The 72,089-nt window shown below is 44.6% G+C and overlaps 1 protein-coding gene across 1 annotated transcript; it reads right to left on the bottom strand.

Annotated features, from left to right (window-relative positions):
* Positions 1–31,114: 31,114 nt before the first annotated feature.
* Positions 31,115–36,452, bottom strand: LOC117355110 (pre-mRNA-processing factor 6-like). Its single transcript, XM_033933167.1, has one exon. The coding sequence runs from the start codon at positions 36,395–36,397 to the stop codon at positions 33,500–33,502; it is 2,898 nt and encodes a 965-aa protein (XP_033789058.1). The 5' UTR covers positions 36,398–36,452; the 3' UTR covers positions 31,115–33,499.
* Positions 36,453–72,089: the final 35,637 nt, after the last annotated feature.

Genomic DNA, 72,089 nt, shown 5'->3' with positions numbered 1-72,089 from the left:
TAAACAACTACTTACAGCACACAACCTTCTGCATGGCTCATAAAGTTCTTTCAAAATGGCTGAGAAGGCCAACATTTAAATACCCAATCGTGAATTATGAATTATGAATCGTAAATGATGAATTATGTCATCATTTACAAAGCCCAATGGGAATGGAAATAAACTCATTTGTGAATTAACCTGATGTTATTGTTAGCTATACAAAAAGAAATAAACCATTCAATCAATAGAAAGCAGACCAATCAATTTTATCATTGAGCCCATATGGAGCTAGTAATTTTAAAGTAAAAATTCAGTGACATTCTTTGCATCTGAGTGTTAATGTGTGATCGCCTCTTCATGTTTTCTTGCTACATTGATAACAAAACCTTTAAGTTTGTCAAATGTATAGGAAAAATCCAAGCAATGTTGTACAAGTGGATCCTTGACAAAAGCCCTTTTAAGGTTGGATTTATGTTCTGCTAATCTGCATATGTTCTGCATATAAAACTCAACTAGAAAGTAGAATGGATAAATCTATCCAGAAATTTCCATGGAGAAGATGTGCGAGAGGATCGCGGGGATATTTTGGATATACAGCGTTTTTCAAAAACATATTGTTCATGTTTATGGTAGAGACACAATGAGTTCCACCAGAAGGTGTAATCCAACAAGGCTGCTGATTTCCAGTTTTTGAGAATGTGCATGATATCAGTAGCAATCATTGTGTCGATCAGTTGAGGAGGGCAAGCTGAATTGGTGAAATATGGATGTTGAGAACGAAGGATTACCATGTCGAAGGTTAAATCTGTTGAGCAAGATGTGACGTCCTTGATGATTGTCCAAACACGGGACCAGAAGGGATGGATAGTTCGACAATAAAATAACATACGGTCAAGGGAACCTTCAGCTTCAGAACAGTGCCAACATTTCGGATCAGATTTCAGGTTATTGAACTCCAACGTTGTACTGAATGAGTAGAAGTTGTGTTCATTGTATGTAATGTCATATTTACAATAGCTGTAGTAAGGGGGAGCCATTGTGAATGACATGATGCGAGTTGTGGATACTGAGTGCAGCGTAAAGGAAAGGGCATAATCCGATTTTTATAAAAGAGTTGTTTCACTGACCAAAATCCAGCCTTCTGCCATTTTTTCCAGCAAAAGGGTTTACCATTATGCTTGAGTTTGGAGTTATCCCAAATGGACATGTCGAGAATGGAGTAAATAGAAACCTCGGAAGCTGCATCTAGAAGTCTCAAAGCTTGCTGTGTCGCACTCAGTAAGGAATATACCCTCAAGTATCTTGGAATATTCATGGTGCTCAAAATATTTAAGGGACATGGAGTACATATATAGGTCTCAAACTCTAACCAGGAAGGTAAGTCATGAGGGGGGAAGAGTGTGGCTCCAATAAGCACCATAACCAGCTAGAGAGGCAATTTGGTATAAGTGAAGGTCAGGAAGATTCATACCACCATTCACTTTGGATTCGAACAATTTAGATAAAGCAATACGAGGTTTCTTATTGTTCCATATGAATAAAGTAAGTTTCTTATTAATCCATTGGAACAGTGGCTTCTTACATCTAAAAGGTAACATGGATAAAATGTACATAATTTGAGGGGCAAGGGTCATTTTAATAGATGCAATTCTCCCCCACCATGAAAGATACAGGGGAGACCATTGAGTGGTAGATTTAGTGATTAGATGTTTGATCCTATCCACATTGAGCTCCATACTATGGTGTGGGACTTTATGAATCAATATACCAAGATATTTAATGGCTTCTTGGGACCATTTGAAAGGAAAGTAGGACATGTCTGACATTGTGATAAGATCGTTTAGGGGAAAAAGTTCAGATTTTTCCCAATTAACCAGGTAGCCTGACAAAAGGGAATATTTTATGACAAGAGAGATGAGTGCCGAGATAGAATGAAGAGGATCTCTAATAAAAAGAAGGACATCATCCGCATAGAAGGCGAGTTTAATATGTCTGGGATGAGAGAATAATGCCTTTAATGGAGGAGCATTCTCGAATAGATGCAAGGAGTGGTTCTAAGGCGAGATTAAATAAGAGAGGGGAAAGAGGGCATCCCTGTCTGGTACCTCTAGATAGGGAAAAACGATTAGAGAGTGAGTTATTGATAAGAATATGTGAAGTGGGTTGATAGTAAAGTGCTTGTATCCAAGTAGTAAAGTAGTCGCCAAAATTGAACCAGTGTAGGACCCGTAAGAGGAACTTCCATTCGACTCGATCAAAAGCTTTTTCGGCATCAATAGCAAGTCCCACCACAGGTTCCTGGAGTTGTTTGACATGAGCATTGATGTGATGAAAGAGTCTCAAGTTGTCTCCAATGTGACAGTGTCGAATAAATCCTATTTGATCTTTATGGACTAAAGAGGCTATCACTTTAGTGAGTCTGATTCAGAGAATTTTGGCCAGGATCTTGTAATCTAGGTTCAGGAGAGATATTGGTCTGAAATTTTTAACCAAGGTAGGGTGTCTATCAGGTTTCAGAAAGACCACAATGGTGGCCTCGGCAAAGTTAAATTGTTTTTCAGGGGAACTATGAATAAAGTTATAATAATTGAGAAGATAAAGGGCCAAAAGAGTATGGAAATTTTTATAAAATTCATTAGTGTAACCGTCGGGTCCGGGGGCTTTGTTATTGGCTAAAGATGAGATCTTGAGGAGTATTTCAGAAGAAGATATGGGTGTTTCGAGTTCAGATTTAGCAGAAGAGCTCAGTTGGGGATGATCAATTTTGGTTAAGAAAGAATCAATGTCTGATTCAGAGGAAGTAGAGTCAGTTTCATAGAGATTCGTGTAGAAAAGTTCGAATTGGGACGCAATAGTTTCAGTGGTGGTGAATTTGTCCTGTGGGATTTCGAATAGAAGAAATATGCAATTTTTTTTGTCTCGTCTTGAGGTATCTAGCCAAAGGCTTGCCCATGATATCTCCCATATAATGACCGGAAGCATGAATAAAAAGGTCCTGTCTGGCTTTGTACGATATAATGGAATTGTATTCATATTTGAGTTTCAGAAGTTGATGATAAATAGAAGGGTTATAAGTGTGTTCAGACATATGTTGAAACTCTAAATGTTTGATGGACAATTCCAAATCTTTTTCTTTGCGTACCATAGTTTTCTTCTTCCAAGATGATAATTTGATTAGTTCCCCTCTTAAAGTGGCTTTATAGGCCTCCCAAAGAATAGAGGGACAAATCTCAGGGTCATTAGAATTTAGATCAAAGAATTCTACAGTAAAGCATTTGATTTTGTCAATAATATCATCATCAAGAAGAAGGTGATTGTTAAGTCTCCAGGAAGAAGACTTATTAGGAACAGGTGAGATAGTGAGGTGCAATGAGATGGATGCATGATCAGTAAGAGTGATGGGGTGAATTGTGACATCAGTGACAGAATGAAGTAGTGAAGAAGAAAGAAGATAGTAATCAATTCTCATGTAGGTATTGTGCGGTGGGGAAAAATGGGAAAATTCCTTGCCTTTAGGATTAAGAAGCCGCCAGGGATCTACCAAAGAAAAATAAGATTGTGAAGTTCCAGATGTGTTCTGGATTTAGAGGTTCTGCATAAAGACGATCTGTCAAGTACCAGATCCTGCACTTGATTAAAGTCGCCACCAATGATAAGACAGCAGGAGCTAAATTCAAGAAGAATTTTTTGGAGGTCTCTAAAGAAATCAGGATCATCTGATACTGGAGCATATATATTTAGGAAAATATATTCAACTGAGTGCAACACAGCATGTACCAAGCATCATTTTTGTGGGAAAGAAAGGTAATGGGCAGTTTAGAATTAAAGAGAATAGATACACCATTTTTTTTTCTATGAGCAGCAGGTGAAAATAGATGTGTTGAAAATCCCAAAATTTGAAATTTGGATACAGCTACAGAGGAGAGATGTGTTTCTTGTAGAAATATAACATCAGGATGTTTGGTGGTGAGGTAGTTGGATATTTTCTTCCGTTTAATTGAATGATTAAGCCCATTAACATTATATGAAAGTACTAGTGTTAAAGCCTGTTACATTAACGGGTGCTAGAAAGCAGACCCCTTTCCCTCTCCCCCTCCAGTTCCTCCCTGACTGTCTCTCTGTGGCCCCCTTCTGTCTTCCCTCCCCCAAGCAAAGCTGTCTGCCTCCCAGCACACCCCTCCCCAAAGCAGGCCCCTTTCCCTCTCCCCCTCCAGTTCCTCCCTGACTGTGTCTCCGTGGCCCCCCTTCTGTCTTCCCTCCCCCAAGCACAGCTGTCTGTCTCCCAGCACACCCCTCCCCCAAAGCAGCCCCCTTTTCCTCCCATCCCGCGGTGTGGCCGGCTCCCTTAGTCCCTTGCCGCCCCCTTCCCGTGGTCCCGACAAACGTCCTTATTCCAGCAGGGGCCGCAGTACTCTAAATACGCTGCTTCGCGGCCTTCTACTGGCCTGATTTGCTCTGCCATGTCAGGCAGAGCAAATCAGGGCAGTAGCAGGCCGCGAAGCAGCGTGTTTAGAGTGCTGCAGCCCCTGCTGTAGTAAGGACGTTTGTCGGGACCATGGGGTAGGAAAAGAAGAGGAGCGGTGGCAAGGGACTAAGGGAACCGAAGGTAGGGTCAGATGGGAGGCTGAACGGGGGTTCGGGTGTGCCGGGGAGAGGAGCGAAGACGACGCCAATGATCTTTATTTCTGACCAAAGTTAGTTTTTAAGTTGTAAGCCGCGGCTGCGGCTTAGAACTTAAAACTAACTTCGGTCAGAACATTACCTTGGGTTCCACGATCGGGTCCTGTTTGGTCTGCCACTTCCTGGAGCAGCTGAAGAGCAGGGAGTCCCGTGTACAGATTCTCTGCCGGCCAGAGAGAGAGATTTGCGCGCATGCGCACTCCTACCGTTGCCCTGCAGCGCACGGAAAACAGAACACATAGATGGAGTGCACATGCGCGGCTAGCGTTTTATTATATTAGATATGCATATCAGCCATTAAGAAAATCAGGAAACATAGTGGAATAATAATCATGGGAATCCACATGGAAAAACATAACATAATGAATAAAAAGACCTGAAGTAATAGTTTCAAGTTTTTATTAATATTTGATGAATCACTTATTCAGTTTGCTAAGCGATGTACAACTTCAAAAATAATACATAATGTACAACAGCATAAGAAACCACTTCTATTCAAAACCTGGAAAAGAAAAGAGAGAGCAAAGTTAGAAGTTTAGAGGAAAGAATCCACTGCATGGCTATCACAGGCCGTGCGAGAGAGATATCAGCAACACAATTTATGGGTGCGCCTGCAAACCACAGGTGAGGAACACACGAGGTGAGATATAGCTCCGCACTGTATAAATAATACAGATGGGTATTCAAACAGCATATAACAACATTAAGATATCAAGGAAAGCCCCTGCAAAAATAAGCAGTCACTGTATTTTCAGAGAGTCCAGAAAGGTTTTGAGTTCATCCGGATCAGTGTATGAGATGGTGCGATTATTATACGTTACTCTCATTCTGGCCGGGTACAGGAGACTGTATTTTGCCCCGATATCTCTCAGTTCTTGGCGATGGGAAAGAAATTCCTTGCGTTTGAGTGCCTTAGATTTGGCGAGGTCGGGCACTATGAAAAATTTCTTGCCTTGAAACAGCAGCTGCGGATGAGATTTTGGCTGCAGTGATCAGTTGAAGAGCATGTTGAAAGCGTAATAACTTTACTACAATGGGTCGAGGAGCAGAGTGATGAGTGGAGGGACGAGATGGGACCCGGTGGGCGGACTCGAATTCCAGCGGAAGAGAAAAAGATAGGCCCAAGGTTTTCGGCAGAAACTCTGTGAGAAAAAGGATCATGTCTGCTCCTTCCGAAGACTCCGATATGCCAATAATTCGGATGTTATTCCTCCGGCTTCGATTCGACAAATCTTCCATATCACACTGAAGAGAGGAAAGTAATTTTTCGTGTTTGTCAACCAAGGGTTTAATTAGTGCCAAGTGCTCCTCGTGTGCATTAAGACGATGCCGAGCATATACAAATTAAGCGTTTAGGGCTTCAATCTCCCCACGAAGAAGCTTGGTCTTTTCTACTTGCTCTTGCATAAGTTGTTTAACGGAACGCAGCTCCTCAATGAGAGTATTGAGTTGAGTCATCAGGTTTCGGCACCATTTTTTCAGGCGTGCAAGGGCTGGTTTTCGGCCTTTTGCCACTAGAGTGTGGCGTCGGTGTTTGATCTCCTTTAGTAGCTTTCGGCGGTGTTATAGAGGAGGATATAATGCACACGTTTAGTAAGAACGATGAAAAAGAGGCGATATGAATACGCAACAATAATCTTTAAATGATGCCGATGTGGAGGAGCTATCACTCCATGCGTCTGCTCTCCTTGATCGTCAGGCTCCACCCCTCCCGATTAAATCTAAAGAGACCAATACACCGCTTATCTGTCATATTAAAGAAGTTCAAATTTTAAGTTTATTCATGGCTTGATATACCGACCATCACATGTATTTGGACGGTTTACAATATTAAAAAATTTAAAAGCCTAATATAATTTTTGATTTAGGTGAGATAAAATAAAAAGAGGGTAAACCTAATACTATGACAAATTAAGACTGATTAGAAACCTGAGAGGTTTTGGGGGATAGGGAAGTTTTAATTACAATTATAAATAAAAATAAAAGGGAGGGTAGAGGGATGGGAAGTGACGAGAGGGAAACAGGGATATCGCTTCTTAAAAGCTTTTTTTTTTTTCATCCACTTATTTCTCACTTATTGGTAGGCATCTTTAAAGAGAAATGTTTTGAGATTTGTTTTAAATTTATTTAGGGAATTTTCATTGTGAAGATAAAATGGCATTGCATTCCAGAGGGAGGGTGTAACTACTGAGAAAATAGAATTTCTAGTATAGTATAGGTCCTTAATTGAAGGTGTACTGTCAATAGGTTTTGATTCGTAGAATGAGATATTTATCTAGGAAGCTAGGGAGGTGAGAGGTCTTGATTTTAAAAGTTAGAAGGAGAATTTTATATGTATTTCGGTGAGAAACTGATAACCAGTGTAACTCTTAAAAGTGCAGTAACGTGATCATATTTTTTGGCCTTATAAATAAGTTTGATTGCGGTACTTTGAATCAGTTATAATCTATGGATTTCTTTTCGAGTTATTCCATGATAAAGAGAGTTGCAGTAGTTTATATGTGAAATGATTAGAGAGTGAATTAGGATTTGGATCGAAGAGGGTTCAAGAACAAAGCTTATGGAACGAATTAAACAAAGTTTTTGTAGAAGCAATTTTTGGTCACGGAGCTGATTTGATCATGGTAGGTAAGATCTTTATCAAAAATAACTCCTAGTTCACCCTGGGCCTATATACCCTGGGGGGCCTGGGCCTCGGCGGCTAACCTGGCCATGCCCTAGTGCTGGGGCCGGATCCCTTCCTCTCCCCAACAATCTATTCCCCTCCACACTTAACACAAAACCAAAGTACTCAGCCATCTCTCACACCAACACAGAACAAAAGGGAGAAGGTAGGACAAAAGAGAAACAGCATGGTCACAGCACAAAATCTCACAATATTGCAAATCAAACACCAGAAGTTCAAGCACTCTTGAGAGTCTTAAAAGACAAACCACTGCTCTAATAGAGCTCTCTTTATAATAAGGACGCCTAAGTGGCATCTGACCTCATAGGCACCATTAGGACTTCCCACCAGAAAACTTTCAAACTGATTGGGCGTGCTTTGGGTGGTGTCTGGCGAAACACACCTTTTAATCATTTCCTTCATTTCTCAAAGCTTTTACATGAATGCATTTGTCATCTGCTTAGTCTGTAGAGGCTCCTGTTACCAAATCCCCAGTGTAACTCTATGCTTAAAAGCACAGCTTTTATCTTCCAAACGTCAGGGGTTCACTTCTTGAGTATGGTTAGCAAATCTAATATAATAAAAGCCTAAGCCGCGCATGCGCACTCTGACCTGCGTGCTCCCGTTTTCCGTGCGCTGTAGGTCCCCGCAGGTAGCCTGCGTGCTCCTGTTTTCCGTGCGCTGTAGGTCCCCGCAGGTAGGAGTGCGCATGCGCCCTTCCACGCATCTCTCTCTCCCAAGGCAAATGTCGGCTTCGGGCGGCGCGGAAGCTGTCTGCCGCCACAGCTATCAGTGGCTGCAGGTTGCGGCGGCTGTCGGCGGAGGGCAGACATGAGGTAAGGGGTGCTGCTGGACAGGGGAAGAGACGGGGGGAAGAAAAAGGAAGGGAGGCCTACTGCTGGACAGGGGGACAGGAAAGAGGTGCTGCTGGATAAGGGGAGCAGTGAAGGGGTGGTGGTGGACACAGGGAAGGTAAAAGGAAGGGAGAATGGGTGGATAGCCGAGGAAAAAGAAAGACAGAAAGAAAGACAGAAATACAGGAGAGGAGAAGGAGAGAGAGAGAGAAAGAAAAAGACACACACACACACACACACATTCTGGCACCTGTTAATATAACGGGCTATAAGACTAGTATGTAATATACATTTTTTTACCTGAAAACCTGCAAATTGTTTGGGCGTTCCTTTGCTAAACACATTTGGGTTGAGCTTTATCTGCACCAATTCTCAGATTTTTTAAGTAGCCTGTTCTCATTCTAAACTCCCTCCCCCCAACACATACTCCTCAGGCATGAAACCATATCCCCAACTGTAAAGCCAAGCTGAATTTACCAATAGTAATATCTCTAAGATACATATCATAATACATAGTAGATGATGGCAAATAATGACCCGAATGGTCCTTCCTGTCTGCCCAACCTGATTCAATTTAAATTTTTTAAATTTTTTCTTCTTAGCTATTTCTGAGCAACAATCCAAAGCTTTACCCAGTACTTTGCTTGGGTTCCAACTGCCAAATCTCAGTTAAATCCTACTCCAGCCCATCTACACCCTCCCAGCCATTGAAGCTCTCCCCAGCCCATCCTCCACCAAACGGTCATATACAGACACAGACCGTGCAAGTCTGCCCAGTACTGGCCTTAGTTCAATTTTTAATAACATTTTCTGATTCTAGATCCTCTGTGTTCATCCCACGCTTCTTTGAACTCAGTCACAGTTTTACTCTCCACCACCTCTCTCGGGAGCGCATTACAGGCATCCACCACCCTCTCCGTAAAGTAAAACTTCCTAACGTTGCCTCTGAATCTACCACCCCTCAACCTCAAATTATGTCCTCTGGTTTTACCATTTTCTTTCCTCTGGAAAAGATTTTGTTCTACGTTAATACCCTTCAAGTATTTGAACGTCTGAATCATATCTCCCCTGTCTCTCCTTTCCTCTAGGGTATACATATTCAGGGCTTCCAGTCTCTCCTCATACGCATAGACTAAAGGTCATCTTGATTGGTTGTGAAGTGACTTGATTTGAGTAGTCCTGATTATTTGGGTCTCTCTATATGAACAGTGGTCCCTGGGGTGGGTGGGACTATAAGTCTTACCCTTAGTCCTATGAAGAGGAAATAAGATTTAACAAAGGAAATAATAATAATAATTTTATTCTTATATACCGCCAAAGCCGTAGTAGTTCGAGGCGGTTTACAACAAAGAAGAGCTGGACAATCAGCGAATATAGGTACAATGTAAGAACATCAAAATACAGGAGAGCATGATACAGAGGTGAGGCACGAGAGAACTTGGGAACAATTCGGTTGGAGATGGAGAGGTAGGGCTTAAGAGGACTTGGTTACAAATTGGTTGAACAACTTTGTTTTTATAAGTTTTCTGAAACTTAGGTAGGAAGAGGAGTGCGTGATAATGCTACCCAACCAATTGTTCCATTGACCTGCTTTGAAGGCAAGTGTTCTGTTCAGGTATCTTTTGTAACAGCAGGCCTTTAGTGTTGGGTGGTTGAATAGATGGACTCTGCATGTGGGTCTGGATGGACATTCTAGGTTGAAGTGGGGAACCAAGTATTAGGGGGCCGAACCTAGAATGGATTTGAAATAGAGACAGGCAAATTTGAATACCACTCTCGCTTTGAGGGACAGCCAGTGGAGTTTTTGGTAGTAGGGAGTAGGTGTTCCCAGTTTTTTAACCTAAAGATCAATCGGATTGCTGAGTTTTGGATGATTCGGAGTTTGAGTGATTTTTTTTGGAAGACCCCAGATAAATGATGTTACAGTAGTCGAGTGAGCTTAGAATGGAGGACTGCACCAGTAAGCCGAATGAGATGAAAAATTCAGATGAAAAAAATGCTACTTGCAGTGTTGCACGCGGCTCGGGCTCCCTTTCCTGCTTCCACCCCGCTGGAAACAGGAAGTTGGTGACGAAAGCGCGCCGACATTAGAGCGCAACAAGCTCCGACAGGGGTGTGACCGTGGGGGAAGGTAAGACAGAGGGCTCAGGCTGGATCACGTCAGGGACTCATGAAAGCCTTGGAGTCGGGCCATGAGCAGGGAAATTCCCGGGCCATGACTCCAAGGCTGGGAGCACCCCCAATGAGCTTGCACCCTGGGCAGACCACCCCCACTGAGAGGCGGTTGAAGCATACAGTGAGTTATTTCCTTCACTCGCCGGTGCTCCGGCTGCCCTCTCCTGCCTCTCCAGCTGCTCTCTCCTGTCTTCCCTGCCTAAAAACTGTATTCATGTTTTTTTTAAATTCACGGGGGTTCCTGGAATGTATCCCCTGCAAATTTCAGGGGAGTACGGTAGATCTAAAAATTTTGAAAGCAGTTCAAGGATAGTTTTTCATGGAAACTATTGGACGTCCCAGTGGATGGGATGAACTTTTGGAAGGAAATAGATTCTCGGAGTAACAGGAGTCAAATTTCTCAAAAACGTTACTTCTTTCAAAGTGAGCATTTTATTTTTGTACACTTGATTTCAAATACAGTTAATTTCTTGCATAAGATCTGCTGTGGGATTAGAATTTAATATTCTTTACCATTGAGCTGACGATACGATTCTGTTATAGTCTTCCCAGGATTGGACCACCACTGCTCTTCCTTTATCAGCTTGTGTGATGACTACTGTCTCATCTGTCTGAAACGCCCTCATAGTGGTCCATTCATCCGATGGAACGGGAAAAAAGAAGAGGGCTGGCCTCGGTAAAGAGGCAAGAGAAATTTCTAATCCAACAGTTAGTTACATTTAAAGCACTGCACATAAACAATACATATAGAGTACAAGTAAAAACAGAAAAGTCCTAGGTCTTGAAAGAGAGCATTCACAGTCCCAGATGAATGGGATCCAGGATACGGGTTTTGGCAACCCTAGTTGCCTTCTTCAGGTGACAACTGAAACATGAATAAAGTCATGAAGATAAAAAATATATAAAATGCACCAAGCACATATATAGGATATATCCTATATAATAAAGAGCTAGCCGCACATGCGCACTTCTGTTTGCGTGTTCTGTGCGCTGTAGGTCTGTGGCCGCAGAAGTGCGCATGCGCGAGTCCCCAGCCTTGACGGCAGCTTGAGGTGGACGACAGGAGCGGCGCTGGCGGCGAATGGCGGGAGGAGGGCTCATGGTCCTGCCGCCGCTGCCGCTCCTGTTCACAGCGGCCTGCACGTCGCCGACTCCCCCGCTCCCGCAACAACCGCTATCGCTCCTGTTCTTCCCTTCCCTCCAGTCAGCGCTACCATTCCTATTTAAAACGGCCTGCTGAGGTTCGCGGCCGGCTGTAGCGAACCTTGCAGGCCGCTCTCCACGTGATAGCACGTTCCCTCTGACGTGATCGCGTCAGAGGGAACATGCTACTGAGGTGAACAGCGGCCTGCGAGGTTCGCTACAGCCGGCCGCGAACCTCAGCAGGCCATTTTAAATAGGAATGGCAGCGCTGACTGGAGGGAGGGGGAAGAATGGGAGGCGAAGAGGAAAAAGAAGAGTCATGAAGCAGGCAGGAAAGGGGGCTGCTTTGGTGGGAGGGGTGTGCTGGAGGGGAAGAACTGGAGGGGAAGAGGAAAAAGAAGGGTCATGGAGCAGGCAGGAAAGGGGGCTGCTTTGGTTGGAGGGGTGTGCTGGAGGGGAAGAACTGGAGGGGAAGAGGAAAAAGAAGGGTCATGGAGCAGGCAGGAAAGGGGGCTGCTTTGGTGGGAGGGGTGTGCTGGAGGGGAAGAACTGGAGGGGAAGAGGAAAAACAAGGGTCATGGAGCATGCAGGAAAGGGGGCTGCTTTGGTGGGAGGGGTGTGCTGGAGGGGAAGAACTGGAGGGGAAGAGGAAAAAGAAGGGTCATGGAGCAGGCAGGAAAAAGGGCTGCTTTGGTGGGAGGGGTGTGGTGGAGGGGAAGAACAGGAGGGGAAGAGGAAAAAGTAGGGCCATGGAGCAGGCAGGAAAGGGGGCTGCTTTGGTGGGAGGGGTGTGCTGGAGGGGAAGAAGAAAAAGAAGGGCCATGGAGCAGGCAGGAAAGGGGACTGCTTTGGTGGGAGGGGTGTGCTGGAGGGGAAGAGGAAAAAGAAGGGCCATGGAGCAGGCAGGAAAGGGGGCTGCTTTGGTGGGAGGGGTGTGCTGGAGGGGAAGAACTGGAGGGGAAGAGGAAAAAGAAGGGTCATGGAGCAGGCAGGAAAGGCGGCTGCTTTGGTGGGAGGGGTGTGCTGGAGGGGAAGAAGAAAAAGAAGGGTCATGGAGCAGGCAGGAAAGGGGGCTGCTTTGGTGGGAGGGGTGTGCTGGAGGGGAAGAGGAAATAGAAGAGTCATGGAGCAGGCAGGAAAGGGGGCTGCTTTGGTGGGAGGGGTGTGCTGGAGGGGAAGAACTGGAGGGGAAGAGGAAAAAGAAGGGTCATGGAGCAGGCGGGAAAGGGGGCTGCTTTGGTGGGAGGGGTGTGCTGGAGGGGAAGAGGAAAAAGAAGGGTCATGGAGCAGGCAGGAAAGGGGGCTGCTTTGGTGGGAGGGGTGTGCTGGAGGGGAAAAACTGGAGGGGAAGAGGAAAAAGAAGGGTCATGGAGCAGGCAGGAAAGGGGGCTGCTTTGGTGGGAGGGGTGTGTTGGAGGGGAAGAGGAAAAAGAAGGGCCATGGAGCAGACAGGAAAGGGGGCTGCTTTGGTGGGAGGGGTGTGCTGGAGAAGAAGAACTGGAGGGGAAGAGGAAAAAGAAGGGTCATGGAGCAGGCAAGAAAGGGGGCTGCTTTGGTGGGAGGGGTGTACTGGAGGGGAAGAGGAAAAAGAAGGGTCATGGAGCAGGCAGAAAAGGGGGCTGCTTTGGTGGGAGGGGTGTGCTGGAGGGGAAGAACTGGAGGGGAAGAGGAAAAAGAAGGGTCATGGAGCAGGCAGGAAAGGGGGCTGCTTTGGTGGGAGGGGTGTGCTGGAGGGGAAGAACTGGAGGGGAAGAGGAAAATGAAGGGTCATGGAGCAGGCAGGAAAGGGGGCTGCTTTGGTGGGAGGGGTGTGGTGGAGGGGAAAAACTGGAGGGGAAGAGGAAAAAGTAGGGCCATGGAGCAGGCAGGAAAGGGGGCTGCTTTGGTGGGAGGGGTGTGCTGGAGGGGAAGAGGAAAAAGAAGGGCCATGGAGCAGGCAGGAAAGGGGACTGCTTTGGTGGGAGGGGTGTGCTGGAGGGGAAGAGGAAAAAGAAGGGCCATGGAGCAGGCAGGAAAGGGGGCTGCTTTGGTGGGAGGGGTGTGCTGGAGGGGAAGAACTGGAGGGGAAGAGGAAAAAGAAGGGTCATGGAGCATGCAGGAAAGGGGGCTGCTTTGGTGGGAGGGGTGTGCTGGAGGGGAAGAACTGGAGGGGAAGAGGAAAAAGAAGGGTCATGGAGCAGGCAGGAAAGGGGGCTGCTTTGGTGGGAGGGGTGTGCTGTAGGGGAAGAGGAAAAAGAAGGGTCATGGAGCAGGCAGGAAAGGGGGCTGCTTTGGTGGGAGGGGTGTGCTGGAGGGGAAGAGGAAAAAGAAGGGCCATGGAGCAGGCAGGAAAGGGGGCTGCTTTGGTGGGAGGGGTGTTCTGGAGGGGAAGAACTGGAGGGGAAGAGGAAAAAGAAGTGTCATGGAGCAGGCAGGAAAGGGGGCTGCTTTGGTGGGAGGTGTGTGCTGGAGGGGAAGAGGAAAAAGAAGGGTCATGGAGCAGGCAGGAAAGGGGGCTGCTTTGGTGGGAGGGGTGTGCTGGAGGGGAAGAGGAAAAAGAAGGGTCATTGAGCAGGCAGGAAATGGGGCTGCTTTGGTGGGAGGGGTGTGCTGGAGGGGAAGAGGAAAAAGAAGGGCCATGGAGCAGGCAGGAAAGGGGGCTGCTTTGGTGGGAGGGGTGTGCTGGAGGGGAAGAACTGGAGGGGAAGAGGAAAAAGAAGGGTCATGGAGCAGGCAGGAAAGGGGGCTGCTTTGGTGGGAGGGGTGTGCTGGAGGGGAAGAGGAAAAAGGGTCAAGGAGCAGGCAGGAAAGGGGGCTGCTTTGGTGGGAGGGGTGTACTGGAGGGGAAGAGGAAAAAGAAGAGCCATGGAGCAGGCAGGAAAGGGGGCTGCTTTGGTGCGAGGGGTGTTCTGGAGGGGAAGAACTGGAGGGGAAGAGGAAAAAGAAGTGTCATGGAGCAGGCAGGAAAGGGGGCTGCTTTGGTGGGAGGTGTGTGCTGGAGGGGAAGAGAAAAAAGAAGGGTCATGGAGCAGGCAGGAAAGGGGGCTGCTTTGGTGGGAGGGGTGTGCTGGAGGGGAAGAACTGGAGGGGAAGAGGAAAAAGAAGGGTCATGGAGCAGGCAGGAAAGGGGGCTGCTTTGGTGGGAGGGGTGTGCTGGAGGGGAAGAGGAAAAAGAAGGGTCATTGAGCAGGCAGGAAATGGGGCTACTTTGGTGGGAGGGGTGTGCTGGAGGGGAAGAGGAAAAAGAAGGGCCATGGAGCAGGCAGGAAAGGGGGCTGCTTTGGTGGGAGGGGTGTGCTGGAGGGGAAGAACTGGAGGGGAAGAGGAAAAAGAAGGGTCATGGAGCAGGCAGGAAAGGGGGCTGCTTTGGTGGGAGGGGTGTGCTGGAGGGGAAGAGGAAAAAGGGTCAAGGAGCAGGCAGGAAAGGGGGCTGCTTTGGTGGGAGGGTTGTACTGGAGGGGAAGAGGAAAAAGAAGGGCCATGGAGCAGGCAGGAAAGGGGGCTGCTTTGGTGAGAGGGGTGTGCTGGAGGGGAAGAAATGGAGGGGAAGAGGAAAAAGAAGGGTCATGGAACAGGCAGGAAAGGGGGCTGCTTTGGTGGGAGGGGTGTGCTGGAGGGGAAGAGGAAAAAGAAGGGTCATGGAGCAAACAGGAAAGGGGGCTGCTTTGGTGGGAGGAGTGTGCTGGAGGGGAAGAGGAAAAAGAAGGGCCATGGAGCAGGCAGGAAAGGGGGCTGCTTTGGTGGGAGGGGTGTTCTGGAGGGGAAGAACTGGAGGGGAAGTGGAAAAAGAAGGGTCATGGAGCAGGCAGGAAAGGGGGCTGTTTTGGTGGGAGGGGTGTGCTGGAGGGGAAGAGGAAAAAGAAGGGCCATGGAGCAGGCAGGAAAGGTGGCTGCTTTGGTGGGAGGGGTGTGCTGGAGGGGAAGAACTGGAGGGGAAGAGGAAAAAGAAGGGTCATGGAGCAGTCAGGAAAGAGGGCTGCTTGGTGGGAGGGGTGTGCTGGAGGGGAAGAACTGGAGGGGAAGAGGAAAAAGAAGGGTCATGGAGCAGGCAGGAAAGGGGGCTTCTTTGGTGGGAGGGGTGTGCTGGAGGGGAAGAACTGGAGGGGAAGAGGAAAAAGAAGGGTCATGGAGCAGGAAGGAAAGGGGGCTGCTTTGGTGGGAGGGGTGTGCTGGAGTGGAAGAGGAAAAAGAAGGGCCATGGAGCAGGCAGGAAAGGTGGCTGCTTTGGTGGGAGGGGTGTGCTGGAGGGGAAGAACTGGAGGGGAAGAGGAAAAAGAAGGGTCATGGAGCAAGCAGGAAAGGGGGCTGCTTTGGTGGGAGGGGTGTGCTGGAGGGGAAGAACTGGAGGGGAAGAGGAAAAAGAAAGGACATGGAGCAGGCAGGAAAGGGGGCTGCTTTGGTGGGAGGGGTGTGCTGGAGGGGAAGAGGAAAAAGAAGGGTCATGGAGCAGGCAGGAAAGGGGGCTGCTTTGGTGGGAGGGGAAGAGGAAAAAGAAGGGCCATGGAGCAGGCAGGAAAGGGGGCTGCTTTGGTGGGAGGGGTGTGCTGGAGGGGAAGAACTGGAGGGGAAGAGGAAAAAGAAGGGTCATGGAGCAGGCAGGAAAGGGGGCTGCTTTGGTGGGAGGGGTGTGCTGGAGGGGAAGAACTGGAGGGGAAGAGGAAAAAGAAGGGTCATGGAGCAGACAGGAAAGGGGGCTGCTTTGGTGGGAAGGGTGTGCTGGAGGGGAAGAGGAAAAAGAAGGGTCATGGAGCAGGCAGGAAAGGGGGCTGCTTTGGTGGGAGGGGTGTGCTGGAGGGGAAGAACTGGAGGGGAAGAGGAAAAAGAAGGGTCATGGAGCAGGCAGGAAAGGGGGCTGCTTTGGTGGGAGGGGTGTGCTGGAGGGGAAGAGGAAAAAGAAGGGTCATGGAGCAGGCAGGAAAGGGGGCTGCTTTGGTGGGAGGGGTGTGCTGGAGGGGAAGAACTGGAGGGGAAGAGGAAAAAGGAGGGTCATGGAGCAGGCAGGAAAGGGGGCTGCTTTGGTGGGAGGGGTGTGCTGGAGGGGAAGAACTGGAGGGGAAGAGGAAAAAGAAGGGTCATGGAGCAGGCAGGAAAGGGGGCTGCTTTGGTGGGAGGGGTGTGCTGGAGGGGAAGAACTGGAGGGGAAGAGGAAAAAGAAGGGTCATGGAGCAGGCAGGAAAGGGGGCTGCTTTGGTGGAAGGGGTGTGCTGGAGGGGAAGAGGAAAAAGAAGGGCCATGGAGCAGGAAGGAAAGGGGGCTGCTTTGGTGGGAGGGGTGTGCTGGAGGGGAAGAACTGGAGGGGAAGAGGAAAAAGAAGGGTCATGGAGCAGGCAGGAAAGGGGGCTGCTTTGGTGGGAGGGGTGTGCTGGAGGGGAAGAACTGGAGGGGAAGAGGAAAAAGAAGGGTCATGGAGCAGGCAAGAAAGGGGGCTGCTTTGGTGGGAGGGGTGTGCTGGAGGGGAAGAACTGGAGGGGAAGAGGATAAAGAAGGGTCATGGAGCAGGCAGGAAACATAGAAACATAGAAGATGACGGCAGAAAAGGGCTACAGCCCATCAAGTCTGCCCACTCTGCTTACCCACCCCCTGTCTATGCCCTAATGACCCAATTTCCTTATCTTGACCCTCGTAGGGATCCCACATGGGTATCCCATTTATTCTTAAAGTCTGGCACGCTGTCTGCCTCGATTACCTGCACTGGAAGCTTGTTCCAATGATCAACCACTCTCTCTGTGAAGAAATACTTTCTGGTGTCGCCATGAAATTTTCCGCCCCTGAGTTTGAGCGGGTGCCCTCTTGTGGCCGAGGGTCCCTTGAGAAAGAAAATATCATCTTCCACTTCGACACGTCCTGTGAGGTACTTAAATGTTTCGATCATGTCTCCCCTCTCCCTACGTTCCTCAAGAGTGTAGAGCTGCAATTCGTTCAGTCTCTCTTCGTATGAGAGACCCTTGAGCCCCGAGATCATCCTGGTGGCCGTCTGTTGAACCGATTCAATTCTGCGCACATCTTTACTGTAATGTGGCCTCCAGAATTGCACACAGTACTCCAGATGAGGTCTCACCATGGCCCTGTACAACGGCATTATGACTTCAGGCTTTCGGCTGACGAAACTTCTATTGATACAACCCAATATCTGCCTTGCCTTAGATGAAGCCTTCTCCACTTGATTGGCAGTTTTCATGTCTGCACTGATGATTACTCCTATATCTCGTTCTGCTGAAATCCTAGTTAAAGTTTCTCCGTTCAAGAAGTACGTCCTGCATGGATTTCCGCTTCCGAGGTGCATGACCTTACATTTCTTAGCATTGAAGCCTAGCTACCAGGTTGAGGACCAACTTTCCAATGTAAGCAGGTCCTGCGCCATATAATTCTGTAAACTGCATTCACATACTATATTACATAGTTTGGCGTCATCGGCGAATAGTGTTATTTTACCTTGAAGCCCTTGAGTCAGATCCCCTATGAATATGTTGAAAAGGAGTGGACCCAGGACCGAGCCCTGCGGCACTCCACTGGTCACCTCCGATGTTTTAGAGAGGGTAGTTAATCATCGAATAACTTTTAAAATAGCATTTCTAGTCTTTAAGGTTCTACTATATAACACCCCTCAATTTATATCTAGAATGATTATCCCATATCATTCTAATCGAACCCTTCGCTCATCACAACAAGAGTTACTTTTGGTCCCCTCACTCAAAATTGTGGGAACAAGTAGAAACGATATGTTCTCTGTTTTAGCTCCCCAACTCTGGAACACTCTGCCACTTTTTATTAGAAAGGATAGAGATATTATCTCTTTTAAAAAACTCTTAAAAACTTTTTTATTTAATGATGCTTTTAATGAATAATTTCTTCTCTTTTTTGTTTTTTTATCCCTACTCTATGTTTTTTCCTAATATATGTTTTTTTCCTTTACCATTAGAAAAATATGTAACTTTTCCCCCCTTTCCCCCCTTTTCATGTCTGTTTTTTAATGTATTATTTAACTATTTAACAAATATTTGTTTTGTTGTTTTTAATGTTTTACTAATATGATTGAATGTTCTCTTATAATCTGTTTTTAAATGTACATCGCTTAGAATGTTTTAAATAGGCGATTCATCAAAAATAAAGTGAACTTGAACTTGGTACCATTAATCACCACCCTCTGAAGTCTGCCACTCAGCCAATCATTGACCCATGCAGTTAGTGTCTCTCCTAACCCCATCGATTCCATCTTGCTTAGCAGCCTGCGGTGTGGGACACTGTCAAAAGCTTTCCTGAAGTCCAGGTACACGACGTCCAAAGACTCTCCCAAGTCCAACTTTCTTGTTACCCAGTCAAAGAAGCTGATGAGATTGGATTGGCAGGACCTACCCTTGGTGAATCCATGCTGACTGGGATCCCGAAGATTCCCTTCATTCAAGATCGTGTCCAATTTGCTTTTCATTAGTGTTTCCATGAGTTTGCACACTATTGATGTGAGACTCACCGGTCTATAATTCGCAGCCTCTGCCCTGCAACCCTTTTTATGCAGAGGAACGACATTAGCTAATTTCCAGTCCAGGGGAACTTTCCCCTTACTTAGGGAGAGATTGAATAGCTCAGCCAACGGTTTCACCAGGACATCGCTCAATTCTCTGAGCACTCTTGGGTGCAAATTGTCTGGTCCCATGGCTTTGTTCACCTTGAGTCTTGCCAGTTCACTGTAAACTGCACCTGGTGTGAACTCAAAATTCTGAAATGGGTCTTCTGTGCTTTGTGTTGCCTTCAACTGCGGACCGTGTCCCGGTGCCTCACAGGTGAAGACTGAGCAGAAGTATTCATTCAGTAGTTCGGCTTTATCGGAATCTGCTTCCACGTAACTTCTTCATCCTGAAGTTCATGACTATACGCATCTTTCTCGGGCTCATGGTACCTGGTCTCGGATAGACCATATTTTTCTGTCTTCGACATTGTTCCCTACAGTCCAGTCAGCCGAGATCGGTCCCTTGAACATTTCGGACCATATCCCGATTTGGGTAGATATTCATCTGGACGCCACGTATCTTCGGACCCCATCCTGGCGGTTTCCATTCTATCTTGCTCAAAACAGGGAATTCCAAACCTTTTTGCAGGCCCAATGGGAGGATTACTCCACCAATAATGCTCCCCACATGGATGATCCTATTTTGTTTTAGGAGGCAGCTAAGACAGTGATTCGGGGACAAGCGTATTTACAGAGGAATCATTACTTTAGAACGGGCCTTAAGAGTGGCTAAGCGGTCATTTCATTCGAATCCATCGAGGGAGGCTCGAGAATGCTATTTGTCTACCCAAGAGGCTTTAAATTCGTTACTTCATTCTCGTTCCCAAAGACGGGTGGCTTTCTATAAACACCGTTTTGGCAATAAACCTGGGCGCCTTAGGGCCCGCTTGGTTAAAGCTGAGACTAGTAGGAAATCGATCTTGTCTCTTCGGACCCCGAGTGGTGGGGTGGTGACCAATACGTCTGATATCTCTGCAGTTCTTCTTAACTTTTTTAACCGGTTATATGATGCTCCCGATGATGTCTCTCCGGACTTGATGACAGATTATCTTCAGTCTTCTGGACTTCCTCACCTGTCGGAGGAAGTAGTATCTTCTCTTAATAGCCCATTTCGGGTGGCTGAATTAGACTCTGCAATCAAAGCTCTCCACTCTGATAGAGCCCCGGGTCCGGATGGCTTTTCGGGAGACTTTTACCGACTTCTTTCTTCCCATCTTTATTGGCTTACTTTAATGCTGCTATTGCTCAGGGCTCTTTTCCGCGTTATGTTAACGAGGCCCTTATCTCTTTATTGTTGAAGCCTGATAAGGAGGCTGACTCACCAGGATCCTATCGTCCCATCTCCTTGATCAACGTGGATCTAAAGCTTTTTGCCCGTATGTTGGCTGATCGTCTGGCTCCACATCTCCCTAAGATTATTCATGAGGATCAAGTTGGATTTGTCCGGGGACGCCAATCAGTTTGTAATGTCCGTAAGGTTCTCTTTGCACTTGCCCATTGTCATTCTCACCAGATTCCAGCTGTCAGTTTAGACCAGTGGTTCCCAAACCTGTCCTGGGGGACCCCCAGCCAGTCAGGTTTTCAAGATATCCCTAATGAATATGCATGAGAGATATTTGCATATAATGGAAGTGACAGGTATGCAAATCTCTCTCATGCATATTCATTAGGGATATCTTGAAAACCTGACTGGCTGGGAGTCCCCCAGGACAGGTTTGGGAACCACTGGTTTAGACGCTTCCAAGGCATTTGATAGCGTCCATTGGTCTTTCTTGTTTCATACTCTAGAACATGTTGGGTTGGGCGGTTTTTATCTTGATGCAATACGATCTCTCTACTCTAACCCGAGGGCTTCGCTTCTCGTCAATGGGACCCGCACAGACTCTTTTCCCATCCTTCGTGGTACCCGGCAGGTTTGCCCCCTTTCCCCCTTGCTGTTTCTCCTTTCTTTAGAATCTTTGTTTTGTACTCTTCGGGGGTTTGCGGCGGTGCGGGGCCTTCGGGTTGATGGGATTGAGTTAAAACTCTTAGCATTTGCGGATGACATGTTTTTGATTCTTACTAGGCCTGAAGATTCTCTACCGACAGCATTGGACCTCATTTCTGAATTTGGTTTTTATTCTGGCCTGTCTCTTAATCTGGATAAGTCCTTGGCCTTGCCTTTTCCTCCTGAGTTACGTGCCACATGGAGGGGTGTTTTTCCTCTTCGTTGGGCTGATTCTACTTTGAAATATTTGGGGGTCTTTATTCCTCAGAACTTATCTAGTCTTTATCGCTTGAATGTGGAACATTATTTATTATTTTGTATGATAGTGTGTCAAACCTATATATCCTTTTATAATTAATCTGATGTACCTATTTTTTTTTTTACCTGTAAATCGCTTAGCAAATTAAATTAAGCGATTCAATAAGTCAAAAATAAACTTGAAACTTAAATTACAGTTATGGGGAACTCTTCCTTTTTCGCTTTTAGGTCGGGTGCATCTTTATAACATGCTCATTGTCCCCTGTTGGCTATATGTCTTTCAGGTCCTTCCTCTTTATTTGACTTCTCGAGATGAGCGACGATTGGAACGCTTGGTTCAGAGATTTCTTTGGACTGGGAAGCGGCCTTGCCTGCCTTATAAATGGGCAGTAACTCCGTGGTACAGGGGTGGATTGGGTTTATTGAACCTTAGAAATTTGACTGTTGGATGTGGCATGCGCCACATTAATGATCTTTTTAGGGGTACTTCAGCGTTCACCAACACTTCTTTGGAACTCTCCTGTTTTCAATCTACTCACTTTAGTGCATATCTTCATTCTCTTGTGCCTGAGTCTCTCTCTGTCAAGGTGCTCCACAGTCCCTTGCAGAAGGTTTGGCGCTGGGTCTGTAAATATCATGCTCTTTCTGCTTCTGTAACTCCCTTTCTGCCTATCCGCTTTAATAGCTCCTTCCTCCCTGGGATAGATAGGCCGAGTTTGCTCGGTGGGAAACAAGGAATATTCACTATGTATTTCACTTGGTTGATGATGATGGCAAAATTAAGTCTTTTGCACAGTTGCAAGATGAGTTTGATCTCCCACCCACTGATTATTCTGCTTATATGCAAATTCAACATTACATTTCTTCTCCGCCCTCTAGTTCTTTGCAAGCCTCCTGCCAAGAGCTGCTGTCTACAGCTTTCACCATTGATTCCCAACTTCCGGTCCCCCTTAAATTCCATCATCGCCATTTGAAGGACGAATCCCCCTTGTTTGACCTTGCAGTAGAGTTGCCAGATGATGTGCTTTTGCAGGCTGTCCGTAGGCTGCCTGCTTTTCGAAAATATATCACCTTTTGGGAGCAACACTATAAGTTGGTCTTTCATTTGTACATTTCTCCTAAGAGGGCTTATTTATCACGATTGCGTTGTCTTCGTTGTCAGGCTCCAGAAGCGGGCTTGGGACACGTTTTGGACTTGCCCTAATGTTCAAGATTTTTGGACTGCTATTTTTGTTTTTGTGGAAAGCATTTGGAAAATTACCATTCGTCGTTCCCCTTTGCTCTTATTTGGAGCTGTTCCCCACTATTTCCCTCGTACAAAGGAGGTTGCAGCTTTCCTCAAGTGGACTGTCCTCGTTGCACTGAAATGTATTTTGTTGAAATGGCTTGAGATTGATGCTCCGGACTACTCCCTATGGCGATGTCAGATGATTACTCTCCTGACGTGGAAAAGGAGGGATGTGACAGACCTTTCATCTCTTCCAGGCCGCATCTTTCAGCGCTCTTGGGAACCATTTTGGACAACCATGACTCTTCTGGCTCGCAGCCGTTTGCTTAATTGTTGAATCTTTGTTTTTGTCCTCTCTTGATGTACTTGGTATGCCTGTTTCTTTTGTGTTTTCATTGGCACTGTTATCTCTGGATGGAGGACCCGGGGGGGGGGGGGGGGTTTTATGAGGGTTTGTTTGGGGCGGGTGGGGCTGTTCAGGGGGGTTGAGATCTGTGGGGATTGGGTTTTGTACACTAAAACTGTTGAGCTTGCTTGTACTTCGTCTCATTGCCCTGTTGGTTTTTGTTTGCTCAATAAAATATATTTGCATATAAACTATAAAGAATTTTACCTCATGCAAAATTGTCATTTCTTTAATAAGATATTAACTATTTTTTTTGAGGCCCTCCAACTACCTACAAATCCAAAATGTGGCCCTGCAAAGGGTTTGAGTTTGAGACCACTGGTCTAGAGCATTTACTCAGGTATTTATAAAGACAAAAAATAAGACCTTTCGTATGCCAAGAATCCTCACAAGGATCCTAATAGTAGACCCTAGTCTGCTATTGAGACAGACATGGAGTATGTAAGTGGGTGGATTCGGAGCTGAGTTTTTGCTTAATTTTTACCAGTAAGCTCTTTGGGATAGGAACCTGATACAGAATATGGATTGAGAATAATTCTCTGGTGCTAGCAGAAAGTCTAATTATGCCCCGTAGATAATGGGTTGGCATTTTAAATTTTCCTGTGGCCATATGGGGCATTACAGGACTCTGTAAAAGTTTATTTACCCTGTGTTTTTGTGTTTTAGTTACGGGACCTCATCTGAGTCTTTTTCAACTGCTGTTTCTTTCAACAGTTCTTTAGCTCAGAAGTTGTGACTCTCTGCTGCAGGGGTTAGTCCTGTTTGCAGAGGCGAAGCACATTTTTCTTTGTCATCCTGTTAATGAACATGTGCTTTCCTTGCAGTGCCTAGACCACGCCAGTACCATTAGAGCTGTGAAGAGCATAGAAAATCCAAGTCTGAGTTTTTGGCGGGAATTTCAACTTTTCTTTGTCCCCCAATAATTATGTGCTTATTTTCCAGCAGTAGCAGTGCATTCTTTCTACAGATGGCGTGCTTTTTACTCCCTTGGACAAAGGAAAGAAAGAAGGCACCCGTTTACTCCCGGCATCCAGTAGCAGTCACAGAGAAGACAAGCTTGAATTTTCCCAGGCATATAACAGACAAGATTTCCTTTAAAACGCTGCAGCACGAACTTCTGAAGTCATTATTCAGTTTTACTGAAATTAATTCAGAGACTCTGACCTTACAAGTTGCTAAAATATTTGCAAAGACATTTTTGGACTCATAAAATTTTGAAAAAACAGATTTTATCTTACACCATTTTACTTTAAATCACTTCATTTGAATTAGATTTCTGAACTTTAATCCAATAGGCTTATTATAACATCGTGTTAGCAACTGTATTTTATCATTGTCCTCAGAAAATATTTTGTTTATCCTGTATTTTAAATTTTACTTCATATTACTGTATTCTATGTACGGTGACAGGCTCTAAGCTGTCACATATTGCAAAGTGTCTCTTATTGGATTTAACTACTGATATCACCAGAAATGAGTTCTTGCAACACACATAGAAAAATAAAAATTATATCTAGTATTCACTGAGTGCATCATCTGCACATGGGTAAATTTACATATTAGGCACATATTTGGGTTTTCTTAGCACCTTATTGATTTAATTCCAGGTTACTTTGCAAAACACTTCTGAGCATAGGGACCAATTCTAAGTTAGGTAATACTGAGGTTCTCTTATTTTAGGAAAATCTAGGGATTTCAATATGTTTAATATATATCTAAGGTTCTATCTTTCTCTTAGCTATACTTTCTTTACATTTTCTGACCTTTATACCTCAAAAGTACTAGAGTTTCATTGACACCTTTATGAATAAAAGAACAGACGCAAGTTTAATCTCTGCTCTGCTCTAGGGCTATTGCACCTGGACTAGAACAGGCACTGCCTATATACCTGCCACTGGAATGGTAAGTTTCCTGTATGGTACAGCTTAGCCAGCAACTTACATAAATTACTTGAATGGGTTTTATCTAGGACAGTGGATGGGATTTGCTTGCATTCTCACTGGAGAATTCAAGTATGCTTTGGGTAAGATCTTCTAGGCACCTTCCTTTAAAGGCCTAGGTAGAATATTTTCCTCGCCTTTGTGCAGTCAGTCCTATCGAATTGGTATTAAAAGAATATACTTGCACAGACACACACTGATCCATAAGGGCAGTACCCAAAGAAACCCCCCTGAGAGCCAGAGGTAAGACCACGAGCACCCCAGGTGTGAATATCGCATGCATAAACTTATGTAATATTCAAGAGGGGATTGAATAGTGGCTTGTGGCCTGTAGGGGGCGATATCTATGGTATGTTAATGGAATGGACAGTGTAGGATATGATGATGCAGTATTTTGTGGAGTTTTTCTACAAAAATGCCTGCTTTTCGTATGGTTCTGGGTAACTCTAGTTAGATACAAGCATATGTGATAGTTAAGGCCACACCCAATAGAAGCATATGAAAAGTTGGTGAATAAAAATCTAAATATGGATGTAGCCAAGGCCAGAAAAACACACTATAGATTAATATTAAGGAAAAGCATAATAATATTCTTTTTCTGTACTTTGCTATTAGGCCAGATCATAGAGGAAATTAGGTAATGTGTAACATACATGCATAGATATATTAAGAACTCTATCTTGAGGTAATGACTCCATTTTGTGTTAGTGATTTTCTCTTTGTCTGTTCTTTGTTCAGCTTTCCACCTTTAGCCTCGTGGGTCTAATTGATGCCAGATGTGCTTAAGGCCAGTTAGGAAGAACATATTAGACTCCATATTTCAAACTGAGATATAACATGCATTAAATATGAATGAAATACATGGTGTGGATCTGTGGATGAAATGATGGATGTATGAAAAATATGTGAAAGAATGGTGTGTACTTAATTTCTAATATTTTATATATTTAAACCTAAAGAAACTTAAAGGGAGCCTGGGAGGCAACATCTGGGAATGGTTAGAATCAGAAATGCTGTAGCAGTCTCCAGCATAGGAAGGGAGGGCACGGTAGCCCACACTTAGGAATGTGCCAGTGTAATTTGAACCTGTCAGTTTTTGTAAAGCTCAGAGCAGGAGGGGGAAATATCCCTCCTCCTTTTTCTGATGCTGACAGGGAGAGACAAGAACTCAGCACTTTTTAACAAATGCAGGTTCTCTTGACATACCTTTTTGAGAGTGACAAAAAGAATATTGGATATGTAGTAAAATGTAATAATGTATATTCAAAGATGAATGTAAACAAAAAATATGATTTCTGAAACTTATTTTCATGTTAAAAGGAAATTCTTTGTCCAAATCTAAGGACAGCTTTTGTTAATGATTGGCTGACAAGTAATGATGTCATGCAGGACAAAAGGTACATATTGGGGAGCAACGAATTATCAAGTTGAAATCTTTATCAGAAGGCCAGCATTTGGCAACTATAAAGACCTTCCGATGATGCAAAAAATAACCTTTTGAGGTCCATTCTGACAATTAATAAACGGAAATAATTATTTTAATGAAATTTGCATCATGTGCAGTGTTCTCCCTAGCGTGTTTTAGCCGGGCGCTCCGCCCAACTAATTTAGGTGAGCACCCAGCTGTCATCTTGCATCTGCACCACCAGCATCAAAGCCGCGCTCCAATCCTCTTCCCTGTCCCTACTCTAGGGGTGTCCAACCGCGGCCCGACAAGGAGTTTTGTGAGGCCCAGCTTCTCCCTTCGGTGGGTAGTTTTCTGGCCGGCTCCCTTCTGCAGTCGACTGTGGGTGGCGTTGGCGCCTCACGCGCGATCTGTGGCTGTGACAGAAGCGTTCCCTCTGACGTCACGACGTCAGAGAGAAGGCTTCCGAATCAGCCATGAATCGCGCGTGAGGAGCCTACTGCAGAAGGGAGCTGGCCAGAAAACTACTGCCGGAGGGAGAGAGAAGCTGGGCCGCACAAAACTCCTTGTCGGGCCGTGGGTTGGACACCCCTGGAGTAGAGACAGGGAAGAGGATTGGTGCACGGCTTGCAAAAAAAATGTGTCCCAAGATCCAAAGTGACTGTAGGAGTCCTGAGACTCTGACTGGAGTTTCTGAATTATTAATTGGTGAGTATTTTGGGGTATTTCATATATGTGGTCTTGAATAAACTCAGAACTTTGTATAAGGGATTGAAACCTTCATATACAGTACAAAATGGAAACAGACCAAAATAACTTGACCCATTTATTTAAATTTATTTCTAATTTCTGCACTGGCAGCTATGACTGTTTGAATGACAATCACTCTATCCAAAAGGAAGAAGACTAAAAATGATTCCCAGAGAATAGTTCCTCATGTAGAGGGATAAAAGTTCACTGCACACAGCTAATGGAAATGCCCAAAACCAGGTGCTCTAGAGCAGTGTTCTTCAACCGCCAGTCTGTGGACCGGTGCCAGTCCGCAGAAATTTTCTGCCGGTTCACAGGGCCGGCATGTCCATCGGACCCAAGACAGCGTTCTTCAGCCGCCAGTCCACGGTGCGATCAATGCGGCATCTTCGGGCCAGCTTCCTGAGTGCTGCAGTGCACAAAGCCATGGGAAAAGGCTCCTCCACGCAGCCTGCGCTTGAACCGGAAGCCTTCTCTCTGACATTGCAATGTCAGAGGGAAGGCTTCCAGATGAGGCGCGAAGAGCTGCTACCCACAGCTTTGTGCAATGCAGCACTAAGGGAGCCGGCCCGAAGATGCTGCATTGATCGCAAAGTGGACAGGGCCAAAGATAACACCGGGGGGCAGGCCAGAAGGCAAGGCACATGGAGGGAGAGACAACACGGTAGGGGAAATGCTTTTATTTTTTTAGTGATTGATTTGTCTGGGTTTTTTAAATTTAATTATTGATTTGTCTGTTCAGGAAGTAATGCATGTTTCTTTTCCTCTGGGGTTGTACTGCTTGCAGTCTTACATCTTAGGATTTGTTTGTAAATATTAGTACTTTTAGTTTTTGGTCCTGCATTTGCATGGGGTTATCTGTTTTATGGTAGGAATGAATGTTAAAAAGCATACGGTGTGCTTTGTGTATTTTAATTTTGTGGTTAAGCATTATGTGTTGTTAATCCTATATAATAAAACGCTAAGACACGCATGCGCACTCCTATCAGTGTGCTTCCATGATCAGTAGGTCTGTGGCCGAAGTGCGCATGAGCACTTACGTCACCAACTGATGCCTCCACAAGCCGGGACCGCAGCCAGCCGCCGATCTCTGTTCCTCCAGCGGGCGGGTCTCGGAGAGGGATCGCGGCCGCTCAGCACCCCCACCGAGGAGCCCAGCAACTTTCCGTCCCGGCTCTTAAATGATCCCGGGAGCCGAGTCCTTTGCCGCCCCCCCTTCCCTTGGGCACGACTACAAACCTGACCATTCCAGCAGCGTGTGCAGCAGTCTTCACACGCTGCTTCAGGTCCTTCTACTGCCCTAATTTGCTCTGCCGCGTCTCTGATGATGTCATCAGGGACGTGCCAGAGTAAATCAGGGAAGTAGAAAGACCCGAAGCAGCGTGTAAAGACTGCTGCACATGCTGCTGGAATGGCCAGGTTTGTAGTCGGGCCCGCGGGAAGGGAAAGGGGGGTAGAGGAAACGCTAATGCTGCTGCACAGGAAACTGGTGTGGGGGGGGGAGGGAAATGGAGGGGGAGGGCATGCTGCTTTGGACAGAGGGAGGGAGACAGAAAGAAAAGAAGAAAGACACGGGCAGGGAGATACATAGAAAGACAGACAGACAGATAAAGGGGGATAGAGAGACAGAAAGATAGCGGGAGTCGCGTCAGGAGGGGTGTGGGATGCGCCAGAGGGAACTTTTCCAATGGGTGCAACTGGGCGGCTGTCGGGAACCTCTGATCAGGGGCAGAGCAAGGTAAGTGTATCATAAGGATAAGAAGGAGAGGGGGGAGAAAAAGGGACGCCTACTTCTGGACAGGGGGAGAAGGAAAGAGGTGCTGCTGGACAGGGGGAAGGTAAAACAAAGGGAGAAGGGCTGCTGCAGGGTGGTGGTGGACACAGGGGAGGTAAAAGGAAGGGAGAATGGACAGGGGGAGCAGGCAAGGGGTGGTGATGGACAGCCAAAGAAAAAGAAAAAAAGAAAGCGGCTAAGGAGAGAGAGAGAAAGAAATAAACACAGACACACACACATATATTCTAGCACCCGTTAATGTAACGGGCTATTCAGTGAGGGTCTGGGCAGGGAGAGCGACAGAAAGAAAAAAAGATAGACAGCGGGAGGGAGAAAGAAAGATAGAAAGAAATAAAGATAAACGGGGCAGGGAGAGAGACAGAAAGAAAGGAAGAGACAGAGGGCTAGGAGAAAGACAGACAGACATCTATTCTAGCACCCGTTAATGTAATGGGCTTAAACACTAGTACAATTATATTGTGTGTTTATATGAAAAATGAATGGAACAAATGGTGTTACAATTAGTACTATTATGGGGGCGGGGTTTGGGGCAGAGATTGAATGGAGATGGGCATGACTTAGCCCAGTGTTCTTCAACTGCCGGTCCGTGGACTGGTGCCGGTCCACAAATAATTATTTTATTTCCGCCGGTCCATAGGTGTCAAAAGTTTGAGGAACACTGCTCTAGAGATCCAGATCAATTGTAGATACATTTGATAACTCTTCAAAAGCATTCTAGAAATGGTCTAGTTCATCTTACCTGCATAATCCTGATACCCTGCACAGAATTTATAGCATTGGTGTGGAGGAAGAGGGAAAGAGATATTTGAAGGGAGAATTGTTGGGAAGAGAAAAGAAGAAAAATTGTTGGGAAGAGAAAAGAATGGTGGACCTGGGGAAGGGAGGCAGGCAGGGGGAGAGATGGGATGGGGTCAATTGGGAATAGAAAGGAAGAGAAGTTGGATCTTGGGATGGGAAGGAGAGAGAAATGTTAGGTCTGTGGATGGAAGGCAGAGATGCAGCATCTCTCTTTTTTTCCCCCTCCATTTCATTGTTCAGCATCAAAGGAGGAGGGAAGAAAACAGAGGGAGAAAAATATTGGACCATGGAGATAGAGGAGGAGAGATGGACCCATGGGAGGGCAGTAGGGAAGAGAGCTGGGATAAGAAGATGCTAGGCAGGAGATGGAAAGAAAGGGACAGGGAGTTACAGCCTGACCAGTGGAGAGAGGGAGGGGGATTCTGAAAGTGGTGAGCCATGTGGATGAGGTCAAAAGGGAGATGACAAGATAAGTGAGAGAGCAGCGAGTACAGTTGTAGAAATGTGGTAATGGGGAGTATAGAAGGAAATAGGAGGCTGGGAAAGGAGTGAGATGGGAAATGGGAGAGCTAGGGACTGAGAGAAGATGGAGAATTGAGAGGTAGCTGAACATTTATAAATAAGAAGGGTGAGAAAGAAGGCAAGATTTGAGTGGACAGAGGCAAAAAAGAGAAAAAGTTAAGAAGGCTGAAAGGGAAAAATCAATACATTGGAGACAGGCATAAGGAAAGAATGGAACAGTATTGAGAAGAGGAGAAAAACTGGACAGCAGATATTGGAAAGAGAATTGGTAGAAGATTGACAAAAAGCAGAAACTGGGACCAAGATGATGGAAAAACAAAACATCCAGACAATAAAGTAGAAAAAATTGTTTTATTATGAATTTATTACCTGGAATATGTTAGCTTTGGGATATGTGCATCACAATTATTTTTGTATTCAGTGGCGTAGTCATATACAGCTGATATGGGGGTGGGACTGGAGCCCAAAATTAGTGAAGGGGCACCAAAGTTTCTCCTTGCTTGAGTGCAATTTATAAATACTTGAGCTAGTGGAGATTCCCAAGCCCTGCCAACTGAAGACATCTTCCTCCAGTCTAGCAACTCAAAATCTCCAAGCTTTGTAGCCAAAGGCAATATCTTCAAGCTGCCCCTGCTTTCATGCATATATGAAAACCAAGGGGGGGGGGGCAGGGAGGAGGCCCAAAAAAGCAGTACTATTTACCCTGATTAAACGATCCTCCACGCTCGCTGCTGATAGCTGATTCAGCATCCCCACTCTGATGAGGCTCACCATAGCTGTAATAGAAATGAATGGGAGAACCAGGAACACACATCCCTGCTCATCATAGTGGGGAAGCAGAAGTGTGTGGCTGCTCCCACTGTCAGCGGTGTACGTGGAGGATCACTGAGTCAGGGTAAGAATTACTGCTTTTTTGGGTTCCTCTCCAGTGTCCCTTTAATGAAGGTTTATTATTAGATAAGTACATCTTCTATATTAGTGATTGCAAATTTGGGACCTGCTCAGCCTTTTTTCTTGCTCATCAGCTAGTGTTGGTGTTTGTGTGGCCCCAGAAAATTTTTTTGTCGAATGTGGCCCAGGGAAGCCAAAAGGTTGGACACCCGTACCCTACTCCTTCACCGTGAGCAGGGAGGGGTAACTTTCATAGCGTTCCAGGTCGTGGGCCAACCCTCTTCCCCACTCCTACTCCTTCACTGTAAGCAGGGAAGGTTAATTTGCATAGCATCAAATTTGCACCAACATATTTCCACGACCCGCCCCACCTGGCTATTTTTTCGTGCCACCCGGCTAGAAAAAATTTCTGAGAACACTGATGTGTTATTTTCCATGTACTTTTTACACACCTAGAGCGAAAGCTAGCCACTTACGGCCGCTTAGTACGCGTGTGCCTCCATGCTCATGGGGGGAAGACAGAAGGGGCCATGGAGAGACAGGGAGAGGGAAAGGGGGCTGCTGTGGGGGAGGGGTGTGCAGGGGGGCAGACAGCTTTGCTCTAGGGGAATAGAGAAGGGGGCCCATGGACACAGTCAGGGAGAAGGAAAGGAGGCTGCTTTGGGGGGAGGGGTGTTCTGGGGACAGACAGCTTTGCTCTGGCGGGGAAGACAGAAGGGGCCATGGAGAGACAGCTTTGCTCTGGGGGGAATACAGAAGGGAGGGCATGGAGCGAGTCAGGGATAGGGAAAGGGGGCTGCTTTGGGGGGAGGGAAGACAGAAGGACACAGACAGCGGCCAAGGAGAAAGAGAGAAAGAAAGAAACACAGACACACTCTAGCACTCGTTAATGTTACGGGCTTAAAGACTAGTGTATAAATAACAAACTCTGGCCCATATTCAAAGTCCTAAACCTTAAAAACAATATTCGATCAATAGATACTGATTTCAGCATTTGGCTCATCAAAGTTGGTAATGGTGATACACCACACATTGACGGCTTGCCTGATGACATTACTGAAATCCCTTCCCAAATTTTAACCACAAAAAACCTCAGACTTTTTTGGAGAAAAAATTACTATTATAGATATTCCAAAATTAACAAAAAAAATCTATACTTTGCCCAAAAAACTCTGATGTAAACTCTATAAATGAAGAGGTACTCAACATTTTAGAAGGACAGACTGTAACATATCTCAGCTCCACCTCAATTGATGACTCCACTCAGGAAGACAATCAATTCTCCATGGACAAGCAGTATAAGTCAGCCCCACTTTTGGTGACGTCATCTACGTTTCCTATTCGGTGTGGCTGACTTATCCTGCTGTCCACGGAGCACTCCCGTTATAGGTAAGTAACTTCGCTAGCTATCCCATAAAGTTCCTCGATGAACTAACTCCTACAGGAATGCCAAAACAAACTCAACCTTAAAAAAGGAGCAATCATTATGCTGCTCAGAAATTTAAATACTAAAAGAGGATTGTGCAATGGTACCCGCCTCATCATTAGAGACTTAAAGAACAACCTCATCATTGCTGAAGTGATAACCTGTTCAGCAGAAGGAGAAAAAGTTTTTATTCCACGTATTGATTTGGTTCCAACATCCACTGATTTGCCCTTTACATTACGAAGGCGACAATTTCCAGTCACATTAGCCTTCGCCATGACAATTAATAAATCTCAGGGGCAAACTTTAGAAAAAGTGGGCATTTACTTACAAGAACCAGTATTCAGCCATGGCCATTTATATGTAGCTTTTTCGAGAGTTAGAAGATTTTCAGATATTCTAATGACAGTTATAGATGGCCCTAACTAGGGAAACTATTACCTAACTCAAACAGAATCTTTACAAGGAATATTGTCTATAAGGCCATTTTATAGATATACAACATAACCAAAAAATAATTTATACAAATTATCTTAATATTAATAAAACCCTTAACTACACATGCATACTTTTACACATGCCTGCACATACACAATATAACATAACCACCAAACAGAGAAGCATCTGAGCACCAAGCATTCCTTTACACCCTTGAGTTACACAGGGTTTCCTATGTTGACTGGGAAGTATGAGTATTATATTCAGTTGACGGAGGTTTTAGGTAATTGAGATTGTTTGTATGCATAGTTAGGAAGGGGAGAGCATTTTTCAATAAAATACTGTCATTTACAATGTTTCAGAAGAGACGAATCTCACAAAAATAATATATTTTTCAGTCACTTTGGGTTTATAAATTGTACCTATATGCCCCAGTGGCAAACAGATCTGCTGGAAAAATGGGAAATCAAAAAATTTAAGCCCACTAAATGCAACAACAAATAGGAAAAAGAGAACAACTTATAATAAATCAACCATATAATAGATATTAAAGTTCTCATGGTAAGTTTTCAGTAAATTGTTTTAACTCTTAAGTCTGCACATATATTCTAGCACCCGTTAATCTAACGCGCTTATACACTAGAAATCTATAACAAGCCAGATAATGAGAAATTTAGAAGGCATTTTTAATCTTGGAAGCCGCAAGTAGGAGAATTTCTCCAATCTTGTCCTGCCAGTTCTGGATATCCTTGGATACTTGGCACCACAGTTCGCCATGGCGTGGTTCTGTGTTCTCACAGCGCTTGCGCACCTCCTCCTGTTGCTCCTCTGTGCCATGCTGCAGCTCAAACTTATAGAAGAAAGCCCAGGCATCACCCAGATCCGAGTCAATTTTCACTGTGCGATGAAACCACTCCCGGGCCTTTGTTATTTTACGCTCACTCCAGAATAACTTGGCTACAGCCAGGAGCACGTGAGGGTCATGCTCACATTTCTTCAGGGCATCCACGCTCTTTGTCTTACGTTGTGGCCTTGCCTCCAGGAAAATGGCTTCTGACCACAATATTCCTGAACTGGGACACTCTTGCAAGGCTTTGGCCATCAGTGTGTTGGCAATGTTTTTCAACCCTGCCCTGTACTCCAAGCGTACCGACTCTAACCAAAGCTCCGGGTTCTTTGGATTCTTCAGACGAGACTTTTCCAAGATAGCCCTGGCACGGGTCAGCTGTCCAATTTTCTCCTCCAACCTGGACAGCAGCAGCCACAGTGGAATGGAGTGAAGACACTTCTTTAGCCCCTGGTTATATGCTTCACGAGCCATTTCTGAAAGCCCTTCCTGTTCTAGAATCTGCCCTTTCATCATCCAGAGCTTGGGAAAATCCTCATAATGATTAAGGGCTTCTTCACAGAGGTCTTGGGCAGCTTTGATGTTTCCTAGCACCCATTCCAACTTTACTGACTTCATGAAGACCCTAGCAGTGGACGCACTGCTCCGAGCCTTTGCTAGTAATCTTCTAGCTCTCTCATACTCATTGTTCTCAGATTCCAGCTTCACTGCAGCCAGCCAGATCTCTTCACTGTTAGGATTTGCCTGGAAAGCCAGGGCCAGAATACTCCTGGCAGCAGGCACATCTCCTGCCAGCCATTTCGACTTTGCACCCATCAACCACAGGACTTCTGCCTTGGGACAATGAGCAACAGCCCTCTGCAAGAGCGCCTCCAGGGATTCCCTGGTGCCGTGGTTCTTCTCAAAGTATGCCGCTCTGAGCCAGACACTCTTCTTGCTCGGGAAAACCTGTAAAGCGTGGGCATAGATTGCACGGGCACACTCCAGGGCATTGTGGGAAACACAACTGTCAGCATCTTCCATCCAGGTGTGTTTCCTGTCCTCCTCCTCAATCCCAATGCCAATCACAGCTCGAATAATTGCCTGACATGTCACCACACTGGCAGCTTTATCACACTCCTCTGCATCCTGAATCCACTGCTCCCTGTTGATTTCCACTCCATTTGCCCGCAAGGATGTAATGGCTCTGTCAATGATCTTTTCAACCATCTGTGTATTTCCATTGGCTTCTTCAAGTTTGGCAGCTGTAATCCAGATATGCCGGTCTGTAGGAATATTTTCTCGAGCTTTGTTGAGAACTTTCCGAGCATTTTCATATGTTTCCAGTCTTGCTAAAGCAAGCCACAGCTCTACACTTGTGGGACAGCACTCTACGGCTCTACTCAGCATGATTCGGGCATCTTCAGGCTCTTCCAGTTCTACTGCTGCCTTCCATAGACGCACAGAATTAGGAACATGCTCCAGGGCTTTCCTCAGCACACGTTTTTTTGCTCGAATATCAGTTTCCAATTCTGCTGCGCGGATATAAACCCGCACAGACTGTGGCAAGTGACGTACTGCTTGAGCTACCACAGCTTTAGCTGTGTCACCAGGCTGCAGGCGGGCAGCTTCTAACCAAACGTCTTCACTCTTGGGGCACATTTCAGTGCCTTTCATGATGAGATTTCGAGCCACTTGTAGTTTGCCAGTGACCTCCTCCAAACGTGCAGAAGCAATCCAAGCTGGAGGGTGATGAGGGTTGGTCTCCCGCACTGACTTCAGGAGCAGCCTGGCTTTCTTGATATCATTTATGTCTCCACCATGTGTTGGGATCATTGAATTTAAGTCAGTCAGGTATCCTTTGGGGTCCACCACAGTCTGGCCACTCACAGAGTCCGACACCTGACTCAGTCTCATATCCATCAGGGTATTCCTGGCTTGTCCTATCTTCCTCATGTCCAGGTCGCCAGTGCCCGGAGTCATCAGCCCAGGTGTCATTCCTCCTGGATAAGGTGTGTTCAGCCCCCCCGGAAAGGGAGTATTCAGTCCCCCAAATTGCGTCTGTCGGGGATCCACCGAGGTGTGATTCTCCCCACTCTGCAAGTGTTTGGCAAAGAAGCTGTCCGGGATAGGGGTCAGTTTGTCATAACGTGGGTTCCTTTGTCGCTTGTTCCTGGCATCGCCAACTTCCGGGATACTCAGCCACTCCTGCTCTGTAACTTCCGCCAGTTTCCTCTTCAAGTCGGAGAACTGCTGCTGGATTTTGGGCCTCTCCATGCGGTATTTCTCGATCTCTTCTTTCTCGCGCTGCTCCCGCCTCTCCTTCCGCCTCTCGTCCATCCGTTTGTCCAGGGCCGCGTAGATGGCATCGGCCTCCTCGTCGTCCTTCTCGTAGGGGCCGCTGGAGAAGAGGCTGCCGGCGTAGCCGTTGAACTCGTCGTAGTTGGTGTCGTTCAGATCCTCGTCGTCGTCGTCAGCCTGGCTCTTCTTCATCTGGTCCCCCACCGTCCTCTTCCCCGGCGGCGCGTGGCGGTCGTCCACCGGGTCGTTGGCGTCCCGGGCAGGCCCGATATCCGAGCGGGTGGTAAAGCCGGTGGCGCCCCTGCCTAGGCCCGGCACGTAGCCCAGCGGAGCGGGCATGCCGAGGAAAGGCTTCTTCTTCTTGTTCATGGTGCCGGTGATGGAGGCGGTGAGGCCCGAAGCTCCGGGCGGGTTGCCGCTCGGCGCGGAAACGCTAGACGCCATTTTCCTTCGCCCGGAAACTGAGCCCCAACGCTTCCGGTCACTGGGTTGCCATGGTTACGCTTTGGCGCGCTCCTACGCAGGCTGCTCGGAAGGGGAGGGGGAGGGGGAGGGAGAGCGCGGGCCTTGGCGTAGACGCACAGGCGGGAACCAAGTTGCGAGGGAGAGCAAAAAAAAAAGTAGTCCAGGGAGGGGGGGGGAGAGCTTTACCAGCCAGAGCAGGCACTTCTCTTTTCCAAGTTTGCAATGGGAGGTTTCCTTGCAGGAGGGCTGCAGCTCTCGGCACTTCCATCTTGAGGAACTTAGGGGAGGGAAGGAGGGGTCCAAACAGAGGAAGGGAAGGAACAGAAAGGGAGGGATGGTGTGGAGGGGACTTGGGAAGACAAAGGGAGAGATACTGGATGAAGGGTAGTTGAGAAAAAGAGATGGTGGGGTCCATTGCTGCCAGACCTCCAGGGAAGGAAGAAAACAACAAATGGGCAGGAGACCCTGGCAAGCAAGTTATCAGAAGACAACCAGACAGTGGCGTACCTAGCATATGTGACACCCAGGGCCCAACATGATTTTTAGTAACAAGCCACAGGTCACATGAGGACCTAGGAAAAGGCAGCATCTTACATATGCAGTGAGCAGTACAACATCAACACACCCATTGTAAAACTAAACAAGCCAGATTAGTACAGATCAATCCTAACCAAAAAACATGTCTTTCGAGAACACAGAAAACAACTTCGCCTAGTATGGAATATGTCATCACAAACTAACTCTTCCCTCTTTTACAAAACTGTAGTGTGGATTTTAGCCACGGTGGTAACAGCTCTGGTACTCATAGAATTCTGAGCATCAGAGCTGCTACCACCACGGCTGGCGCTAAAAAATGCTCCACAGTTTTGTAAAAGGGGGGACAAAGGTTAAATTGAACCAGTAAGAAGCTGGACTCTGCATACAATGCAACACCACAGAAACAGTGACACGTCTCCTAAAGCAATAAATAAATAGAAAATTTTTGTTCTACCTTTGTCTTCTCTGGTTTCTGCTTTCCTCATCTTCTTGTTACTCTCTTCCTTCCATCCACTGTCTCTCTTCTCTCTGCATCTTCCATTTGCTCTGTTGCTGTGCCTCTCCCTTTCTCCCTCCTTCCAAATTGTTCTGGCACCCATCTTCTTCCCTGCCAGCGTCTTCTCCCAACTCTCTGTTCCTCATTTCCCTTCAGCGTCTTCTTCCCACTCTGTCTTCCCCATGTGCTTTTAGTGTCCTTCTACCCCCTCTGTTTTACCCTGTTTTCCTCCCCACCCCACCTTTTCTTCCTTTCTTCCTCCCTACCCCTTACCTTCGTGGCGATTTCTCTCCCCTCCCCCCCCCCCCAGTCCGGACAACAGGCCCGGTCCGACAAACCTCCCTGCCCTGGGGCCAGCGATGTCTAAACTGCCTTCTTACACAGCCAGAGCATTGTAGTTGCATATGGCTGCCGTAAAGGTCGTCTCTGATGCAACTTCCGTTTGCGTCAGAGATGATCTTTACGGCAGAAACACACAGCTTCAACGCTCTAGCTCAGGGGTGCCCACACTTTTTGGGCTTGCGAGCTACTTTTAAAATGACCATGTCAAAATGATCTATCAACAATAAAATTAAAAAAAAACACAAAGCACACTGTACGCTGAAAAAATGTTAATTATCATTCCTATTCTGGGGTTTTTTCAAAGATGTCAAGGCAGATGACTCTATGCACTGTCACCTCAGTAACAACCATACAAAAATAGACAAATATCCCCCCCCTCCCTTTTTACTAAAGTACAATAGCAGTTTTTAGCTCAGGGAGCCATTACAGAGGACATAGACATCATTGGAGTCTGAAACGTGGTGGAATGAAGAAAACAAATGGGATACAGCATTGCCGGGGCACAAGCTCTATCGCCAGGACAGAAAGGAGGTGGAATAGCCCTATACATAAAAGAAAGAATACAATCGACAAAAATGGACACAGCAGAGACGACCAACAAGCTAGAATCGCTATGGGTTAAAATACCGGGAAGGAAAGGGCCTGAAATAAAGATAGGCCTATACTATCGTCCACCCGGGCAAACCGGAGATATTGATGAAGAAATGGGAGCCGAGATGAAGAGAGAATGCAAAAGCGGTAACACAGTTATTATGGGAGACTTCAACTACCCCGGGATAGACTGGAGTCTTGGAAGCTCAAAATGCGCTAGGGAGACAGAATTCCTGGAGGCTATACAAGATTGTTTCATGGAGCAGCTTGTTAGAGAACCAACGAGAGGAAATACCACTCTGGATCTAATCCTAAATGGGTTAAGGGGACCTGCAAAGGAAGTAGAGGTAGTGGGACCGTTGGGAAACGGCAATCATAACATGATCAAGTTCAGGGTTGAGGTAGGAATACCGAAAGGAAAGAGAACCATAGCGACAACTTTCAACTTCAGGAAAGGAAACTACGAAGCAATGAGGGAAATGGTAAGGAAGAAACTTAGGAACACTTCCAAAAAATGGCAAACGGTAGAACATGCCTGGTCTTTTCTCAAAAACACGGTGAGCGAGGCGCAAAATCTGTACATCCCCAGATTCAGAAAGGGGTGCAAAAAGAGTCGAACAAAAGACCCGGCATGGATAACTAAAATAGTGAAGGAAGCGACAGGCAATAAGAAAAATTCATTCAGGAAATGGAAAAAGGGGAACTGAGGGGAACTGGAAACAGCATAGGAAGTATCAAAAAGAATGTCACCGAGTATGAAAGAGAGTATGAAGAGAGGCTAGCCAGGGAAGCACAAATTTCAAACCGTTCTTTAGATATGTTAAAGGGAAGCAACCGGCTAGGGAGGAGGTGGGACCGCTGGATGATGGAGACAGGAAGAGAATGGTGAAGGAGGAGAAAGAAGAGGCAGAAAGACTTAACATGTTCTTTTCGTCTGTATTTACAAACGAAGACACATCCAACATACCGGAACCTGAGCAATTCTTCAATGGAAATCAAGCAGAAAAATTAACATCCATGGAATTTGAAACGAACAAGATCCGTTTCTTGGTCCCGAAATCGTCCTGCAAACACCCTGTCATCTGGGTACGGATATCCGGAGGTATTCTCCTTAGAGAGAAAAGATACGTAGACAGTGTTCCAAAGAGATTGCCTGTTTTATTATCAGTGTACATTCATTTATATATCTTTTACATGGGTCAATGGTATTAGCAGATGACGTAAGTACAGACCATATCTGGTGACAGGATACATAGGCTTCAAAGAAGTAATCAACACTAAAAAGGGGGGGGGGGTGGATGAATGAGCAGGATATGTACTTCATTGTTTAAATCAAAAGGTGTTAAAAGCTTCCTTTATCTATCTCAACCGGTACATGGCAGTGGGAGATTGAGCCTTCATTGTTTCAGACAGCTAACTTCGTTAACATGATTAAATGACCTCTTCCCAAACATCAAGTTTTTGATTACCTCCAGCATAGACAGAGACAGAAAACTTATCCTTTCAAATGTGTCCTTTCAGAAGTCAGCTTTGAAGATGTACGCAGGCAGATAAAAAAACTAAAAACGGATGGACATAGACATCATATATCTAGATTTCCAAAAAGCCTTTGACAAGGTGCCCCATAGACATCATATATCTAGATTTCCAAAAAGCCTTTAACAAGGTGCCCCATGAACACCTACTCCGGAAACTGAAGAACCATGTGGTGGAAGGAGACGTACTTAGATGGATCAGAAACTGGTTGGCGGGTAGGAGTGAAGGACTACTACTTGGACTGGAGGAGGGTCACGAGTGGAGTCCCGCAGTGCTCGATGCTCGGGCTGCTGCTATTTAATATATTCATAAATGATCTAGAAGCAGGGATGAAGTGTGAGATAATAAAATTTGCGGACAACACCAAACTATTTAGTGGAGCTCGGACTAAAGAAGACTGCGAAGAATTGCAAAGGGACGACCAAACTAGGGGAATGGGCGACGAGATGGCAGATGAAGTTCAACGTTGAGAAATGTAAAGTACTACATGTGGGAAGCAGAAACCCCAGGTACAGCTATATGATGGGAGGGATATTATTGAATGAGAGTACCCAAGAAAGGGACTTGGGGATAATGGTGGACATGACAATGAAGCCGACAGCAAAGTGCGCAGTGGCCGCTAAGAAGGCAAATAGAATGCTAGGCATAATCAAGAAGGGTATTACAACCAGAACGAAAGAAGTTATCCTGCCGTTGTATTGGGTGATGGTGCGTCTGCGTCTGGAGTACTGCGTTCAATATTGGTCGCCGTACCTTAAGAAGGATATGGCGATACTCGAGAGAGTTCAGAGGAGAGCGACACATCTGATAAAAGGTTTGGAAAACCTTTCATACGCTGAGAGACTGGAAAAACTGGGACTCTTTTCCCTGGAGAAGAGGAGACTTAGAGGGGATATGATAGAGACTTACAAGATTATGAAGGATATAGAGAAGTAGAGAGGGACAGATTCTTCAAATTTTTGAAAAATAAAAGAACAAGAGGGCATTCGGAAAAGTTGAAAGGGGACAGATTCAAAACGAATGCTAGGAAGTTCTTCTTTACCCAACGTGTGGTGGACACCTGGAATGTGCTTCCAGATGGCGTAATAGGGCAGAGTACAGTACTGGGGTTGAAGAAAGGATTGGACAATTTTCGGCTGGAAAAGGGGATAGAGGGGGTATAGATAGAGGATTACTGCACAGGTCCTGGACCTGTTGGGCCGCCGCATGAGTGGACTGCTGGGCATGACTGACCTCAGGTCTGACCCAGCGGAGGCATTGCTTATGTTCTTAGTTTTAATAGAAGTATAGGGTTATAACCTGTCCAACCCCACGCCGGCTCTGTGGTGTAAACAAAAAAAATAAAAAAGATTTTTCCTCTCTTTTAGGTCCTAGTTCACACCAGCTCTGGCAGGATACACATTTCAAATCTGACAAAAACACTCGAGAAATTCAAGTCTCCCCTTAAGATATTCCTTTTTAAGGATGGTTTTCAAGTTTGACTGTCATAAGGATTTTTAAACTACAGTATAATCTCATTATAACGGACTTGTTTATAATGGAACCTCGGCTATAACAGATGAGGTTCGCTGGTCCTGGCTGAACGCCATTATAAACATACCGAAAATAATTGGATATAGTGGACTCGCATATAACGGACTTTCGGATACAACAGACAACTATTTTGGTGCCGAGAGCCACTTTTAGTTGTAATTTTCTTCAGCGTCTGGCATGCTGGTGATATAGTATCAAAATGACAGAGTATTTTTCTTTCCAGTACAGTATGACATAATGCTTTAAATTAGAACATCTTTTAGAGTTCTAATTTTGCAATCATTTCGTGCCATACCAATGTTTTGCTGAGTTTTGTTCTTGATGTTGTGCAGTGGCTGTTCATTGATTGAACGTTGTTTCAAGTTGACCTAAATAAAGTTTTAAAAAAATGCAACTCTGGATATAACGGACCGTTTTTCCTGGACCCTTGAAGTCCATTATAATGAGATTATACTGTATTCTCATGTTACCCCGCCCTTTTGTTTTTTTTTTCCCAACCTCTTCTCTTTCCTAACATTATATTGTAGTTCTCCCTTTTCCTTTTGTACCTGTTTGTTAAGTCTTTTTAAAAATTTGTCCAGACGTTTAGTTTGTTGTTAATTGTTTTGGTATACTATTTGTATTACCCTCATTTTTAATTGTACAACAACCTTGAAATTCATGATAAGGTGGTACATCAAATTTTTAATAAACTTGAAACTTAAACTGGACTTTCTAATTTCCTCAGAAATCTTTCATGAGGTGCTTTGTCAAATGCCTTTTGATAATCCAAATACACAATATCAACCGGTTCACCTAGAAATATAGAAACGTGATGGCAGATAAAGGCCAAATAGCTCATCTAGTCTGCCCATCCGCAGTAACCATTATCTCTTTCTCTCTCCAAGAGATCCCACTTGCCTATCCCAGGCCCTTTTGAATTCAGACACAGTCTCTGTTTCCACCACCTCTTCTGGAAGAGTGTTCCATGCATCTACCACCCTTTCTGTAAAAAAGTATTTCCTTAGATTACTCCGGAGCCTATCACCTCTTAACTTCATCCTATGTCCTCTCATTGCAGAGTTTCCTTTCAAACTGAAGAGACTCAACTCATGCGCATTTACATTGTATTTAAATGTGTCTATCATATCTCCCCTCTCCTGCCTTTCTTCCAAAGTATATAGATTGAGATCTTTAAGTCTGTCTCCATATGCCTTATGATGAACACCACATACCATTTTAGTAGTCTTCCTCTGGACCAACTCCATCCTTTTTATATCTTTTTGAAGGTGCGGCCTCCAGAATTATATACAATATTCTAAATGGTCTCAAAGTCTTATACCTCCTTTTTCCTACTAGCAATACCTCTCCCTAAGCCACCTAGCATTCTTCTAGCTTTCGCCGTTACCTTTTCAACGTGTTTGGCCACCTTAAGATCATCACATACAATCACACCCAAGTCCTGCTTTTCTGTCATGCACATAAGCTCTTCACTCCCTAATCTGTACCGTTCCCTCGTTTTTTTTCAGCCCAAATGCATGACCTTGCATTTCTTAGCATTAAATTTTTGCTGCCAAATTTCAGACCATTCTTCATGTTATTCACACTATCTGGCGTGTCTACTCTGTTTCAGATTTTCGTATCTGTAAAGAGGTAAATCTTTCCCAACAACCCTTCAGCAATATCATTTATAAAAATATTAAAAAGTACAGGCCCAAGAACAGAACCTTGAGGCACACCACTGCTAACATCCCTTTTCTCAGAGCGATCTCCATTGATCACTACCCTCTGTCGCCTTCCACTCAACCAGTTCTTGACCCAGCCCGTCACTTTGGAACCCATCCCGAGGGCACTCAGTTTATTTATTAGACGTCTGTGTGGAACACTTCCAAAGGCTTTGCTAAAATCTAAATACACCACATCTAGCGCACATCCTCTATCCAATTTTCTGGTCACCCAGTCAAAGAAATTGATCAGATTTATCTGACAAGACCTACCTCTAGTGAATCCATGTTACCTCCGGACCTGTTATCCACAGGATTCCAGAAACTTGACCATTCTCTGTTTTAAAAGTGTTTCCATTAATTTGCTTACCACAGAAGTCAGACTTACCACCTGTAATTCCATACTTCTTTCTTACTTCCACTTTTGTGGAGAGAACATAAGAACATAAGAATTGTCGCTGCTGAGTCAGACCAGTGGTCCATTATGCCCAGCAGTCCGCTCACGTGGCGGTCCTCTAGTCAAAGACCAGTGCCCTAACTGAGACTAGCCCTACCAGCGTACATCCTTATTCAGCAGGAACTTGTCTAACTTTGTCTTGATTCCCTGGACGGTGTTTTCCCCTATGACAGACTCCGGAAGAGCGTTCCAGTTTTCTACCACTCTCTGGGTGAAGAAGAACTTCCTTACGTTTGTACGGAATCTATCCCCTTTCAACTTTAGAGAGTGCCCTCTCATTCTCCCTACCTTGGAGAGGGTGAACAACCTGTCCTTATCTACTAAGTCTATCCCCTTCAGTACCTTGAATGTTTTGATCATATCCCCTCTCAATCGCCTCTGTTCGAGGGAGAAGAGGCCCAGTTTCTCTAATCTTTCGCTGTACGGCAGCTCCTCCAATTCCCTAACCATCTTAGTAGCTCTCCTCTGGACCCTTTCGAGTAGTACCATGTCCTCCGGTACCACTCCTGACTTTATCCACATGTTCATTCACCCCTTCAAAGAAATGCAGTAGATTGGTGAGGCAAGATTTCTCTTGACTAAATCCATGTTGGCTTTCTCTCATTAATCCATGTTTATCTAAATGTTTATGCTTATTGAAAGCTTCTATACTTCTACTAATGACTGGGGAATCAATTCAGAGCAGTTTGCAGGAGCTTCTGTAATTGTTTTACAATACAGAGTTAGTATTTTTTTAGATGATTTTCAACACAGACACATTTATACATTTCAACACAGACATAATCATCCTACATATCTGTACACATTTATACCATAGTCAATCATCCTACATGTATATACTATAGCGTGGTCGTCCCATAGGATACAGCAAGGAGCGTCACATGTCACTGCTATAGCCCCGGCATGCTTCCCCAAGTAGGAGGAAGTCCCTGTAGTGGAAGGCTTACCTGGTTTATAACAGTCAGAATGACACCCAATAGGTAAGCTTTCAAAAACTAAACAATTTATTTGGCATTCAAGTTAACACAAATGTGTTCTGGAGTACAGCCAATCATGTAACAAAACAAAAACCCCCACAAAATTTCTCTCACCAGCCTGGTCTGGTAAACACCCTGCGTGCTCAGTTCATGTCCCAGGTAAGTCCAGCTAATTTTTCAGCTCTAACAAAGACATGAATCAAAACATCCTCATTATTCAGTTCTTTAGCAAAGACAAAAAACCCCACAAACAGTTCAGCACTGGCATTGAGAAACTTCACGCCGCTCAATGCTTTAAGGAGAGTAAGGTTGGTGGATTTGCCAAAACAAAATGCAAAAACCCACAAAACCCTCCTCTGAGATGACGGGCAAACCTGCCCCCAACCTTAATGCCTCCTTAGTTTCAATGAAGGCAAAACAAACTCTCCAGGTAACAATAGTTTTACCTCTGCTTAAGCTGCAGCAGAATTCCTGCCTGTAGTGGCCATCTTGAAAAGGTAAAAAAATAACATTCAGCAAAAGCAAACAGTTCACTGGCAGGTTTCAGGGGATAAACTTTCCCCCTTCAAAGGTCCCATCAAGTTCTCCAACATACCTGTAGGACTCTCAGTTCTAAAACTTCCTTAGCAGCAAGAAGTTACCTCTAGCAAACACAAACAGAACTCTTGCAGAAAGAGGTAAAAACAGTCAACTCAATTCACTTCCATTTCTTCTGCAAATGATAGCTCAGGCAGGGCATTCCACTCCATGGCTTCAGGCATATTGTCCTCTTGTAAATTCTCTCCTGCCTCGGGTGTTTGCATTTCTATATCCTCTGGGTGCTGGAACTGTGGAAATTCCTCTAGCATAGGAGCTTCCCTGGGCTGCCTCTTTGACTGTGGTTCCCAGTCATTTAAGTGCTGCAGAGCCACGCCCAGCCCTGCGCCAGGGATGGTCCCTGCTGAGCTCCGACTGCCTCTCAGGCTGTTTAGCCAGCAATTTCAAGATGGACGCCCTTAAAGGGGTATAACCCTGTTTTCCCTGAAAGTGACTTGAGTTCTGTTGGGGCTAAGCCTGATCTCTATATTCCTGATCCTGGGCTGCAGGGACACACTGATCAGCCCTAACCAGCTTAACAGGGTTGTTTCTAGGTCTCCTAACTGGCACAAGGCTGGTACAGGAGTCAGGCTTGTGACATACCCTCCCCTTTAAACCATGACCATCCGTATTAGGCTCTTTCTGAGCACATATGTACATAACTTCCTTCTCTCTCCATTGGGTCTGTAAGAATGGTCCTTTTGTGAACGGATACTTCCATGCTGTATTAGGGTTGCATGAGCCCTGCAAGTCCAGTGTGACTCCATTGAGATTTCACCAGTGTAAAAGTATAAACAACATAACTGTCAGTGTGTTGCTGAAGCGCTTAGCTTCTCATACTTGGAGAGAGCTGGTTGAGAACAGACTCCCAGTTCCAAGGCAATATCTCTTGTCCAGCACAAGTGGACTGTAAGTTGTGGTTTTCTTATGTGATTATCACATTAAAGAAGATTTTGGTTCAAGAGTTCAATCTCCTCATAGTAATGATCTGTACTCTGGTTTAACTGACAGTGTTAACACTCTGAAATAAAGTTCACCTTATTTATTTATTGGAAGACTGTCATAAGAACATAAGAATTGCTGCTGCTGGGTCAGACCAGTGGTCCATCGTGTCCAGCAGTCCGCTCCCGCGGCTGCCCTTAGGTCAAAGACCAGTGCCCCAACTGAGACTAGCCTTACCTGAGTATGTTCTGGTTCAGCAGGAACTTGTCTAACTTTGTCTTGAATTCCCTGGAGGGTGTTTTCCCCTATGACAGCCCCCAGAAAAGCGTTCCAGCTCTCCATCACTCTCTGGGTGAAGAAGAACTTCCTTATGTTTGTACGGAATCTACCCCCTGCATCTTGTTATCCTTGCAGAATTGCATGAAAGAGGAAATTCCTGCATTGCATTTCCTCTGTGTTGCCTCAGATAGTGAAGAAAAGATCATTCGCTATATGTGAGGGGGCCAAACCTCCAGAGCTCGGAGGGGAAGGGTGTTCCGTGTTTGTGTGCCGCTGGAGCATAGTGATGAAAATCTTCCATCTTAAAATGAGAGAGAGCATCTGCTATGTTATTTTGTACATCCAGGATATGCATCGCTCTGAAAGTGATATTAAAACTCATACATTATGTAATAGCGCATAATCGCCATTTGTCCCGGGGAATACTGCAGTTGGAAAAAGAACTAGCAAGCGCTAAGCGTCAGTATACCCTGTTCCCGACCCGCCAAGCTAGGGAACACTTAACTTCCGTGGAAACGACCCTCAACTCCTATATACATGAGCGCACGGTGAAAATGCTCTTGTATCAAAAATTTCACTACCATCGCTATGGAAATCGGGCAGGGACGTTATTAGCCCGCTTGACTTCCCAGGTGCGGGGTCACCGTTATGTTTTGGGATAGAGGGATAGTACGGGCCATTTTCAACACACTACTGAACACATTGCACAGCTTTTTCAGTCCCATTTCGGGAAGATGTATGGGCGCCGGGACTCGGGAGCTGAACCCCTTATTAAGGACTATTTCACGGATTCCGGTTTACAGCCGCTCTCTGACTCGGATGTTAGGTTTCTTAATGCACCCATCACCCCTAAAGAACTACATAAAGCTATCCACAATCAACGAAACTTTTCGGCTCCAGGGCCGGATGGCTTTACGGCAGAATTTTATAAACTGCTCTCAGGGCAGCTTAGTCCTTTTTTGAGGGACTATTACTCCCAGGTAATCCAGGATGAACATTTCCCTGGAGAAGCGAATGAGGCTTTAATCACGTTGATATTGAAGCCTGGCAAAGACAGTTCTGCTCCCGAGTCCTATCGCCCAATTTCTTTGCTGAATGTAGACATCAAAATTCTGTCCAAAATCTTAGCTGATAGATTAGCGACCCTTCTCCCCGATGTGATTGCATCCACACAAGTTGGCTTTGTACAGGGTAGACAAGCAGTACACAACGTACGTAAAGCATTGATAGCCTTAGCGCACACGCAATTCCATCACACTCCTATGCATCTACTCAGTTTGGATGCGGCACAGGCGTTCGACCAGGTCAATTGGACGTACCTCTTTGAAGTATTAAATTGTATGGGGATATCTGGCTGATTCGCCTCGGCATTACGCACTTTATATTCCACTCCAACAGCAAGACTACTTGTCAATGACATTATTACTGACCCAATACCTATTGAGAGGGGAACTCGACAGGGCTGTCCCCTGTCACCCCTCTTATTTCTATTGTACCTCGAACCCTTTCTTCGCACAGTATCTCAGGACCCCGACATAGTGGGTGTGGACTTCGGGACTCATTCACTCAAAGTGTTGGCCTTTGCAGATGACCTATTATTTTTGCTAACTGACCCCGCTCACTCTGTTCGATATTTATTGCAAGCGCTTGACGAATTCAAATTTTATTCGGGATTTAAGTTGAACTACCAGAAATATATGGCCCTACCTAGCCCCATGACACTACGACAGACATGGAGCGGTCACTTATCATTTACATGGGCTCAGACTTCAATTCTCTATTTGGGGGTACAGATCCCCCGAGACCTTATGACCCTGTACACCAGCAGTATCACCCCATTGCTCCAAGACACCTCACAACATCTACAGAATTGGTCCACTTTTCCCTTATCGGTGGCGGGCCGGGTAGCCCTTTTTAATATGGTGCTGTTTCCCAAATGGTTATATCGCTTTCAGGTTTTACCTCTGCTGCTGTCCCATGCCCATAACATTCATTTAACGAAAGAGCTACAGCGTTTTCTATGGGGTGGTAAGCGACCACGTATGCCCTTGCTACGGATGTGTCTGCCCAGGGATAGGAGGGGCTATGGTTTATTAAATGTACGTTGGTATGCTATGGCTTGTCAGATGAGACATATTAATGATTGGTTTAGAGGAACATCTGATTTTTCTGCTACACCACTGGAGTTATCTTTGCTGGCTCCATTCCATGTGAGCTATTTTCTACATGTGGTGGATCCGAGGATGCGTCCTTTGGTGTCTCACTACCCCATTTTTACGCCGGCCAGAAGGACATGGAGATGGGTCTGTAAAACAGCCAAATTGTCTTCTAGGGTGTCTTTATATTTGCCTTTACAGGGCAATGGAGCTTTCCAGCCGGGCATGCAAAATGCCACCTTTCTTAGGTGGCAAGCACAAGGTCTACAATATCTTTTTCAGCTGTTTTCGGAGGAGGGAAGCCTGGCCACATTTGCCGAGCTGCAACGAACTTTTGACCTACAGGCTAATGATCTCTTCGCCTATTACCAGATCCATCACTATGTTCAGTCCCTCCCAGTAGCTGCCCTTACTGAAGTCTGCAGGGAGGCGCTTTCGGAACTCTTCAGCCTTTCAGCCCAACAGAGGATTCCTCTACGATTTCATATTGTGGGGATCCGGGATTGCCAACCAAGTACGAATCTGGATATATAAGCGACAAGCGTGGGCTGAGGACTTGCATTGCCAGTTGACTGCTCAACAGTTACAACAGGTCCTGAAGAACATTCAGAAGGTGTCACCCAATATTACTCACTGGGAAATGCAATTGAAAATTGTTCTTAGACTTTACATTCCACCAGAACGTGCAGCCCGGATGGGAATTACTGCGTCGCATTCTTGCCCGAAATGCAATCAGGCTCACGCATCTTTGAGTCAAATGTTTTGGGCCTGCCCCGCAATCCAACAGTTTTGGAGACATCTTGGCCTATATACCACATCGCTTTGGGGAAGGCGATGGCTTCCGCAAGCGAGGGCGTTATTTGGATTTTATAATATAGCCTCGCCCAAACCCAGGGGAATGTCAGCATTTATCTCCAGAGCCCTTTTGATGGGAAAAAAAGCCATCCTCACCAACTGGCTCTCCCGTGATCCCCCGTCATATGCACATTGGAGATCCCTAATGATAGTGCACGCAACACTGGAGAGACGCATGGTGGGAGACTTGACTCTTGGCCCGGGTTGAAAATTTTGTCAGGTGTGGGAGCACTTCTGGCAGGACCTCACACTGCATGCTTGCAGTAGACTTTTGAATCTTTAAGATTTTATTCCCACTCTCAGCTGTTGGACTGGCCATGGATTCTTGGGAAGGGGAGGGGAGGGGAGGGGGGATGGGAGGGGAACTGATTATATTGTTGAAAATGTTATTTCCTGACTGGTACTACTGTTTGTATTTGCTTCTTTCTGCTGGAATAATAAAAATCATTTAAACATAAAACTCATACATTTTAAAACGAACTGCCTCACAATAGATACCACCCCTTGCATTCTAGCGTGTAAAAGGTTCACTACATCAACTACCGCCATGTTGTCTGTTCTGAATAATATGTGGTGATTAGCTAGCTGTGGGGCCCATAACGCCAGAGCAATCAATATCGTGAATAGCTCCAGAAAGGTAATATCCCTAGTAATTCCAGTTTCATGCCAGAAAGCGGGCCAGCGCTCAGCATACCAGGCACCCTGAAAATAGACACCAAAACCTGTACCACCAGAGGCATTCGTGAACAACTGTAGCTCGTCATTTGTTGGCGGATGCCTCTGGCAGAACGCTAAGCCGTTAAAGGACAGAAGAAAATTACACCATACCCGTGGATCTGATCTCATCGGTGCGCTGACCCTTATGTAGTGATGACTCCTCCACACAAGTTGCTAAGGCCATTCTATATGAAAATATCCTACCCATGGAAATAATACGCAAGGCAAAGGCTAAACACCCTAATAGGGATTGGAATTGCTTCAGAGTAGCTTTCTTTATTCCCGCAATAGTTCTCTGCTCTCAGCGTATCTAGCTTGTCTTGCGAAAGATGAGACATCCAGTTCTATCCCTAGGAATGATAGGCACTGAGAGGGACCTAATGTTTTTTTCTGGGGCCAACGGTATACCAAATTGCTCTGCTACACATGTAAAAACCCCCAAGGCCTCGTTACACTGTTGACGTGATTTCCCAATGAATAGGAAATCGTCCAAGTAATGCACCACTGCTTGATATCCCAGTATTTGCTCCACCACCCATTGCACAAAAGTGCTAAACATTTCAAAGAACTTACATGAAATGGAGCATCCCATGGGGAGGCATTTGTCATAGTAAATCGCCCCTTCGAATGTAAAGCCAAACAATCTGAATGAGTTTAGGTGAACTGGAAGCAGCCTGAAGGCAGACTCTATATCTGTCTTTGCCAGGTGAGCATCCGGCCCGGCCATGAGAATCATACCAACGGCTCTGTCTATTGATGAGTAGCGAATTACGCACTGTTCTGGGTCAATGTGGTCGTTAACTGATGCACCATCCGAAAAAGATAGGTTGTGTATGAAGCGGAATTTCCCCGGCTCTTTCTTGAGTACGATACCTAATGGCGAAAAGACCATACTGTCCAGCGGTGGGGACAGGAACAGACCAGCCACCCTCCCCAACTGTATTTCCTTATTCAGTTTGTCCCTTGCAATGTTAGTGTGTGACACGATTGAATTGGCATTCACAGGGCGTCGATCTGTGTCCGGCATGCTTTCATTAATGGAATGTGGAAACCGTCCAGGAAACCTGCTCTTAACTGTGTGGCCTGCTCCTTCCGTAGGTACCGTTCCAGCCCAGGAAGTATGGCTGAAAACTAATTGGTGTGTGTGCTAGGAAGAGTGTCATTTGCCCAAGGTTGGCTTCCAGGCTGGGGGCGCCTATCCCTACTAACCAATCATTGAAAGCATGCAAGTCTAAATTTACAGTTTTGCAAGGTACACTGCGCATTATTGAATTGCCGCAAACCCTTTTGCTGTGGGTAGGGGCTGCCCTTTGCTTGAAAGTGGATTGCTGAGGCTGGCCAGTAGGAAAATTTACATTGTTGTCAGGGCTGAAATTATTAAGAAAGGTTGCACCATGGTCTGGATTATGAGGCCTCCCCAGAGTCATCTCATCCACCCGGTGTTCCCACGTAATAGTTGGGTTCTCTGACCTACATTTCATATCATAGTTCAACCATGCCCACCCTGGATACTTCTTATGTGCTCTGGTAATTGTGTCTAAATATCGTATCATGTATGCACTCATCTTGGGCTCTTTCTCCATCACCACACTCATAAGATGTGAAAAGCTGCCACCCAATTTGCAATGGACTTATTAATCTTATGCTTTCTTTCTCTATCCTGGCAGCAATGCAATCTATCGTCCCCAGTGTTCTCCCTAGGGCCTTTCAGCCGGGCGGTCCGCCCGGGTAATTTAAATGACCGCCCAGCTAAATTCTGCTGCCTCCCTTCTACTCAACATTTAAAAAAAAAGCCGGCTTGAAGATTTTACCTTAGCCCGTAGCGAACTTATGCTCCAGGGCTCTAACGTGTGTGTGCCGGCTTCCCTTCTCTTCCCTCTGAAACCGGAAGTTATGGGGGGGGGAAGAGAAGGGAAGCCGGCATGCACATGTTAGAGCCCCGAAGCATGCGTTCGCTACGGGCTAAGGCGGGAGATAGGTCAATGAAGCTTTCCATTTGCTCTTCTTGCTGCCGGGTCCTGCCTACTTTCAGTTTCCACGAAGGCAGGACCTGGCAGCATTTCCCCCAATTGATCGTGATCTTGGGCCGATCAGCCTTCCTCTCCGACGGCAGAATTGACGTCGGGGAGAGGAATGCTGGTTGGCCCGAAGTAGGGAGAGCTTGGGGCAGCGGCGGCTTTGGGGCCTGTTCCTCGATGGCAGTGGCATTGGCTTGGGGGAGGGCAAGGAGAAAGAAAGAAAGAGGGCAGGCAGGGAGACAGAAGGAAAGAAGAGAAACAGAAAAAAAGAAAGGGGGCATGAAGAGAGAAAGAAAGAAACGGCAGGAAGAGAGGAAGAAAAAGTTTGGAGGGGAATGAGGTCAGGAGGAGAGGAAGCATACAGGCTGAAAGAAGGGAAGAAAGATTGGATGCACAGTCAGAAGAAAAAAGTGTAACCAGAATCCATGCAAGTCTTATACCCTTAATGGTGAGATCCTAGCAAAAACGGTAGCAGAACGAGACTTGGGGGTAATCGTCAGTGAGGACATGAAGTCTGCCAATCAAGTGGAGCAGGCTTCGTCCAAGGCAAGACAAATCATGGGCTGCATACGAAGGGGTTTCGTCAGTCGTAAGGCGGAAGCCATTATGCCATTGTATAGATCCATGGTGAGGCCCCACCTGGAATACTGTGTGCAATTCTGGAGGCCGCATTATCGCAAGGATGTGCTGAGACTGGAGTCGGTGCAAAGAATGGCCACCCGGATGGTCTCGGGACTCAAGGATCTACCATACGAAAAACGGCTTGACAAATTACAGCTATACTCGCTCGAGGAGCGCAGAGAGAGGGGGGACATGATCGAGACGTTCAAGTATCTTACGGGCCGCATCGAGGCGGAGGAAGATATCTTCTTTTTCAAGGGTCCCACGACAACAAGAGGGCATCCGTTGAAAATCAGGGGCGGGAAACTACGAGGTGACACCAGGAAATTCTTTTTCACTGAAAGAGTGGTTGATCGCTGGAATAGTCTTCCACTACAGGTGATTGAGGCCAGCAGCGTGCCTGATTTTAAGGCCAAATGGGATCGGCACATGGGATCTATTCACAGGACAAAGGTAGGGGAGGGACATTAAGGTGGGCAGACTAGATGGGCCGTGGGCCTTTATCTGCCGTCTATTTCTATGTTTCTATGTTTCTATGTAACCAGAGACTCATGAAATCACCAGACAACAAGGTAGGAAAAATGATTTTATTTTAAATTTAGTGATCAAAATGTGTCTGAATTTATATCTGCTGTCTATATTTTACACTATGGTCCCCTTTTACTAAACCACAATAGCGGTTTTTAGCGCAGGGAGCCTATGAGCATCGAGAGCAGCCCTGGGCATTCAGCGCAGCTCCCTGCGCTAAAAGTTGCTATCATGGTTTAGTAAAAAGGGAGGGGGGGTATTTGTCTATTTTTGTATGATTGTTACTGAGGTGACAGTGCATAGAGTCATCTGCTTTGACCTCTTTGAAAAAAACCCGGAATAGGAATGATAATTAACATTTTCTATGTGTACAGTGTGCTTTGTGGGTTTTTTTTAAATTTTATTGTTGGTAGATCATTTTGACTTGGTCATTTTAAAAGTAGCTCGCAAGCCCAAAAAGAGTGGGCACCCCTGCTCTAGAACATCGCTCCTTAGTTTTATCAAGTGGTGCAGTGAGGGGCCAGCACTTTACATCTTATCTCCTCATGTACAGCACGGTTCTTTATTCTAAGCAGCTCTGGTACTAACAGTACTACGGGTGCCTTATGCTGTAGGGTCATGAAATGGTTAACTGTTGTTTAAAATATTGCTCTGGCCTACATAGCTGAAAACAGTGTACAATCTATTGACCTCATCTGCCTAAAATGTATGTCCCTACCTTGCCACATTGTAAGCTAAATAGATAAGAGTTTGAGCTATGATGTACCCTACCCTCCTGTACATATAACATTTAGAACTGTAAGATTTAGATAAGCAGAGAAATGAGCTACCGTATTTTCGCGGATATAACGCACACCCGTGTAAAACACGCACACGGGTATAGCGCGCAGAAACCACACTTGTATGTACGGAAACTTTTGTATACAGCGCTCATGGGTATACCGCGCATGCTGCCCGACTCTCCTCTGGCCACCCCGACTCTCCTTTCGCTCTCCCCGACTCTCCTTTCGCCCTCCCCGACTCTCTTCTGGTTGCCCCGACTCACCGTTCACCCGCCCTGACTTTCGGTGCACTGCCCCGCCTCTCCGTGCGCTGTCCCGACCCGGAGTTTTCTCAGCAGAATTTCCCAGACCACCTCTTCCTCTCAACACATTGACACGCTAGTGGGTTTATTTTATAGCTTTTTCACTCCCTTCGGTCTGCCTGTCCCCCTTGAAGTCCTGTCCCCCCTTGAAGGTCTGTCCCCATCCTGAAAGCCTGATGCCCCCCCTCGACGTCCGATTCTTCTCCCCCCTCGGCAGGACCACTCGCACCCCCACCCCGAAGGACCGCCGACTCCCCGACAATATCGGGCCAGGAGGGAGCCCAAATCCTCCTGACCACGGCGACCCCCTAACCCCACCCCGCACTACATTACGGGCAGGAGGGATCCCAGGCCCTCCTGCCCTCGACGCAAACCCCCCTCCCCCCCAACGACCGCCCCCCCCAAGAACCTCCGACCGCCCCCCCAGCCGACCCGCGATCCCCCTGGCGACCCCCACGACCCCCCACCCCCCTTCCCCGTACCTTTGGTAGTTGGCCGGACAGACGGGAGCCAAACCCACCTGTCCGGCAGGCAGCCAACGAAGGAATGAGGCCGGATTGGCCCATCCATCCTAAAGCTCCGCCTACTGGTGGGGCCTAAGGCGCGTGGGCCAATCAGAATAGGCCCTGGAGCCTTAGGTCCCACCTGGGGGCGTGGCCTGAGGCACATGGTCGGGTTGGGCCCATGTGCCTCAGGCCGCGCCCCCAGGTGGGACCTAAGGCTCCAGGGCCTATTCTGATTGGCCCACGCGCCTTAGGCCCCACCAGTAGGCGGAGCTTTAGGATGGATGGGCCAATCCGGCCTCATTCCTTCGTTGGCTGCCTGCCGGACAGGCGGGTTTGGCTCCCGTCTGTCCGGCCAACTACCAAAGGTACGAGGAAGGAGGGTGGGGGGGTCGTGGGGGTCGCTAGGGGGATCGCGGGTCGGCTGGGGGGGCGGTCGGAGGTTCTTGGGGGGGGCGGTCGTTGGGGGGAGGGGGGTTTGCGTCGAGGGCAGGAGGGCCTAGGATCCCTCCTGCCCGTAATGTAGTGCGAGGTGGGGGTAGGGGGTCGCCGTGGCCAGGAGGGTTTGGGCTCCCTCCTGGCCCGATATTGTCGGGGAGTCGGCGGTCCTTCGGGGTGGGGGTGCGAGCGGTGGGGGTGCGAGCGTCCTTCCGGATGATGAATCGGGCGTCGGGCGGGGTGTGAAATATGTAAAAAAAAAATTTGTATACCGCGCTCAGGCATATAACGCGCGAAGGGTATGCGCGGTACGTAAAAACGCGTATAACGCGCGCGTTATATCCGCGAAAATACGGTAGTTTCCTATAGGACTATAAGTTGTAGCCCTGAACCTATCATAAATTTTGGCTTAGAAACATAGAAACAATAGACGGCAGATAAGGGCCCACGGCCCATCTAGTCTGCCCACCTTAATGTCCCTCCCCTACCTTTGCCCTGTGAATAGATCCCATGTGCCGATCCCATTTGGCCTTAAAATCAGGCACGCTGCTGGCCTCAATCACCTGTAGTGGAAGACTATTCCAGCGATCAACCACTCTTTCAGTGAAAAAGAATTTCCTGGTGTCACCTCGTAGTTTCCCGCCCCTGATTTTCAACGGATGCCCTCTTGTTGTCGTGGGACCCTTGAAAAAGAAGATATCTTCCTCCGCCTCGATGCGGCTCGTAAGATACTTGAACGTCTCGATCATGTCCCCCCTCTCTCTGCGCTCCTCGAGCGAGTATAGCTGTAATTTGTCAAGCCGTTTTTCGTATGGTAGATCCTTGAGTCCCGAGACCATCCGGGTGGCCATTCTTTGCACCGACTCCAGTCTCAGCACATCCTTGCGATAATGCGGCCTCCAGAATTGCACACAGTATTCCAGGTGGGGCCTCACCATGGATCTATACAATGGCATAATGACTTCCGCCTTACGACTGACGAAACCCCTTCGTATGCAGCCCATGATTTGTCTTGCCTTGGACGAAGCCTGCTCCACTTGATTGGCAGACTTCATGTCCTCACTGACGATTACCCCCAAGTCTCGTTCTGCTACCGTTTTTGCTAGGATCTCGCCATTAAGGATATAAGACTTGCATGGATTCTGGCTGCCCAGGTGCATAACTTTGCATTTTTTGGCATTGAAGTTGAGTTGCCATGTCCTAGACCATCGCTCCAGTAGGAGTAGGTCGTGCATCATGTTGTCGGGCACTGAATCTTCGTCTGTTGTGCATTTGCCCACTACATTACTCAGTTTGGCGTCATCGGCGAATAATGTTATTTTACCAATAATAATTGTAGAAAAGTTATAGAAGTAACAAATGAGAAGTTGTAGTTTTTGCATGTATTAGTTTGCATATGTTTAGTGAAAAGGGCATAAAAGTCCGTGCATATCCTGATTCTAACACTATAGTAAGCAGGCTGTTCACTGTACTAGAGTCCGGCATGCTGTAATAAACCTCTTGTACTTTCTTCACGCCTCTGACTTTGTGTGTCCAAGTGACCTTTTACCTGAACAGGGGAACTCTGCAGAAGATTCAGAGGCTTTGTCAGCAAGTGGCGGTGGAACAAACCAGACGGAGCAAAGCCAAGGAACTTTTCTTCAGGGTGAGCATTTTTACACTCAACAAAAATTTCCTATATGGGAGAAGCCCACTCAGGTGACTCTGAAATCTCTATGGGACTTAGTGGCTAATTTCCATTATATAGAGAACAAGATGATTCAACACACGAAGGAGCTTAAAGATATAAAAGAAGATCAGACAGCTTCAAAAACTTTAGTTCAAAAGCTTGACCAAGATGTTATAGCAGTGAAACAAATCCAAGAGGCCCTAGTTAAGGATAATGTTACTCTTAGAAAGAAGTTGGAAGTGCTTGAGAATGCTTCAAGAAATAATAATTTGAGACTTATTAACTTTCCAAGATTGACAATGGTAACTCCTAGGGAAATGCTTGGAAGATACCTGGTAGTTTCTGAAGAGACATTACCTTAATTTTCTCAAGTTTACAACCTCCCAAATAAAAATGGGCCTCACTTACAGAAAAAAACTGATCAAGCAATGTTAAATGTATCGGAAATCTTTGAGACGTCTGATAAGGATATGGTAACACCGTCCACAATGATATTAACTGTAGCTCTTTCGATTGATAAAGGATGGTTATTGAGGCTTTTCTTTAAAAATAAACAAAAAGAATTCCTTGGACTAAGAGTTCAAATGTATCCTGATTTTTCAAGAGAGACTCAAAAACGACGTCGAGAATTTCTTCTTATGAGACCAGGGGTCACTCTGTTAGGGGCAACTTTTTACCTGAGATATCCTTGTAAGTGTATTATATGCCACCGTTCAGTTAAATATGTTTTTTTAAAACCTTATCAGTTAACTGCTTTCTTGGCTACGTCCCGAATAGATGGCGGAACAACAATAAGTGCTCTAGAAGTTTAATAAGTATCTCCTACCTCAGCACTATGTTTAGCATATTTCTTAACTGATTATAATTTACCTTTTTTTCTTGCTTATAAGAAATCTTGGATCTTAAGTTGAGGACTTGAGCTGTGTTAGATGAAATTATTAATGTCATTTTAATTTTATTTCCTTTTAAAGACCATCAAGGTATTAAGATTTAAACCTTGAGAGAATTGTTCTGTCTAACCAACTTTCTGTACAAGTGTTTACTTGATCTGTAAATGTGAAAACTTATAAATAAATTTAAAAAAAGCAAAAAAAAAAAAAAAGCTTCTTTTTTTTGCCTTGTTTCCATTCTTAAATAAACCGTGATACAGGTTTTTTAGTTCAAATGAATCTCTTGGCTCCTATTTTTCCTCCATAACCTTCCTCCAGTCATGGTACATGGGCTTGACATGCCACTGGGGCTTGTATATGTTCCAACGACAGACACAGAAGATGAGGATGTAGAATTGTTCTACGAACAACTTCAAAATGTAATAGATCAAATGCTGAAACAAGATCTACTGATCATTATGGGAGGACTTCGGTGCAAAAGTAGAAAGTAGGTATTTCTTTAGATCCATCTGTTTCAACAAACTACTGTCCAATTGCCAATATCCCTTTACTAACAATCGAATCTATTATTTCCAGACAACTTTCAAATTACTTAAGATAAATTCTCTATACTGTTACCATTTCAACATGGCTTTCATTCTAATTTTAGCACAGAAACCTTACTGTTATCCTTGATTTCAAAAATTCAACAACTTCTGTCTCAGAATCTTTATGCAATATTATTACAAGTTGATTTATCAGTGGCCTTCAATGTAGTAAACCATGATATTCTCGTTCAATTTCTTTCAGAACTGGGCCTAGAAGGAAAAGTTCTTAATTGATTTAAAGGATTTCTTACACTGCGCTCTTATATGGTGAGTTTAAGAGCACAACATCTGCTTCTTGGTCTTCGGACTGCAGCGTCCCTCAGGGTTCACCATTATCTCCTATTCTTTTTAACATCTACATGACTACACTAAATCTTTATTAACTAAGTCCTATGCTGATGATATTTTTATCTTATTGGAAGTAGATCCTAACTTAAATAACTTCTCTGCTAACATCAGTTCCTGTATTGCCAAACTACAGTCTTGGTCTTCTCAAGTTCAAATGAAATTAAATACAACAAAGACCAAACTGTTATGGTTCTCCCTGAACTTGCAATTTTTCTGAGTACAGTTATTCTTAATACTGGAGAAGTTTTGCCAATAGAGTTATCTTCTAGAGTCTTGGGAATCTTTTTAGATTCCTCTCTTACATTCAATGATCAAGTAAATCATCTTATTAAGAAACAATTTGAGTTTACATAAGTCGAAAAGTGTTCGTCCTCTATTTTACCAACATCACTTCGTAGTTCTGGTCCAATCATTTTATCCCAACTAGACTATTGCAATTCCATCTAGGTTGGTTAAAGTAAAGGAAATTAGAAAAGGTTGCAGTTAATTCAAAATACAGCTGCAAGGATGATTTTTGGGAAATCAAAATTTGATCATGTGACATAGGAGGGGCTTTAAGGATCTGGCCAGTCAGTCTTAGGCCACTCCCAGTGCATTCCAGGATGCACTTGGCAGCAGACCTAGAACTTCAGTTGGCCCGGGTGCCTAAGGCCCCTTCTATGGGAGAGGCCTTGGGAATCTGAGCAAATCAGGTCCTTAGGACACTGGCTGGGGTTCGCTCAGGGCGCTACGGCAACCGTCCAACAGGTGGCACCTTAGAACTTAGACATAAGAACTTAAGAACATATGAATTGCTGCTGCTGGGTCAGACCAGTGGTACATTGTGCCCAGCAATCTGCTCCCGCGGCGACCCTTAGGTCAAAGACCAGTGCCCTAACTGAGACTAGCCTTACCTGCGTACGTTCTGGTTCAGTAGGAACTTGTCTAACTTTGTCTTGAATGCCTGGAGGGTGTTTTCCCTTATAACAGCCTCCGGAAGAGTGTTCCAGTTTTCTACCACTCTCTGGGTGAAGAAGAACTTCCTTACATTTTTACGGAATCTATCCCCTTTTAACTTTAGAAAATGCCCTCTCATTCTCTCTACCTTGGAGAGGGTGAACACCCTTTTATCTACTAAGTCTATTCCCTTCATTATTTTGAATGTTTCGATCATGTCCCCTCTCAATCTCCTCTGTTCGAGGGAGAAGAGGCCCAGTTTCTCTAATCTTTCAATGTACGGCAACTCCTCCAGCCCCTTAACCATTTTAATCACTCTTCTCTGGACCCTTTCGAGTAGTACTGTGTCCTTCTTCATGTATGGCAACCAATGCTGGATGCAGTATTCCAAGTGAGGGCATACCATGGCCCGGTACAGTGGCATGATAACCTTCTCCGATCTGTTTGTGATCCACTTCTTAATCATTCCTAGCATTCTTTTCGCCCTTTTCGCCACCACTACACATTGCGTGGACAGCTTCATTGATTTGTCGACCAGTACTCCCAAGTCTCTTTCCTGGGGGGTCTCTCCAAGTACTGCACCGGACATCCTGTATTCGTTTTTAAGATTTTTGTTATCGACATGCATCACCTTACACTTATCCACGTTAAACCTCATTTGCCATGTCCCGTTGCAGGTCTTCGCAATCCTTCTGCGTCTTCACTACTCTGAATAACTTCGTATCGTGAAATCACCAGACAACAAAGGTAGGAAAATGATTTTATTTTCAATTTAGTGATTAAAATGTGTCAGTTTTGAGAATTTATATCTGTTGTCTATATTTTGTTCTATATTTTTCTATTTTTCTTTAGTTGTTACTGAGGTGACATTGCATATTTTAAAGTCATCTGCCTTGACATCTTTGAAAAAGAAAAATGAATATAAATGATAATTAACATTTTCTCTGCCTATAGTGTACTTTTTGTATGTTTTTTTAAAATTTTGTGGTTACCATTATGTGTTAATAAGATTATTTTGTGTGTATATGAAAAATGAATGGAAGAAATTGCATTATAATTAGTACTATTATTATGGGGTAAGGTCCGGGGCAGAGCTTGGGTGGGGGTATTTGGTTGGTACTTGGCTTGAAGAAGTTGAGAAACACTGACATAGCTGGTTTGATCTCTTCCAGATTTGATTTGTTAGTTCTTCTGGCGAACCACATCACACCTAAAATCCTTCTCCTGCACCAAAGCTCAAATGAATCCATCTGTCTTGTTTTTGTAGTGTCCAGCTTCACATCCATAACAGACTTGTCCACGCACTCATTTCTCAGTGGTCAAATCTTCATTTGAAGTGTTACCTCCTTGCCTTTGAATAATTTGTCGAAAGTCTTCATATGTCCTCCAGCATCACCCCTATGTTTGTTTTCAATGTGTCCAACCATCTGATTGCAGCTCGCCCTCTTCACCTGGTTCCTTCGATTTTCCCAAATATGATGTCCTTCACCTTGAATACTGTGTGCAATTCTGGTCACCATATCTCAAAAAAGATATAGCGGAATTAGAAAAGATACAGAGAATGACAACAAAAATGATAAAAGGGATGAGACAACTTCTCTATGAGGAAAGGCTAAAGCAGCTAGGACTCTTCAGCTTGGAGAAGAAATGGCTTAGTGAGGATATGATAGAGGTCTATAAAATACTGAGTGGAGTGGAAAGGGTAGATGTGAATTGTTCGTTTACTCTTTCTACAAATACTAGGACTAGGGGGCATACGATGAAGCTAAGTAGTAGATTTAAAACAAACCAGAGAAAATAAGAACATAAGAATTGCCGCTGCAGGTCAGACCAGTGGTCTGGAATTTGTTGCCGGAGAATGTGGTGAAATTAGTTAGTGTAGCAGGTTTAAAAAAGGTCTGGATAATTTCCTAAAATAGAAGTCCATAGACCATTATTGAGATGGACTGGGGAAAATCCACTGCTTATTCCGAGGATCAGCAGCATAGAATCTGTTTTACTACTTGGGACCTGGGTTGGCCACTATTGGGAACAGGATAGTGGGCTTGATGGACTTTTGGTCTAGCTAGTATGGCATTTATGTACTTATGTCTTTAAAATTGCATCATGAACACAGGGAGGAATAGTTTTTCCAGTACTTGTCTCACAAACAACCTCAGGCAAAATTAAATCAGCTGTAGTTTCAATAATAATAATATGTTTGCATTAGCTTATCAGAAAGTAGCCCTTTAATTACAGATTGTAAACAGCACATTGGCACAAACACTGCTGAAGCCTGCTCACCTGAAGTCAGGTTTGGAAAGCCCCAGCACGGAAAAGGCATCCCTAACTTCAGCATTAAGGAAGACAAAGCAGCTCTAAAAATAAAATCAAAAGTTATGTGCGATGCAAATTTAAAATAAGAAAAAGGGCACAAGCAGAAGAGATAAAAAAGTATTTCTTCTACCACAAAACTAAAAATGGACTGAACTGGATGAGAAAGTGGTGATCTTGCTGGTTTGCGAGCTCCTGTACCTTTTGGTGGGTCTCTTAAGGTATGTGTCAGACAGGGGGATGGGGGGGACTGACTGTTCTACAGTCTGCTGTATACCAGTGTTGATTACTGATCCTAAATACAAGTGTAGGCGTCCTTCTACATCTGTGAACAGGTGGCTAGTGGATTGCTCAGTTTTATTATAATATGAAGCAGATGTAGTGGTGGATAATAAACCTACATGTAAAAGCTCCCTGGCTCTTTGTACTGAAAGAGATATTGGATCTTTTTACCTCTTAAATAGAGACACAGTACTGGGATTGTATTGTGCAGTTGCATCAATGTGAGGTCTACTCGAAATAAGACTGCTTATAAAAGACATAATTGGAGATGGAAACTTGGGTTTCTGAATCTGACTTGCCTTTGTTACCATAGAAACCTGATGGCCGATAAAGGCCAAATGGCCCATGATCTCTTCCTGTCTCTAAGAGATCCCTGTTGTACTCTGTTTATCAGGGGCAAAGGATTTGCTTTCTTTGACGTGTGAGTGCATTATCCAGACCTGGATTAGACTTGCTCACTTGTCATTTACAAGATGGGCAACTATTTGATCTCAACTGGTTGATAGCATTCTCCATTTTTCTACTCGGTATTCACAATTATTTTAGTCCAGGAGTTCTTAACCTGAGGTCCGTGGACCCCTAGAGGGTCCAGGGGGTCTGTGAAGGTCAGATAAAAATTAACATTTATATTCACTATAGAGCCTGGTACTATTGATTTTTCTTGCAGATAATGAGAGAGTAGATGTAGTAGTAGATCTGTTTTAATTTGCAGAAGAGGATTGTATTTCATAATTATGAGTGGCCATTATGTTTTACATAAAAAAGGAGTGGTTTTTAGATTGTTTACTTTACAGTTTAATAATACTTTGTGTATGTCATGTAGCTTCAAATTTATTTGAAATTTCTTATACCTCTCAATTGGACTTCTGAGTAGTGTACAATAAAAATACAGCTTTCAACAAAAATAAGGTTTGCATTTGACAATCAAAATCTACATGACAAACTCAGACAAAGACGGACAGGAACAGATGGAAAAAGGGGAGGAACTACAATATTTTGAGAAAAGAGAACAATTAAGGAGAAAACAACAGGGAAGAGAAGGATGATGCCTACTGCTGTTGGCATGTGTTTAGCCCTTACAAGGGCAATTGGGTATCGAATGCATCTTGGAACAGAAATGTTCTCAGCTTTGTTTTAAAATGAAGCAGAGGTAATTCTTCACGAAGGTAATTAGGAATAGAATTCCAAAGGGATGGTGCAGTCACTGCAAAGTTATTTGGATCTTATCGTATTAATATACTTTAGAGATGGAACTGCGAGAAGGTTTTGTGTCATAGAGCGAAGTGCTTTAGATGGACAATAGGGAATTAGTAAGCTATTGGAAACAATCAAATCTTGATATAGTATATTATATATATTGCATGCAAAGTTGTGTTTATATTTCTGGGGAAGGGGGTCCATAACTTTCATCAGATTCTTAAAGGGGTCTGTGACTCAAAAGAGAATCACTGTTCTAGACGATATAAACCTTCATTTAGAAGACAGCTTAGACTGTAAAGCAATCTTATTTCCTTTTTGGAATCTGTAGGGATTTATGTGGATCCGTACATTTAGAGGTTGCGTCATGATGTCCAGCAGGGTTCCCACATAACTCCACTTAGCCAAGGGATTTGACCAGAAAATGAAATAAGATTTATTAAATAGAGACAGAAGAAGAGCGTTGGGTAAGCTCTTCAAATGGGTACTAATTGGTACAATTAGTGCAAGACGTTAATATTTTAGAAATCACTAATGTAATGTAATACCCCTTTAAGTTGGCAACAGTTCAATAGTCTGGTTAACGTCTGTAACTTACAAATTGTTTAATACTTTTACATTCAAAACATTTACATTTAACTGGGATTCCTTCAGATAAGTATACCACAATATGCACTTATAACTACTCTAAATACCCAGATCTGGCGTATATCATTTGCATGAATGAAGCCTGCTGCAGTAAATGTGTGCACTACAGTGTTAAATACTGACAATGATCACAGCTTTAATTTAATTACATTTCAAATTAAATGTTTATGTGAAAAACTGAGACCCTGAACCCGTGAAATAGTGTAACAACACCAACTGAGGTTCAATAGGGGACCATCATAGTTTTTCACTGTCCCAATATACCATCCAAACAGTTTGACACAATAAATACAAAGTACTTATCTGAATCGGATGGAATTTCGCTGTTATAGGACCTCAGAGGATTTTAAAGTGACAAGTGCAGTTAAAAACCAAATGCTATGTTGATTGAAGAAAAATTCACTCTAATGACCCTGTCCCCCCGACTCGAGTTTCAAGTCTTCTTCAGGGAAGGACACTAGTAATCCAAAGCAAAAATAATTATTAGAAAAAATCCTATCTAAATGCAGTATAACCCACTATTTGGGATCTCAGGAAATTAAATTATCTCCCATAAGGATCAAGCAATTTAACTCTCTATCTCAAAACTACATATAAATACCTGTTAGTAGCACAATGCATCAGAGAGGTAACCTTATCAGGACAGGCTGACTGAAGTATGAGAATGGAAATACTCCCCCAGAAAGCCTAATATATTCCAATCCCACCAGAAATGACAAAAATACCGGAAATGACGGCACCCCAACCAGGAATTAATGGCTTACCCGCGCCGGAGATGTTACGTAAGTAACCATTCAATTTCATGATTTAAACCATGCGGGGTCAATGTTTGCCATTCAAAAATAAAACGCTGTTCTCTCCGGATCAAAGACCCCGAGAGATCTCCCTCTGAGTCCCTGATCTGGATGAGAACAGTGTATTTAAGATCATCAATAGAATGTAATTTCTCTGTCCAGTGGGCTGCAAGGGGGGCGGACATCCTATGATTGCGAATACCACTTAAATGTTCGGAAATTCTGATCTTAATCTTGCGAGACGTCTGGCCAATATAAAATTTATTGCATGGACATTTTATGCAATATATTACCCCTACAGAGTCACAATTTGTATCCGATTGTAATTTAAATTTTTTCTTTTGACCTGTAGGGATATCGACATACGAGGTGTCCCATACATACTGACATAAGCGGCACTTGCCGCACGCTTTATGATGAAGGAAATTCCTTGTATCAAATCTCAACTGCCTGTATTTTAATTTTTCTCCTAAATTCGGGGCCCTGGAGAAAGCAAATTTGGGTCTCTCCTGGAAAGCCATATGATATTGAACGACAGACCAGTGTTTCAAAATAATTTGTTTGATATCATTATTTTTACTGGTATGTGGCATAACACATACCATCTCATCAAGATTGTGCTTATTTTTAGAATTTGTTTTCATAATCCAAGGCCTATGGCAGTTTTTTGCTCGTTTCCAAGCCCTCTTGATTACCCTATGAGGATACCCCCTATCTACAAAATTATTATACATTCTAAGGGCCTCATTATCAAAATCATGCTCACTAGAGCATATTCTCCTAAGACGGAGAAACTGCCCTATTGGAATGCTATTTCTTAGGGGCCGTGGATGGAAACTTTAGTATTGCAGAAGAGCATTCCAATCCGATGGTTTCTTGTGAAGAGTGGTGGAGGGGCGCCCATGAATGTTATACACTTTAATATCAAGAAATGAAATCTGATAACTGTCATATTGATAAGTGAATTTGATATTCTGATCCCATTGATTCATTTCCTCCATGAATAATTTGAGCGCCATATCTCCACCACTCCACACAAAAAACACATTGTCGATGAATCTCTTCCAACAACGTATATGTTTAAATGTTAAACATAGTTCTCCTCAAACGTCATCATATAAAGGCAAGCCAAAGTTGGGGCAACAGTGGCCCCCATAGCCACCCCTTTGGTTTGGAGGAAAAACTCATCCTCAAACCTAAAATAATTATTATAAATCACAAATTCAGCCAAGTCATTCATCAAGGACCTTTTGGCTTGAGTTATCTTCATATTATTAACCATCTGAGAATTTACCAAAGATACAGCTGCCAATTGGGGGATATTGGTATATAAAGCTGTTACATCAGCCGTGACAAGAATACATTGATCCCACCAAATGTTATCTGATAATTCTTCTAGAATATGCAAGAAATGAGTCGAGTCCTTGATGTATGACTTGGCCAAAGGAACAAACTGTTTGAGATGCCCATCCAAATACTGTGATATAGGTTCTAATATAGACCCAATGCCCACTACTATGGGCCTACCCAGTGGATTAGAGCTAGATTTGTGAATTTTTGGAATAAAGTAGATAGAGGGTATCCTAGGGCAATCAACTGTTAAAAATTTAATTTCTTGAGCAGAAATTATCTCCTCAGATTTTGCTATGCCTAGACGCTCGTCAATCTGTTTTTTGATCCGATCAGTGGGATTCTGGTCTAAACTGCTATAGTACATTGAATTCAATAGTTGACCAATAGCTTCATTTTTATAATCAATATAATTCTGAATTCATTACAATGGTGATCTCTCCCACATCTAAATGGTGCTAATTTGGATGTTTCTAACTTGGGCCAGTTTGTGGTTGAAAATGGCAAATAAAATTAGACGTCCCAGTAGGTGATTTAAAAAAAATGATTTGGATGTCCTGTTCGAAAATGGACATTTCTCTGCCTCCAACTTTGGATGTCTTGCGGGAAACACCCAAAGTTGGACTTAGATGTTCTACTAAAAATGGCCCTGCTGTGCAGAAATGATTTTTAAAGTTAGAATTACTGCGGAGTTTAAAATGCGATCTTGAGAAATCTCAGTTCCTGATCCTTATTTGGTTGAGATGCTTTGGCTCCCAATCCATGCCAGAATTGAATTTAAGATTTTATGCTTAAGATTCTTTATTGCCTTTGTCCTGGTTATATGAAAGAATTTTGAACTGTTTACAACCCTTTTAGGAGTTTCAGTTCTTCAACTGAACTGAGACTGGTTAAACCATCTATTCTAAAGCTTTATGTACTGTAGGTTGGAAAGCACTGAACAGCAAACATTGATTGACCAAGGGGTTGAATACGGGAATCTTCTCCCAATTATTATCAGAGACAATAAGAGCTACATGTTCTCTCAGGGTTTCCGCAGCTGGCATCCTGCTTGTTGCAGGTTTACGGGTCGCGCTGCGTCTTGTCAGAAAGAAAACGACATTTCAGACATCATGCTGTGTCTTTCTTCAGGGTATGCTGTAAGGTCTGCAGTTTCTTTGTACGTAGTGGGTTCACTGACTTGACTGGGAACAGACCAGTCTGTTGGTCACCAATTTGAATTTTGGCAGGAAAGTCAGTTGGTCAGAAATTTTAATTTTGGTGGGAGTCAGTTGGTCTCTTCCCCCCCTTCCCCCTAGAACGGAAAAGTGGTGAGTTTAAAGACATTCTCCCCATGAAGCTGGATTACAAGTTCTCTCAGGGTTTCCACAGCTGGCATTGTGCTTGGGTCTCGCTGCATCTTGTCAGGTAGAAACCAATGTTTCAGCCCTCATGCTGTGGCTTTCTTCAGGGTATGCTTTGAGGTCTGCAGTTTGTCTTTGTACATAGTGGGTCCTCTGACCTGATTGGGAACAGGGAGTCCGTGGATCACCAATTTGAATTTTGGTGGGAAAGTCAGTTGGTCTCTTTTTCCATTGAATGGAAAAGCCTCTAGTGAGTTTAAAGATGTTCTCCCTGTGAAGCTGGGCTATATATTAAGATCTACTGTACATGTCCTTTTGTCGTAGTTTACAGACCCGGCTTTTAAAGAAATATTTGATAATTGCTCATTAACCTTCCCTCCTTTTACAAAAGCACTGAAGAGGTTTATTGCACCAGCCAGTGAGCTGAAAGCTCTGTGCTGCTCCAACGCTCATAGGAACTCTATGACCGTCCAAGCAGTGCAGAACATTCAGTGCGTTGGCCAACGCTATAAATCTCTTGCGTGCTCTTGTAAAAATGGGGGGTAAATTCATTACATGTTATTTTCTAAATGGAAAAATCTTTTGTTATGCCTTTATTGATCACTAATAAGGCTAATGTTCTGCTGCAGTTAATTTGGTTTTCCAGTAGTCGTATTGATCTGTACTTTTTAATCTTCTTATAACTGCTGGTTAGAATAGAATATAAATCTGTTTAAATTAAACAATGGGCTTTCATAAATATGCTGTCTAAGGTGTAGTTCAACACGTCAGATCAAGATGTACTTTCCACAGTTCCTTTAAGATAATGAATGTCTTACTGTGGATTGTGTTGCTAAGGTATTTAGGGAGGAGATTCTCAACGATGCATCGAAGGTTAACTGGAAATATGATACTCTACCGCTCGCTAACCAACCAATCCGGAAGCACGTTTTCTAAAAAAATGAATACGCCAAACGGCATCTTCATTTACAGCACCAGCGAACAGAAGCATTACATTACATTACAGATTTCTATTCTGCCATTTCGCCTTTCCGTTCAAAGCGGATTACAAAAAGAGGTATGGATGAAGGGTTACAACGTTAGATCAGAGAAGGTTTCCAAGAGAGAGAAAAGTAGGATCTGGGGTTAGGGAGGGGATGGTAAGAGGGGGGTTAAGCTTTATCATGGTATTAAGCTTTATTAAGGGATTTCTTGAAGAGTATAGTTTTTATTTCCTTTCTGAACATCTTGTAGTCTGGGGTTGTTGTCAATAGGTTGGAGACTTGGTTGTCTATCTTACAAAGAAGAATGAGCTTTTAGAAGGTTCAGGCTTCTAGAAGGTTCAAGAAGGGATTAAATTTATTTTTTATTTATTTTTATTTCTTATATACCGCTATACCTTAATTTCCTGAAGGAAAAGGGAATAGAAGGATACAGGTCCTGGACCTGATGGGCCGCCGCGTGAGCGGACTGCTGGGCGTGATGGAAAGCAGCAGAGGCATGCCTTCTGAGTTTGTGACTGTACAGATCTGTCATCTTAAGAACATAAGCAGTGCCTCCTCAGGGTCAGACCAGAGGTCCATTTGTGACAGCCAAAAAAAAACAACCTTAGAACATCCAACCCAGAAATGGAATCTATGGACAGCAGCTGCTGCAGTGGTAAAGTAAGGTTTTAAAAAACATTACAATATTTCTTCATGCAAGCTAAATTGATCCTTCACTCACCAAAGGAATATGTGCTCTATATAGGAAGAACGCAATTCTCTGTATAAGGAGCGAAAGGTTAAGAATGATCGAAAGGCTTTGGCACACATAGGTGAGTATGCCTACAACGAAAGAAAAGATTCCTCAGCCACAAAATGTGTATGTAAGTGTTTGCAGGTCCTCAATCTAATGTGCCAAATAAACCAATTTAATTAGGTACAGATGAGCAATGCTGACTACCCTTATAAGAAAAGCCTCATACAGCGAGGTGAAGTGATATGCAAAAAAGGTAGCATTCAACAGGGCAGCCCTCGGGTTCGGGAGATGTAGCAGCTGGGGAGCAAGCTGGTGGAGATGCAGGAATTGAAGCCTTTTTAGTCTCACATGTAGAGGGAGATTTGGCGCCTTCGCAGCCCTTGGGGAATATAGGTTCTGCTGCCTTTCCTGCCTCATCTGCTTTAGGCCAGCATGTTTTCCATGGAGCTATGTTTTCCTCAGACTTTGTTTAGGTTGTGGCCCAGGCTGAGTCTTCTGTTAACTGAACTGGCCTGTCCCCAGGAAGACCAGGCTATTCCTTTGTCTCCTAACCGCTGGCACTTCCTGCGCATGACAGCAAGGAATTGCGACAGATTCCTTCCTATCTGCAATTCAGAAAATCACTAAAGACACATCTGTTCTTACTGTAATCCAGGACTGGAACTCAATACTGTAGGAATCCTTATTAATCTTGTTGTAAGCCGCAATGATTCCTTGCTGATAGATGCAAAAAACAGTATGGTATGGTATTTGTTTTGAAAATTACTGCGTTTGTATTACGCTGATTCTAATTTGAGGTTATTTACCCGTAGATGCCTATTTTTTTCATAGCATTTGATAATCTTACAAAATGGCATCTGTAGCTGCAGCCCACGTGTCAGTGTTCATTGGTGGCCATCTTGACAGCTTCAGGCTACAGGAACCTGCGAATGAAAGGGTGCGTATTCATTGGTTTTATGATTTTTGCACTTTTTTATGCATAGATGGGGCCAAAGAGCTGTCTGGTGAAACTTTGACATCAGGGCAACTGACGAAGGCACAACTGAACATCACACCTGGAGACATATCCAAGCATCTCCAAAAATGTTCTTGCCATTCACCCAAGAATGGCCCTTCCAAGAAAAGAAGGAGACAGAGGATGCGCCATGACAATTGTTTAGAGAACGAGACTTCAGATATGGAAACCACGAGTAGCGAGTATGATTCTGAAACTACATGTGATTTTGATGTAGACCCTGTATCTGAAAATATAGCAGCTGACTATGAACCAGTGCAAAATACGAGTATACAATCTGTAAACAGTTGGGCAACATCCTTAAACAGGTATAATGGTGGTACTTACTCAGATGAATATCATTTCATTACTATAGATACAACAAAATCATGCAACGATGATCAAAACGCCATACAGCAGAATATCCAACAAGCTTTAGATATCATAAACAGTAGAGCATTACCCAAGAATTACTTAAAAATAAGATTTATGCGTCGTTTATATAATTACTTATATTCTATAAGCCACAGGTCTGAGGTGGAGTATTTCATAGAGCAAATCAGTAATCCTCTAAACAGCTACAGAGAAATACACATCAATAAGAACATGCATCTCATTGTGACAATTATCAGAAACAGAGGTATGTTATATGTACTCATATATCCCCCCAAATCCTCCTAAGCAGAGTTCGAGGTGGGTTAGGTTGTAACAGATTTTTACAAAGTGTGCTCGATAGCCACACCATTGGGAAAAAAATAAGACATTTAATAGTTCTAAATAACGTGGGTAATAACGTATGTTTTGCGGGGAGTATCAAAGCACTCAAAGAGCATCCCAATAGTGAGGTTGCAATAGAGATCATAGTAGGCCAGGTGTTCTTAAATATAGAGCAGACCTATTTTAGAGATTGCAAATTATCCATGTTAACTGCTGAGCAAGTTGTAAATAGCAATGACAAACACAGTTTGAAATGTCTGTATGCAAATGCGAGAAGCCTAAGAAACAAGATGAAAGAGTTACAATATATTGCATTAAAAGAAAAGATAGATATTATAGGCATCTCTGAGACCTGGTGGAAGGAACATAACCAACAGGATACTGTGATGCCAGGATATAAATTATATCGCAATGATAGGGTAGATTGACGTGGTGGAGGTGTAGCATTATATGTTAAGAAGGACCTCGAATCAAAAGGACTAAAAATTCTAAAGGAACCAAAACATACCTTGGAATCCCTATGGGTAGAAATTTCATGTGTAAGGGGGAATAGGATAGTGATAGGAGTGTACTACCGTCCACCTATGCAGGATGAACGGACAGATTCTGAAATGTTATCAGAAATTAGGGAGGCTAACAAACTGGCTAACACAATAATAATAATGGGTGATTTCAACTACTCCTATATTGACTGGGTAAATGTATCATCAGGGCATGCTAAGGAGATAAGATTCCTTGATGAAATCAAGGACTCCTCTATGGAGCAGCTGGTTCAAGAACCGACAAGAGACAAAGCAATTCTAGACCTAATTTTAGTACTGGTACAGGATGTGATGGTGCGGGAGCCACTTGATAACAGTGATCATAAAATGATCAGATTTGATATAAATCTGCTGCATTTTAGAAACCTGCTGAAATCTTATAATAATAATAATAGCTTTATTTATATCCTGTCATACCTTTTCAGTTCAAGACGATATACAACAAGAATATAA

Source organism: Geotrypetes seraphini, chromosome 2, assembly GCF_902459505.1.
Source record: "Geotrypetes seraphini chromosome 2, aGeoSer1.1, whole genome shotgun sequence".
NCBI classification, from domain to species: domain Eukaryota; kingdom Metazoa; phylum Chordata; class Amphibia; order Gymnophiona; family Dermophiidae; genus Geotrypetes; species Geotrypetes seraphini.
The sequence above is the reverse complement of the archived record's forward strand: the minus strand, read 5'-3'. Positions and strand labels throughout refer to the sequence as shown.

Bases quoted from the DNA above. Each gene is read 5' to 3' on its own strand.
- LOC117355110 (XM_033933167.1), bottom strand. From the start codon at position 36,397: ATGGCGTCTAGCGTTTCCGCGCCGAGCGGCAACCCGCCCGGAGCTTCG.